At 49.6% G+C, this 72089-nt stretch overlaps 2 protein-coding genes and 1 pseudogene across 2 annotated transcripts; 2 read left to right on the plus strand and 1 right to left on the minus strand.

Moving 5' to 3' along the window:
- Nucleotides 1-9480: 9480 nt before the first annotated feature.
- On the plus strand, nt 9481-53308 carry LOC119103147 (uncharacterized). The gene is made up of 28 exons (XM_037226599.1): nt 9481-9703; nt 16321-16392; nt 16601-16724; nt 17867-18097; nt 19819-19890; nt 23367-23516; nt 24080-24175; nt 25971-26060; nt 26997-27161; nt 27835-28071; nt 28528-28669; nt 31927-32175; nt 33060-33211; nt 34028-34148; nt 34950-35086; nt 37917-38037; nt 38179-38324; nt 38980-39115; nt 40282-40400; nt 40831-40926; nt 42053-42247; nt 42684-42794; nt 47711-47815; nt 49088-49198; nt 50224-50328; nt 50570-50629; nt 52585-52689; nt 53154-53308. The coding sequence occupies exons 3-28, from the start codon at nt 16652-16654 to the stop codon at nt 53306-53308; spliced, it is 3480 nt and encodes a 1159-aa protein (XP_037082494.1). The 5' UTR covers nt 9481-9703; nt 16321-16392; nt 16601-16651.
- A 5107-nt stretch (nt 53309-58415) lies between these two features.
- LOC119103148 (mitochondrial inner membrane protease subunit 1-like) lies at nt 58416-67978 on the plus strand. The gene is made up of 3 exons (XM_037226600.1): nt 58416-58499; nt 60759-61288; nt 67848-67978. The coding sequence occupies exons 2-3, from the start codon at nt 60817-60819 to the stop codon at nt 67976-67978; spliced, it is 603 nt and encodes a 200-aa protein (XP_037082495.1). The 5' UTR covers nt 58416-58499; nt 60759-60816.
- LOC119103149 (potassium/sodium hyperpolarization-activated cyclic nucleotide-gated channel 2-like) overlaps nt 67356-72089 on the minus strand; it is a 45494-nt pseudogene continuing 40760 nt past the window's right edge.

Raw genomic sequence — 72089 nt, forward strand, 5'->3', positions numbered from 1 at the left:
CATAGGTCATGATGGTCTGTGACGAGTGTTGCGGCACGTTGTTCTGCCGTTGCCACCCGGAATTTCATGGTCTGGTGACGGGACCAGGACCCACGCACCAAGCCATACTTAGCGTGGGCGCTGATCCCAGAAATCAAACCAACCAAAAGCTTCAGACTTTGATTCCTCAACAAGCTCCAACAACAAAGCATATCGAAGTGTACATCACCACGAGTCATGGAAATGTAAAGTTACCTTTAGGTACATATATACAAGCATCATAAGCGCGAGGATGGTGACTGCCTGTCGCCTGGTGGGAGATGTTCTTGATGTCCCCCCCCCCCCCCTCCTCCACCCGATGGAACCCAATCGTTCCCACCCTTGGAACAGCGCCACAGCGGTCAGCCGAATCCACTGATGTATGACGATGATGTAAATGCATTAGATCTCCAAAAATTGTAACGTTTCGTCGTATATAAGACGTTATAGGACAAATACAAGTACGCAAAATATCCAAAGGACACTACACGGTTTCGATACACATAATGCTCAGTAAAATCACAATAAGACATAAATTCGGTAAAAGTCGATCGCGGAGAAGATTCGCAGTGAGCCGAGCAAGGTGATTCGCACGAAAAGCAGAGGAAACTCGCTCAAGATTCCCGAAGGCGTCCCCAGCTGGGTGCTGATAGGGTGCTGATACACTCCACTGGTCACTTTGAGCACGGACGGGTCTAGGGATAAGTTATTGTTCATGACAAGGCTGGTCATTCTAGGACTCCGGTGAAATAGGATAAAATTGAGTTTGTCTGCAGGCTGCACCTGCTGGACGTTTTTGGACACACTGTGTCGGATAATCTTCTCGTTCTCTTGGTATGTTGTTATGTGGTTCTCGGGGAGAAGGAAAAGTCGACCCCGATGGTGTCTCACTTTTTGGGGCAGGCTGTAACCGGACTACAGTTGCATTTTGAGGCGGACTTATGTTTCGACTGTGTGGATGTAGTACTCGTTGTCAGTCAGAAGTTGGCGTACTCGCTGGAGTTCTTCACTGACCAGTGGCCGTGACAGACAATGCTTGAACGCTCTGTGAACGTACGTCTAGCGTCACCTCGCTCATAACAACACATTGGGACAATCGTTCCATCCGTTCAAGCAATGCCAAGCTTGTGGCTTACGTTAGACTCCCGTCTCATACTGCCCATTCGATGTAGCAAAACTTATATCAAGGAAGAATAGCTTTGTTGCCTGCGCCTCATTCAATGGTAAAGTTGAGGATAGACTCCCTCTCTCTCCCTCCGTCTCTCCCTCTCTCTTTCTCTCTTTCCCTCTCCCTCTCTCCCTCTCTCTCCCTCTCTCTCTCTCTCCCTCTCTTTCTCTTTCTCTTGCTCTTTTTGTTGTTCATTAAGTTTTTGAATAATTAAAGCTTTGAAGTTGTAAGATAGTCATCTCTTTTAAACTTTTTTGTTTGGTAGCTAGTGGCTTAGCACAAAAGAATAAAGATTTGCCCTATAGCGGACTACTATCTAGCCTTTGATGCTAATCGAGTTATGGACAAATCTTCAGTGCAATTGTCTAGACCCAGGTCACAGAAGGATTAGTCGTCGTTTCGGGCAACGCTTAGCATGGTGACAGGCAAAGGATATTAGGATATGGGAGCTGCAATGGTTGCGCTAATGTTATTTGGAAGTGTGAGGATGACTGCACGTTAGGGTGGGGTCCCGGGGTTCAGGGACCTCGGACTTTCTTCCCCCCCCCCCCTTTCCCACATAAAGCCAATGATGCGCACATAGTGACTGAAGTCAAATGTACGGAGTTTCCATTTGCTATGATAAAAACTAAAAAGGACCTAGCCTATCCAAAATTAATAGAAATGGAACCTCAGTGACCTCGCTGGTTTTTTTCACCCAGTAGTGCGCCGATGCCTATACCACTGAAAGGACGGCGTTTTGCGGCCGTATTTGACCAATTGAACTTTTTTTTTGAACTGATATGCCAATAGAGGACTGGGGGGTTCGTTCTCACCGTCCCAAAGAGCACTCACATAACGCCGATTAGAGTTGATGAATGACGAGCGCCGAAAGCGGCACTCACTTTTGTCTAATGGTTGTGTGTAATTAGAACAGGGTATGGGCATCCGAGGCTGTAAGCTTAATTACATGGTTCGAAAGGCTACTTTTTGCATATCCTATACTTCAAATCCGACGCGCACGGCTGTCCAAACTGCCAAGAGTTGATATTTACCGTCGGTCAGCCAGCCGCGGTGCCGAATTCAGGGATGTCATCAGCATTTGACGGCTAGGAGGCCCAACAGATAGCCTGTTGGGTCGAAGAAGGAGAGGGAACAAATCAAGAATCTGGTTTAAGTATTGATAGCAATAAGATCAGCGCAGCCGCAAGGGCACAAAAAAGTCTCTGGGAACGCGCAAAATGACCGCCTTGACTCAAAGGAGCGGGGGAATACAATCTGTCAGCGATCCCTTCGATGTAGCGGCAGAAGTATTCTCTCAAATTTTGCACCGATCCGGAGCCCTGTCCCCGCCATCCCTTTTTGGTGGCTTAACCCATGCCACCATGCTCTGCGTCTCCACCCACCCCCACCACCACCCCCTCCCCCCTCACCGCACCCCGCCCCCCCCCCCCCCTCCTCCGATGGTGCCAGTGACCGGGTCGGCTCCCTCGTCATGGGAATAAGCTCGTTTTCGGTGATGCATAGAAGGACCTACTTCAGCAGGGTAGGGTACAAATAGAACAGTAAAAATACAGTATGTGACAGGACTTTTTCATGACACCACGCCGCACCACATTGAAGGAAGAAGAATTTTCATCCAGCACCAGCAGTTGTGATTTCCTGACATAGTTTGTGTGTCAGGGAAGGACGCTGAAGGTTCATGGCGAGGGTGAAGGCGGGATATGGACGGACATCCGAGGAGGAAAGATGATCATCTTGTGAGATCTGCTGGAAGGTTGTGCCTGCTGGCAGCAGCGTAACCTGTTCCTAAATCAGCAGCTATTTTCGGGTTTGGGTTGCTTTATCTTACGTCATTGGAACGTTTCAACACAAAAAAACAACTCAACGATACAAGTATGCTCGCATCTCATTTTACACTTATGCATACATCCGTGGTCGTATACAGCATCCGAACGACATTTTTGGGGCTCACCATCAGTAGGCAAAGAGCGACAGCAGTGGTACAGATCGGACAGAAACAAGTTGAGATGCTGATATTTGACATCAAGTGACCAATGCAAATTATTATTGCGTTTGTAGTAGACATGTAAATATAATGTCGTCTCCAAGCAAAATATTAACAAACTTCATTTTACCATCGTATTTCCGACTTCTGACCCCGAGCCCATGAAGAAAACGAAGCTCTTGCACTCGGTATCTGAACTCAAACCATGTCAGAGCCAATCAAATATTTCGGGCCCCCTGGCCGCGGCCAGCCGCCAGTGCAAGCTGCATGATACGTTCCGGTGTCGTTTGGTAACCTAATATACACGGAATCTGCCCGAACTCACGTTCATTGCATGACTTTTATTGCATGGCGAGGTCTGCCGATCATTTGTATGATCCTCTATTCTTTTGCCCCTTCATGATTTGGACCCCTGATTGTCTCTGACATGTTTAGCTGGCCCAGTTTTAGGTACCGGTGTCAAGGCCTGGGCGTGAAAAGGACTCTTTTCTGCCACCGACGAAATTTGGAACTGTCTGAATTGTCACCCGGGGGCAAATATTTCAGAAACTGTTGCAGTATAATCTCTAAATGCAATAAGCAACAAAAAGCAAGACAAATTACATGTAATACAGCATAACCATCGATCATCTTTCTTTCGAAAGATCATTTGCACTACAGTTGAATAAAGGTTGAGACAAGCCTAGCAGAATTATCAAATAAAGGCATACTTAACATAACCAGCCTACAGGCGTGTAGTTTCCCATTCAGTTGGGGGGGGGGGGGGGGGGGGGAGCGGTATTGCGCCTCCTAACCAGGGATGCAATTTCGTATTTCAGTAATAATTTTTATCCATTATTTTTCATTCATCATAGTTTGGATGCCCAGCCCCAAAAACTGATTTTGAGTAACTACATTCCTGCTGCCAGCTGCAAAAATGGTGTCAAATCTGGGAAGAGAACTGTTGTAAGTACATTTTGGAGGCAGGCTCAGTTTTTTTCTTCCTGTGCCCTCCCCTTCCCTTCTATCCCTCGCCCCGATGTATTTTGCGAAACTGCATCCCTTTGACTTTACAGTAACCGATAAATGGTTCTACAAGCATTTGAAACAATATCACTTTTGTTTTCGTGACGTCATTGCATAATCAGCTGAAAACGTCTGCGACCTTCAGTATCTTGGCACAATCATTACCGGTGCAAAATTCACACTTTCTAACATGCTCCCAAATATTTAGAGTAAAACCCATTCAACATTAGTACTGAACAGATGCAAAAGACATTTTTGAACGCCCCTAGCGCTTTCTTTTAGCTGTATATGCAATATGACAGCTAAAAGCGTTTTATGTCATGCCTGTCCGCCGATCAGCGCGCTATGTCCGAGGTGCAACGGGTAATGTGAAAGGCCTACAACAGAGATGCTAAACCTCTTACCTCAAAACCGCTTTTCCTCTCAGGAGTAGGAAGCCCTGGATGAATCCTTAACATGTGTCGCTCCAATGACCTCCGTTTACCTCTCATACTACAGCTCATGTATCCACGAACCACAGTCCTAGATCGGCAGAGCTTTTTAACGCTACTACCTTAAAAGCTGACGATTAGCTACGTCTTTCTAGTCAGTCAGGTTCTCAAGACATGAACACAACCAACAGCGCCCCACAGCCCTGCACTGAACCCAAGGGCGCATTTCCGAGCGCCCAGCATTCAAGCCATCTGTCTCAAATGGCACGACACTTTAAAACGTTGAATAGAAAACTGATCACGCTCGTTGCAAGACGCTGTGGCCAACCCGTTAGATAGCCTTCGGTCAGCCATGACTCTTACGACCAGTATGAAGTCTGCTTATTCGGTATTTTACCCTGTCAAGTATGTAAAGTGAACCTTGACTGAAAAATGTGTGAAAAATACTGATCTGAGGGACATTAGAAGAGCACTGTGCTACCACTAAATGTATCGGGAATGCATCATGGAACGTCAGCACTGATAAGTACAGTTTGAAGTATATTTCTGGCACCTACTAAAAACTATCCTGATTAAAGCTCCTATGTCTGGCAACATCTTATGGCTTAACTTGCTCGTGCAACGGAACGTCAACGTTTCGACATGTGTTCTACACATGTCGAAACTAAACAGCTTGCCACGCAGCGTTTTAAAGCGTCGTGCCGGTAAATCGGATTTATCCGGTAAATCAGAAGCGTTGTCCACCTCAGGTCAAGACCAGCATGTTCACCTATCCCCGTCCGGGTGGCTCAGTTGGTTAGAGCGCCTGCTTTCCAATCCACCCACCCGTGGCTGGGTGGGTTCGAGTCGCTTTAGGGCGCCTGCTAGTTGCCCTTGACGTGTATGGCCTGCGGCCGATGGCAGCGGTCGCGCTATAGGTCAGTTGACGTCAGAGGGCAGGACGGACCGCTGCCGAGCACTGCGGCACGTTAAGCTTTCGCCACTGAATTCTGCCGTTGCCTGGAATTGCGCGACAGGATGGTGGGGGTCAGGGCTCACTCAACAAGTACTGCTTAGCGTGAGCGCTGATACCATAAATCCATCCATTCGAAGGGTTCGCATCAATTTTTTTAAAAAAAATCATCCAAGTACCAGACTGCCATAATTAAGCCCCTTGGAATCTGAGGCGGCCGGGCCAAGGTATAGTCAAGCGGCTCCGACACAAGCAAGCAGCGACTTAGTCAGAGACAGAAACGATCGAGAGACTTCAGCGCACTAAACGAATTGCGGTGCCATCGCTAGCCCGAAAAAAATTCGAACGGTGATGAGTTTTCAACACTATGAAAGTCAGCAGAGTATGCAGTATTACCAGGACGCACATCCTGCTGTAAACGCCGAAGAGACCAGAGACCAAAGAGCCCCTAGACGGTGAAGCAGCCCTGGGATTATTAAAAATCTGGAAAAGGTCAAGGGGCCGCGATAGGAAAGTGGAACCAAGGCGGCTAGGGAATGCCAGAGTGGTCCAAACTGCCATAGGCGCAAGGAAGCGGGAAACGATAAAGGAGCCTCGAACGAGGAGATCAAAGTTCGTCGAAGCGGTCCAGGGCCGTGGAGGGTCTCGAAACATTTAAAACGATCGACACAAAACGATCACGCTGATACAGTATAGTCTCCACATTGATGGCATGAGGATGTTAGAGCTTTCGACGACCAATTACCCCGAATTTCAGGGATGGACACTATATCTTAAACGAATAGGGCGCATGGACTCCCCGAGATGGACTACGTCCCTCCCATCTTTTACACACAGCTTACACTTTTCACCTATTTTATCACCTAAATTATTTTACACCTATTCTTTTAAGGCACAATTAACATACGAGAGACGCTAAAAACAAAACAGGGAATAACCCTTTCGGTGACCATTTTTGGACAGAACATGCTCTGGCTGAAATCAAGGGAAGTATGAACCCCATGCCCCTTTTAGAGTTCAAAGTCATCTACAGAGCACAGGACCACCCAGACAGGAAAATAATTGAATCGATTCTTATAAAAAGTCGGCGACCAAATCTTAACATACAGAGTTAATCATGGCCGATTGTGCAAAGGTGATATGTGCCTTTACGTGTCGTGTGTGTGCTAGCTTAAAATCGTTTACATGTGTAAGTGATGCCTGACGCGTGATGTGTGATGCCTGTTCAACTGAAATTGTTTGCATGCATAATTGATGCGCGATGTGTGTTTACTTTAACTCGCTTGCATGACTGAGGGAAGCGTGATGCGTGATGCTTATTTGCTTGGATTCGTTTGCATGTACAGGTAAGCTCCCGCACTCTAATTCCTAGATAGGCAGTATATCGTGGTAATGGCTGGCAATCGCTCTTTATTCAATGCGCTGAATGTTAGTGTCCTGTAAAATCTATGGCTTGCTTTAAAAAAAGCAACCTGAAAATCGAGTGGGATCATCGGCAGACAATTTTGAATTCACTTCTGCTATTGTTTCGATAAAGCCACGCTGCCTAAATATGAACCCAGCTATATCTCCATTCTCCTGGTTTTTATCCGAGGAATGAGGCTAATACTGCTGTCTCGTCTATGTGAATAATGTTCCTCGCTAATGCACTGAACACCTTAGGTCACGAATACAGTGTACTGAGTACTGTATTCACGTGATACTGAATGCTGAATGTTGTGACATAAGTAATTGAAAAGAGACCGTTGCCTCTTTGCCAAGGTCATGCCCGTCACACTTGGCGCATTCGATCAACCGGTGCATAGTTCAGGTCTTGCGGGCCACCGCCGTCGTTTTAATATTGTTTGGGCAGTGCCAAGCTTCATATGAGCGTTGCCATAGCCTGAAGATTTCACAGTTCAATTGTGGTACAGCAATTTTACATATGATTTCGCAGTATGAAGTGTTTCAGATCGGTTTGCTACGGTAAACGTGTTCGCTGATATCTAATGTAATGGCGCGGTGCTCACAACATGGCACGACGGGCGGTAAGTTGTATTTATAAGGATTAGACCACCCGTTTGTTCGGTTCTGACTTCTGGGCACCGCATCGTTTACGCTGTGGCCTTTATCTCAACTTGTCAGATTTATCATTCCATGCACACCACTTGGCAGGTGAATGCAGAATGTAATAAACTGTTAGTTTTACAGTTTGTTCTCCCGCTGTTGTTAATCGTTTGCAACTTTTGCTCTTTTGTTAAGAAGTCATAAACTGAATGTGTCCAAGGTCACTACGACAGATGGGCGTGATTAGGCAGCGCTGCTGCACACAGACATAACCATATCTCTGGCGATGGGATGTACGAGACCTTACCCGGCCCGGACAGAATGGAGCGCGCAGTGGGAATCGGTCACCGTCATTATCAGCAAACACACGACACTGGGAAGACAACGCTGAATGGTGTGTGCGGAGTGAGCACCCATGAGTAGAACGGAGAGCTGTTCAAATGCGATTTCTACGCCATATTATTTAAAATTATGCGATCTTACGCCAACGATCAGGCCAGCAGAAACAGAAATAGTCCAAGGTGGGAATGCTATCGGGTGTCCTTTCCATTAGCTGGCATTTTTAAAAGTATGCTTCCACACCTCGCAATTTAAGTATGGTAGTCATCTGCCAGCATTATGTGTGCGGTGCATAGACGTGTTCCAGGTGCTGGACCTGCGGGCGTTCATCCCCAGACACTTGCTTTGAGCACTTGAACTCCCTCTTCTCAACCATCGCTTTCCCGATCAAGCGGTCGGGCATCACTGAAGCCAACGTCTTTGTCACTTGCTTGCTTAGGCATTGCCATAACGGGATGGGCTCCATGCACATTAGGCTTCTTTCTGATGCCCTAGTTTGACCTGTTCCAGTCTGCTTCGACTCAAGGACCACTTTGGCTTGCCATGAAACATGGCAAGGCCTGCGGCCTGCAATATGCCTTTCTCGTTATTTTAGCACCGATAGATTCTTTAAAAAAAATGCCGCACAAATGCACTGATGCTACTCTCTGTGCCTGATCTAGCCTATCAAAGGTCACCCACAGTGTTCTTGAAATGACCGATAAGCTGATGCAGTTTTCGGCGAACTGCTTGGTGCCACCTTCTGCTTGACTCCATATTTGGTTTATTTGTTTGAAATAACAGCCTATGAGGCCTGTCGTCTGACCACAGTAAGAAGATGCCGTGCAGTTAAGGTAAGCACAAAAATGATTGAATTTGTCCTCGACTTCGGAGGTCGCCCAAGGGGAGTGGCAGTTTTGGTGGAATTTAAGTTAAAGTGTTATAAGGGGAAGGGTTGCCTAACGAAACGAAGGTGTAACGTTACGATCAGGTGTGGTCTTTGAGTATGATGAAGGCGCACCCAGCGCAGCCGGTGCGGGACCAAAGGGTGAAAGGGTTGAGGTATGACTAATTTATAGGCGGCCGTTCGACATGCTCATAATTTCTACAACTGCCAAGCTCGAGGCACGCTTTGGTGCTATAGACGTGTCCTGGGGTAACACCCACGTCAAACACAACCACCGTGATGGAGAGGCGCGCTCTCGCCCCGCCGGCGCGCTGCCCGCTCGGCCGTCGACCGCCTGCCGTCGCAGAGGACGGTCGTCCACCCGCCGCCGGTCGGCGATGGCGGACGCGGCGCGTCGGCGACATTGGCGGCGCGCCGCGTCCGGGAGCGGGCCGCACGCGTGGCGACAGTTGACGCGCCCGACCCCCGACCTTCCGCGTGGCCTGCAGCCGGCGACCGGGCCACCCACGCCGCGTCCGCGCTGGCCGCCCGGGCCAAGCTCGCCACTCGGCGCGACGTCCGCTGCGGCGCTGCTTGGCCGGCCTGCGCAACAGTCCGTGCCGCCGCCCCGCCGCGTCCGACAGGTCAGTGGCCCAGCCCGCAGAGGGCGGCGACGGCGGCTGACCGGCCGCCGACCGCTGCAGGCGAGTCGAGTCGCGCACGATCTGGGCGCCGTCCTTGGACGTCCATCCGGCCGCCCGCTCACCTGATTGGACGGTCAGGAGGAAAAACATGCTAAATTATGGCTCGTAGTTTTGTTTCACGTCCGCAGAGTGACTTTCTCTTACAAAAAGTCGCAAATGTGTTCCACAGCAATCGGAACATCGAACAGGTCAGTACGTAGGTGTGCATGGGGTAATCAAGAGCATTGGGAGCTCTTTGCCGAAATAATTAAAATCTATGCTTCAACACTTTCCATACATTCGTGTTGCAACCTTATTCTCTTGATGTTTGCTCCTTTGGATTTCTGTCCGTTTCAGTTTCGTTCATTCATTTGACTTCTACTGCGTTTGACTTTTTACTTAACAGGCTTTTTCATGTGACTTTTATCCTTTGACCTCTTTATTCATCTGCCTCTTGGTCGTTTTTGAATGCGACCTTTTTACTTTATTCATTTGCTCTTCACTTTTGCATTTTTGGTTGTTCGGCTTTTCGATTAGTATTTTAATCTTTTCATTTTTTTGTGATTTTGGATTTCTACGGATTCCAGTTTTGCCTATCTCCATGACCTTTTGTCTTTTGATTTCTTTTCTTTGGACTGTCTGAGCCTTCGCGGTATTTATGGTACATTGATGTTAACTCCCTCCTCTCCCCTGTACACACTGCCCGCTCGAGTGTTTCCTTTCCCTTTTAGGGAAAGGAAACAGTGATAATTCGAATGAGCTACTGATGTTATTCCGCTTTCTGAGGTACTCTTCTTTCAGGTCCTGCAGGGCGCCACCATGTCTAGCGGCATACAGTAACGGAATAGCCAAAGCCTTTTATGGCTTTTTATTGTTTAGGTTTGATTATACTATATATATATATATATATATATATATATATATATATATATATAATTATTATTATATACATAACACTATGTATGGCATACTTATGTGTAACTAAAATATGCAAATATTATTATTTTATGGCTTATGGCTTACGTGGTACCAGCACCCAGGCGGATCCATGTTATCCACCTGCCTGTCTGAGGCCAGGAGTTAATGAGACCAGACGTTGATGACGCTAATGACGCGGGGACCCGCGATATTCCGCTGATATTCGCCCGTAGGCAGCCACCCACACAACACGATCGCACTGTCAGCACTGACTGGCAGATGCGTCAGTTTGGTGAATGATCGAAAGGGCGAGTGAGTGGGTGGTCGACCTGGAGTGCCGAGGACCTACATCCCACAAATGTGCTACTCAATAGATGTATTCCACTTATTTTAGCCAACCTTGCATCTTTTATCAAGTGGTGTTTTATTTAGGCAGAATAGTGGTTATGGTCATCGCGTGATAAGAAAATAGTTGTGGGGCAAATATCTGCCAAGTCGGAGGTGTTTTGGTGAGCAATCTAGTTCTGACGTGTTTATGAATGATTTACGTGGTTATGTTTCAACTTGATATGGAAAAAATGTAAAAGCTTTTAACCGTGCACAAGTGTGCTTTGAATTAGATCATACAGCATTCAAACGTTTTTTGTTTAATGCCCCAATCGTGTGATTTGCAAGAGTACGATGAAAATCAAACTTTTATGTATGCCTTCTGTGTTCACTGATCTAAATATTTAACGATAGATAAACTCCGGTAATATTCTGCATCGACACACAGGAAACGACAAACGTATCATACGGAACCTCCAACAAAGGACAAATAAGTTCATATGACCCTCAGCGCTTTTTTAAACGCTGATTTTACTGTGGTGCGCAAGCAACAGTGCTTACCAGAAACATAACAACAAGAAGACCTATTTTTGTGGCTCAAGACAGCCTGAACGTGAAAGGACGAAATCCACGACTTGTTTTGTACCTGACCCTTTTCGCTTCGGGTACGACTATGGCCCCTTCCCCATCATTTTGAAAAGTCACCACCCACATTTCAGACAGATGAGTTTTCTTGCTCTTGTTTCCCGACTTCTCAGCTTAACCGGGCCTTTGTATACGCATTTATTCAGCTACAAGCACAGTCGGCTCCATGCTCCATGTTGTGTGGTGTAATCCGGCTAATTTCCGTCTGGACTTCGTCAGCGACACGGCGGCAGGCGTGGAGAGGTTGGCGACCGCCGCCGCAGTTACACGCGCTGCAGCTTTTGGCTGCTGTGGCTGTGTTTGTTAGTTATGCGGGTTCGTCCGTTGCCGTGTTTCGTATGATGACATATTGTCCCTCTACCTGCGCAAACTTTCATCTTCTTCCTGACTGTAAAAAGCACCAAACTTATGGCGACCCCGAGGAGCGTGTCGGCGGACCCGCGATTCTCAGGATGTACATTTGTATAACAGACATCGTTGATGTGACGTCGTGCATGGCTTCTTATCTGCAGACACATTTTCCTTAGCGTGATGGCTCTGAGCATTGTTGCACGAACCCGGGGAAGCGGGGGAAGAGGAACTACGCCCCTGCACACTTAAGTATTTGCTACAGAGCATTGTATTGTATTCGACTTTTAAATCCTTTACACTTCCAATTTCGCATATCTCTATCTAGGTATGAATCGTGTATTTGATATGCTGTACTTGGTCAATTCACTTCTAGGCCATCAATTTATCTTTGTAATAGTCGTGTGACCGTGCCACTAACACTAAAGGAAAGCGCGTAATACTGCGCTTTAAAATCACGCCATGACCACATGAGCTTAAGGTCATATCAGGCCAAGGACATGCGAAGTCAAGGTCAAGTTACGCCTTCGGACGTGGCTTGTATGAATGTGTGCCAGTTCTACTGGCTTTTTACTCACACGTGGTATGAGCACACCTTGCATGACCCGCGATGATGACCTGACGTGGCCTTGTATTAACCCACCGTGGTTAGCAGACAGTTGCACCAGTCGTTGAATACTTCGAATTAATCAAAAACCAGAAGGACAGCGGTGTGTTATGCCACGTAGCACCAGATACCCACTCAGGCTTCTACCGATTACATTCTGATTAGTTACCTGATCTCATATCGAAAATTTCACCACAAAATATTGACGCTATGCAGTATCTCACCTGTTTGCTGCAGGCAATGCAAATAATTGAATAGTCTATAACCTGGATAGGTGATAAGGAAACAAAAAGCCAGCCGCTCTCAGATCACGATCAAACCTTTGACGCTTGAACTGATCATGAACATTACATATAGACTCCATTCTAAAATCATCAGGCCAATTCTATTAGGAATATTTGTTTGGAATGTTTTCCCCTCGAATTCAAAATATTTTACCATTATCAACAGTTGTCAAACAAAGCTTAGTAGAAGATATCTTCCGTCTTTTTTAGAATCAACCATTAAGGCAATCCATGTGACGATAGGAAGGCTGGCAGTCTGTTTTGGTAAATCTGGCTAGTGATAATGTGTTTTTCAAAGCTTGTTGTTTGCTTGCGTGACAGTCGGCGGCGATTACCTGCCATATCTACATGTAATTCGTGGCATTGCTGACTTGGACAATGACAATCAAACCAGACTACTGCAAACCCATGAGAATGAATTTCTGAACTGCACAATGGCCTCTGCGCCGTTGTGGATGATAACTATCATCCAGACATGTGGAAGCGGTGGGTCTAAATAAGTATTTCACTGCGGGGTCGGCAGCATTTAACGCACAGTAGACGGCTACCTTTATTCTAACAAGTGTTATGCAACATTATAAAACCGGTAAGACAAGTGCAGGCTATTGGTGCCTGAATGTCTGCAAAAAATGAACAAAGTATTTCAGGCAGCCATTTAGAAAAAGACAATCGGCACTAAATCGGTCACCGAGAAAATTCTGCTGGGCCTTGCTTCAATATTGGCTGAACAATCTCATTCTTAAACGACGATTTGACACAGCACGCCTGTTTTGTTGCAACAGTCCGTAGCCCACCCATGACTCCGGTGACTTGATGCCACAACGAAAAAAATACCTCGTCAGCATCAAAATAGATACGTTGTTCATCCCGCGAGTCCACGCCTCAATCACGATGAGTAGGCAACGGGTCAAAAGGAGAAAGGATGACAGATTTGGAAGATGGCACCACATGATAAATATCCTGACAAACGTCCGACGATATTTTGAGCCATGAAGAGGCTGGACATCTTCGAGATCCGGCTTAAGAACTTAAAGCGGGCGAGAAAGCAGTCGTCGCCTGCAACTCGCGGTCCCCCCCCCCCCCCCTATTCTCTGCCTCCGGTGGCAAACTCCAATAACTCCGATGGAGACGAACAGCACTCCCGTGGCGACGGAGGTCGCCAGCACCGCTGCCTCGCCGGTAAACACCAGCGCGCTAGCCAGTCTTTCCCATCGACACTCGTCGGAGGCCTGGGTGCGGTTGGCCATACGCTGGCCGAACTGGTACACCGCCTCCAAGTCAAGCCAAGAGAACAACGTCCCCAGGAGGACTGGCAGCAGGTAGGCGACCGATGGCGTGACGAGGAGCCGCTTGCGCCAGCGTGCCGTGATCGCACGGTAGTGCAGCGGGTGGACGATGGCGACGAACTGGTCAACAGCCACAGGAAGCTGCGCCGTCTTGAAGGCGATAACGTGCAGCGACAGGCACAGCGGAAGCGGCATAGGCTTCTCGAAGACAAGGCCTGCAACGCCCAGTGCAGCCAAGCACATCCCGAGCAGAAAGTTGGCGATCGCCAGGTTTGCCACGAGCATGGCCATTGGATCAGAGCGCAGAGTCCTGGCATACTCGACCACCACCAGAGGAATGAAGAGGAGCGCAGGTGCGCTACCGACGGCCACCTCGAGCCGGGTCATCACGCTGAGGAGAGGCGCGTGCCTGCAAGGGATGTCGGAACAGAGCGGACCGCGGGCGGGTGACGCCTCGGTGACACGGGCTCGGCGGCGGCAGTGACGTCTCTGGCAGGATGGAGGCCGAACATAGTACTGGCAACTGACGTGAGCAGCCGGCGCCACGTGGGTCGCTGTTGGCTTGGATACATAAGACACGCTCTCAGACTCGTGTCACATGTTTCGGGCTGGCCTATTCGCACGCTGCGGAGGTTTAGTCATTAATGACCTCTTTACAGCGCCAATGTATTTCTGCATTTTGAGGTTAGGTGAGTGTACCGTTGAGTTGGCTCTTAAAGAATTGGTCGCAACACGCATTGTCTGCATGGCTAGATGAAAAATATTGTGCCGCTGCGACGAGCGGTCAGAAGCAAGCAATACTTAACACGGGGGGGGGGGCGTAATTTGCATCCCTTCTCCACTGGAACAGAGTTCAGCGAGTGATCAACAACCAGCTTTCGATGCTTCGTCACTTTCGTGTGGCTTCAAAAACACCCGAAATTCCATGAAGTGATGGTAACCCCGCGTAGCTGCTTATTTTCGAATCGATCCACTCCAGTTATTAGTTGCAATTCTTTGTCTCAATGGTTGTTGAGATCTGAGGCCAATTTCTAAAATGGTCCCAAGCCGGCGACCATGCGTGAAAGACGGCTCACGCCGATGCAAAAACGTGTCGACACGAGTCCCCGTTCTTTCAATCTTAAGGTGTTGACTGGATTTATGACAATGCGTGTAGTATGAGACAAACGCTAACACTGAATGTGCTACACTTTCTTGACGCCTCCAGTGAGCGCATCGAGCAAACACAGCGTATGTTTGTTCCCTAGTGAATATGCCATACCACAATTCACAGCCCGATTTGTGGTTATTTATCATTTTATGCATGACAGGACAGGCGATAAATGCACAAACATGTAGTGTGCGCATTCATCGTTTGTGATTGGTACTCTCCGCTGATGGCCTGCTATTCGGTTATCATTCAGTGTGCTAAGGGCTATGTAAGGCGTTTTTCCAATATAACAGCCCCAATGTAATTGCGCAAATAGATTGAGCCCCAAATTCACCGACGTTTTTCTTTGATTCTCGATTGCCCGACAGAAGGCAAACCCACATTGATGTGCAATGGAACAAATCAGCTGCGGATTTAACCCACACGCTTTCTCCTGGACTACAGCATGCTCAAATTTCGATATATCAGGGCGGGATAAGAGAGGGGCTGTGAAACCCTTGTCTGGCGAAGGCGAAAAACCTGCTGTCGTTGATGGCCATTTTTATAGCGGCCATCGTGCACTCTGGTCGCACACGATGTTTTTATGTAAGGTCGCAGGCAACGCCGCAGTTTTGTACACAAGTGACGATGTGTTTCGATAGGCCAGGCCTGCAACAAACCAAATAAGCCGTAGAGGGAACTTTTTAGCTAGACCCACATAAAAGCCTGAATAGTATTTGATACTTAAAATCAAAGACCCAGCCTGTGCGAGCTCCGACCTTTGCGAAGCATCTTTCGCGCATTGAACTGCAATGGAAAGCCCGCCGTTTTTGTTGTTTGCACCTGCGTCATCTGTTTTTAAGCGCTTGTGTTCACAGCAACACGTTTAGTTATACACAAAGGGTCCTGGGACATCTTCTCCAGATGGAACGGCATGGGATCTGCTGGCTTTGTCAGCTGTTCGCTCTTTACAGTGTAATGTTTCAGCAGAGTTTTGGCCTTATCATCGATACTATGGGAGTCTGATATAAGCCATAGTGTCGCCCGTTCTACGCTGTGGCCATAGCCATAGTGTTGTGGATTGGGTTTCGAAGCAAAAACAGGCATAGCAGGCCAGGTATTCACTCTATACAAGGCGTTTCTTGGCGCTACAAGCGGCTGTTTCAAATCACAATGTTTTCCTCGCTGTGGAGGAGTGAAGTGGGAATTTTTGGTGGCCCCGTCCCCCAGCCTGCCCTTTGGCCTACTGGCAATTTCTGACGCTAAGACTTTGCCTTCGCAGGGCGCGACCCCGGACGCCAAAGCTGCGCCAGGATGAGCAGGGCGTTACAGCGTGCGTGGACGGCAGCAGCCTGTAAGTCGCCACCAGTCCAAATGCACCGCTCTCACGTTCACGCAAGGCGCGCGTGATGGCATGCCACGTAACCTCCGCGAAAGTCGCCGGTCCGTCCGCCGTTGTGTTCCCTGCTCAGGCCGCTGTGTTCCCGCGCCGCTGACTACTGACCGGAGCCCTGCAGATCACTTTGCTGACGGTGCGTGTGTCGGCCTGCCGACTGCGGCAGGCGTGCTGCTGTCGGCACTGCCTGGCCGCCGCCGGCCCGGCTGACTCCGACATGTCGGATATCTTGAAGGAGGTGGACTCAGCCCTGCAGAACGTCAAGACTCACGTCGCCCGCTTCGACGGCTGTAAGTCGCCCGGCCACCACTCTTGCAGCTGAAAAGCGCTTAATGCTCTCGAGCTCCCGGAGGCGCTCTCAAGCGCTGGACGCTCTCGAGCTCCCAGAGGCGCTCCCAAGCGCTAAATGCTCTCAGGCCCCCGGAGGTGTTCCCAAAAGCGCTGAATGCTCTCAGGCCCCCGGAAGTGTTCCCAAGCGCTGAATGCTCTCAGGCTCCCGGAAGTGTTCCCAAAAGCACTAAATGCTCCCAGGCTCCCGGAGGCATTCCCGGGCGTTGAATGTTCCCAGGCTCCCGGAAGCGCTGAATGCTCTCTGTCCGCTTGGTAGCTCTTTTACTTGCGGCTTTTGAGGCAGAAAACGTGACTGCTCAGCGGTTGAAGAGGCTGCGTGGCACACCTGCCACGGGACGTTTCACGCGATGAGAGCTCTGTTTAAGCCGCCTTTTCTTTTGTTGGGCTATTTATACAGAAAAACCGCATCGTAAGCGAAGGTGACTATGCTGGTGACCCAGTGCCACACTTTTAATTTGTCGCCGCTCACTCTTAACCACTGAGCCTTCGTTTCAATCCACTGTGGACATTCAATCCTTCGTTACACTCTCTTGGATGGATTCTTCATCTTTGCATATATGTGGGCGTGGAACAGGAACTTACGCGCACTTTATGTTGGAGCTGAACCTTCTGTTTGAGCTTTTTGCTCGTACTGTCAGCCAGCCCCCCCCCCCCCCCCTCATTTGGATCCTTGTTCCCACCAGTTGCGTATGCCAGCGTGCATATCACAGAACAGTGATACGATGATGCAACAACTTGACTATAGTATATTATGGCAGGCGTGCTTCCACCGTTCTCTCTGGGAGCGAACGATGGTTGAACGGCCGTAGCTGTCTCGATATGGTAACCATGCTATCACCGTTCTCTCCGCTGGCATTGGATGATGATGTGTCTGCTGGAATAATTTTTGTCCGGGTGCGTGGCATGGGTATATTATTAGATAACAACTTTCGAAGAAAGCTTCTTGGTCACAAACATGAGCTCAAATTTCATTGAGACTCGCGTTCTGTTCCATCTTGCAATGGCATGAGCGACGTTTCCGCTCGCAAGAGACAATACGCCTGGTCGATTTTCAATGACACGCGACGACCGTTGTCATCAGGTGGACACGACCAGGTGGGCGCCGAATGCGAGTCGGTGACGGCTCTGAACGGCTACGCCAGACGTCAGCCGGACGAGGGGCTGTTGCAGCGGAACCTCAACGCGGACGAGAGGCAAGCTCTGGCCAGTCGCGGTCAGCTGCTCTTCAACGGCGCACAGGTGGCGCCTCGAACGCCCGCCGGCTCAGAGCACACTGGCCACCACTTCGAGGACGCCTCTGGTCATTCGCATGGTACGCACTCCGCGGACATCAACGGCGGGCCGCTTACATCCGCGTTACATTCTCACTAGCCGTACAAGGACGTGGTGAAGTGGCATGCCACGCTGCAGATTTGGTCCACCAATTGGAGTGGAGAGCCCGACTGTAAAACAACTATGCATTGTTGGAAGGAGCCACCCAGATAAAAGTTGCCCGGGGCTGCCACATTGCGTGGAACAGCACGACACACTCACACTGCCGAGTGAGTTTGCAGTACCCTTGACATGATGCATTCCTTCGCTGATCTCAATGCTCACATTGTCATCTCTGCAAGGTTTGTAGTGGTCCTTGATTTTGTCCATACACGAGTTAGAGCAGTTAGCATTACATGCAGGCTGCCAAGTCGGCTCACATGGAATGGAATGTGAAACGCTTGTGGCTTTGAACTCCGTTCCTTAGAAACTGTACAAGACAAAATTCTACCAAGCGAACATGCATGCGGGGACACTTCTTGACCTTTGCACACTCCACAGTATGGAAGACAGCTTTACTGGCCAAAAGTGCGGACGGCCACCCAGCCAAGATATTAATTTTCTAGACGACAACAATGCTCACAGCTGTAGTGGTCCTGTGGATATGAGACTAAGAGGTTTCCCTGTTGTAAGAGATATCCAATGCTCTTTTGCTGTCCCAGTTTATGCAGTAGCGTTCAGATGCTCTCGGGTCGCTCAGTCGCTCAGTCGCTCAGTGCAACATAGGCGTACAGCCAGGCTGTTTGAGAATGTGCTGACCTAAGCTCGGCTGAAGCGGTGATTGCCATCTACATTAACACGCCCCTGGCTGGCCGGTTGGATACCTTTTGCCCGGATGGGGGTCAATTTGACCCCCGGAGATCTCAGGAAATAAGAAAGCTAGGGGCACCAAATTCACAGGGTGTATCGACCTGTACGTGCACTCGCCTAGATCAAAGTTTGAGGTTCCTAGGTCGTGACATTTCGGCCAGATAAGGTTAAACAAGGTCAAGTTCCAGGTTGGTCGAAAAATGTCCCCTAGAACCTAGATAACCGTTTTAAGCAAAAGGTTGCATGCTCATCTAAGGTCAGTGACCTTGTCTGACCCTTTGTAAGCCATGGTGATCAAAATCATACGAGACTGCTTTGAGTTCTGCAATTGGATAAGCGACAAAGATTACACTAGACAGTATGTTTCTGACAACAAAATGGTGACCTGGGTGCTTCTAGTTCGGTGACCTGTTCTGACCTTAAAGAAGTCTATGGAAGTTGCATAATGCGGTTTCTGTCATTAATAGATTCAAAATGGACACCAGGAACTACCCAATACAGCAAGCCCTAGAGTAATAAAACAAGGTGGTTTTGACCTTGGTCTGACCTTTATACCTGATCTCAGGTCAATGCTATTTGCTCATTCAATTGATGTGTTGCCTAAGAAAGTGTCTCAGAGATACATTGCTTCGTCTAACACTCCGTTGTTGGATCAGATTAAACCGGATTCCTTAGAAACTGCCTTCGCTGGAACCATGATTGACTTTGACCTGCCATAGACCTGCGACCTTACAAGATGCATCTAAATGTTTGATGCCAGACCATTCGCTATTCCGTTGTGTACAGCTGTGCAAAATTTGGCGCGGCCACACTGCGCTGTTCGGAAACCATTCCGGAAAAAACCTTTCGGGGGGTGCAGTTTGACCTCACCCCCACCTGAGCGTGTGCTAATATTACACATTTTATTTGCAGCTGCAGTCCCTGGGAGAAAAATACATCCATTTGGTATCAGGCCGACAGGAGCACCACCAAGAGCGTCCTCAGGTAACTAGTTAAAGGCATGTGGTAATTCACGTAAGCAAGAAAGTGTTAAACTCCAGGTTTTTAGTGAGCTCGTGAGATCAACAAAATATCAAGTTCGTGGCTGTGCGTGCTGCGGGAAGCGCTTGACTTTTTGCATCATGTATTTTAATGATTGATATCTTCGTTCAGTCAGTACTCCTGATGCAGTGAAGTCCCGTGACAACTTGTGCAGAAAACCATAACAGTAAGCTCATGTGAGCAACGCTTGCAAGGGCCTTATGGATTTAGAAAATATGTTTGGCCACTAAGCCGAATTTACCCATTGAAAAATGAGCCATAGTTATCGTGTGTCGGCAGTGGTTACACCACATTTTGTTGACTAACTGTGCACCACATCGAATGACGTGCTCTGGGAATTTAGGTTAACTTTCGGGGATTCTTATAGCATTGTATAAAACTACCTTCGCATAATAGTAGTAGATCTCAAGAACTAAAAGAGCTAGAGACACCAAAGTTACAGGATGTGTTGGCCTGTACTTGAGCCCACTTAGATAAAAGTTTGAGGTTCTTAGGTCATGACTTTCTGGTCAGATAAGGTCAAACGAGGTCAATCTCCAGACTGGTCTCCAAAGTGCCCCCAGAGCCTAGATACCTGTTCTAAGCAAAAGGTCGCATGATCATTTAAGATAAGTGACCTTGTTTGTCCTCTCGAAGGGCACGTTGTTTAAAGTCATACAAGACCGCCTTAAGTTTTGTATTTGAATAAGCGGCAAAGATTACGCTAGGCAGTTTGTTCCAAAAAAAAAAAAATGCTGACCCGCGTCATTTTAGGTCAGTGGTCTGTTATGAATTTCGCGAACTGCATGGAAGATGTATAATGCGGTTTCTGTGATCAATAAATTCCGAATGAGTACCAGAAACTACATCTTACAGCAAGCCCGATAGAAATAAAACAGGTTGGCTTTGCCCTTGATCTGACCTTCAAAACTGACCTTAGATCAATGGAACTTGCATATTCAATTGTTGCGTTGCGTAGGAAAGCATCTCAGAGATTTGTGGCCTCATCCAGCACTCCGTTATTGCATCAGATTGAAAGATTCCCTGGAAATTGACCGCAGAATCCATGGCCTGACTTTGACCTTCCGTAGGTCAATGATCTTACAAGGTACATCTAAATGTTTAATACCAAACATCTGCTATTTAATTGTCTACAGGTACGCAAAACTTGGCGCGGCTGCACTGTGCCGTTCGGGTCATTCTGGAAAAACCTTCGGAGGTTCAATTTGACCCCCACCCGAGCGCGTGTAAAGTAGCCAGTAAGCTAAAGATGCAAATTTTGAGACCCTCATTCTTTTAGGACAATGCCGTCATGGGTGAGAGATCAGGGCTGGACACAGGACGCTATGGCTCTTTCATGACCGCCAAAAATTAATCATATGGCGATTCAGGGAAAGAAGTAACTTCAATGCGACATTGTCCCTTCCCGCACCTTTCCAGAGCTTCTTACATCCATGCATGCAGGTCATGAAATGAAGTGCACAAGCTGATCATGGAAAGAATTAACTTCAAAAGTGGCGTTGCCCCTTCCCGCACTTTTCAAGAGCTTCCTGCATCCATGCATGCAGGTCGTGAAATGAAGTGCATGAGCTGATTTTATGCATAAGGGGTGAAAAGATGTCTTTTCCGTCACCGACGAAACTTGGAACAGTGTAAACTGTCACCTGAAGCCAGATCTCTCAGAGACCGTTGTAATATGATTCTAAATGAAATGAGCCACAAAAACAAACCTAACTGGAATGCAATGCGGCATATCGATCAAACATTTTCGTTTTGGTGGTTTCATTTGCACTTTAGAATCATCCGCTGGCCATCAAGCACTGACTGATGGTCTGGACTAATCTAAGGAAACTATCAGATCATGCTTAACATAAGTAGCGCTAAAGGCGTGTAATTTCCTATTCATTTGGGGTTGGAGGATCGAGTCTTTTTACCAGAGATGTAGTTTCCTATTTTTAGTTGCCATTTTTGGTCATCCTTTTTCAGCTATTATCATTCCGTAGGACACGGCCCCCCCGAACTGATTTTGAAAAACTACACCCCTGCTCCAAACTCCGAAAAAGTGCGTCGAATCTGGGGAGAAAAATGTTTAAGTTGCATTTCGGAGGCACACTCAGCTATTTTATCATCCTGCCCCCCCCCCCCCTTCATCACCCTTATATGTTTCTCAAAATCACATCCCTGTGGCCATACATTTAACGATAACATGGTTCTCCAAACACCTACAAACAATATTACTTTTGGTTGTGTGACGCCATTATGCAATCAGCTGTGACCGTTGGCGACCTTTACGATCTTCGCATAATCATTGGATATTATCTGTGCAGGCTTCTCACTTCCTAAAATAACCCCAATCAGAGCGGAAGCCATGTAACATTGGCTGCTGGCATCAGAAGCCGTAGACGGCATTTTTCATACTTCTAGCACCTTCATTTAGCTATATATATACCATATGACAACTAAAACCGTGCTATCTCACGCCTACCAGCCGGTCAAAACGCGAACTCTATTGTGGGATGGGTGGTATTAGAAGCCCACATCAGCGAAACTCGGCCTCTCACCTTAAAGCCGCTGTTCCTCTCAGCACCAGGAATCCCCGGATAAATCCTTGATATGTGACGTTCCAGCGTCCGCCGTTGACCTCTGAAGCTACAGCTCCGGTATCCACAAACAACAAGCCTCCTAAATCAGCAGGATTTTTGGCGCTATTACCAGGGCCGCCCTCCACGGTACATTCTCAGAAAAGCCGCACAGCGCCTTAAATAACTGACGATTAGCTACGTTCTACAAGCCCGTCAGCTTCTCACGACACGCACACAGCCAATGTCTACCCGCAGCCTTGCGCTGAACCCAATTCATTACCGTGTGGAGAGCATTCGCGCCCATCTGTCTCAAATGGCACGACGCTTTAAAACGCCGCTTAGCAAACTGATCATGTTCGTCGCAAGGTGCTCTGGCCAGCCATGATTTTAACGACTAGCAAAAAGCATACTTATTTTGTATTTTATGCTGCTTAGGAGGTGAAGTGAATATGTGCTGAAAATCCGTGAAATCACTGACCTGAGGGGTACTGGAAAGGCACTGTGTCACAACTGACCTGCGACGTCAGCACTGGTATAGTGCAGGTTGTAGTATATTTCTGTCACCTGCTAAAAACTTTCCTGATTAAAGCTTCTACGTTCGGGAGCGTATTGTAGCTCAACATAGGCATAAAGCGAAACGTCAACGTTTCGATATGTGCTCTGTACAAGCTCGCGCTGCAAGCGTCAGCGAGTGCAGACCAAAATCAAGCTTTGAGTTCCTTCTAATTGGAATGGTCTCCTCTTGCCATTAAGTGGCTTGCGTGGGTGTTCGTTTTCGTCATCGATCATATCCGGTAAATCGAAAGTTTTTCACCCCTGAAGCTGACGCTGCGCATCTCACCAAGTGTTGTTCGCCAGGCCCTTGTCGAACGCGGAATGGCAAATATCCGCATCCGCAAAATCCTCAGAGGTACTACAGCTGCAATGGAGGAATGTTCGTCATCAAAAGCTGTGACACTGACTACGTCTTTGATGAAAAGCATCAGTACTGCGTCCAGCGACCCCAAAGTAAGCGCATGGTACTGACAGGGACCGGCCGGGAAGACGACAGGGAGTGGTCCGGTTCGTGGTGGGAGGACCGGCCGGGGAGACGACAGGGGGTGTCCAGTTCGTGGTGGGAGGTCCGGCCGGGGAGACGACAAGGAGTGATCCGGTTCGTGGAACGAGGACCGGCCAGGGAGACGACAGGGAGTGGTCCGGTTCGTGGTGGGAGGTCCGGCCGGGGAGACGACAGGGAGTGGTCCGGTTCGTGGTGGGAGGCCTGGCCGGGGAGACGACAGGGAGTGGTCCGGTTCGTGGAACGAGGACCGGCCAGGAAGACGACAGGGGGTGGGCCGGTTCGTGATGGGAGGTCCGGCCGGGGAGACGACAGGGAGTGGTCCGGTTCGTGGCGGGAGGTCTGGCCGGGGGGGCCGACAGGGAGTGGCCCGGTTTGTGACGGAAGGTCACGGCAACCTTTGGCTCCCCTAAAAGGCATGGATAGAAAGCTAGGATATCCTTCAGAGATCGGAGTCTGACTGCAGTCTGACTGGAGTCTGACAGGAGTCTGACCGGCGCTTGCGTGCTGCCAGGGCGCCCGTCCCAGGAGGCACCTGCCAACAGTACCACACCAGCCGCGCGCGGTCTTACCGGCTTCTCCTTCACCGCGCCCAGCTCAGCAGGTCCAGGTGAGGCTCACACCACGCGAAAAGACATGGATCTGTGGATGTCTGTAGGTGCCAGGTGTTTCCTAGAAATGGTCAGTATTGCAGATCCAAATCAATTCAGTGTGGTGCCGGCCTGAGCCGCAACTGGCCCATCAGTGACGGATCAGAGGAGCTGGATGTTCTAGTCGTTCTGTTGTAAAATATGCTACTTACCAAGGCTACTCAGCGCGACTCAATGCTATATTCTTTTATACCAGGCTACTTACATCAACGTACAGAAACTTTCAAATGCATTCGTGACAGGCACCACTGATAGGCATACTTAAAGGTCATGGAGAAAAACAATCGTATCCTTATTCGCAGCATCATTTCAATTCCGCAAAGCTGCTCACTGTCGGCAACAACACTGCTCAAGCTGTTTCGAGCCGATCAGCTTGGCATGACAAAGTACAGACCTGACGTGAGCGCGACGCCATCCACAAAGTACAGACCTGACGTGAGCGCGACGCCATCCACAAAGTACAGACCTGACGTGAGCGCGACGCCATCCACAAAGTACAGGACCTGACGTGAGCGCGACGCCATCCACAAAGTACAGACCTGACGTGAGCGCGACGCCACCCACAAAGTACAGACCTGACGTGAGCGCGACGCCATCCACAAAGTACGGACCTGACGTGAGCGCGACGCCATCCACAAAGTACGGACCTGACGTGAGCGCGACGCCATCCACAAAGTACGGACCTGACGTGAGCGCGACGCCATCCACAAAGTACAGACCTGACGTGAGCGCGACGCCATCCACAAAGTACAGACCTGACGTGAGCGCGACGCCATCCACAAAGTACAGACCTGACGTGAGCGCGACGCCATCCACAAAGTACAGACCTGACGTGAGCGCGACGCCATCCACAAAGTACAGACCTGACGTGAGCGCGACGCCATCCACAAAGTACAGACCTGACGTGAGAGCGACGCCATCCACAAGTCGAGCAACATTTTGGAGCTACCTTGGAAGAGTTAATTCCTGGCTTTGCGAAGGACGAGATGATGAATTTTAAGAAACAGTTTACCCGATTCGTCCACGGACTGAAACCTTACTGCGCAGGAGCCAGACTTAGTCTCAAGCCAAATTTGATCGAGACATAACTCAGTAAAACACCAATCTGAACTAAGCCCACCCCTTTTTCCAGTATACTTTTAAACGGTTGAATTGAATATAGTAAACGGCAACAATGCACATGTGGATCACACTTGCGTATGTTTGGCTGTCTTCAGCTACAACATTTTGGTCGCGAAACACATGAACTGCAAGCGGCACACTATCAGCGAGATTAATTTTCTCGGACTAGAACTCTATCCATTCCTATGTCAAGGCCCTAAAACTAAGATTCAGTTCCAGAATCGTACGCGGTAAATCTGAACGGGCCAGGTCTCAGCATAGGACTTCGGCCCCGGGACACCAGAATCGAAATCCTACTCATGCAATGTGGGAATGACTGCCCCGAGATTTGACTTGAAGTCCAGAACTCTACATTCGTGACCTGGATTCTAAATCATGTTTCTGGTCCCAAATTCATCCTTGCAGTAGTGTAGCATCGCTCCACTCGCTACCGTACAATAGCGGCTCATATGGCATGGACAATCTGTCCAAAAGGCTTTGGGAGATTTGTGTTGATCACAAACGCTTTTTTCTGGTGTGTAGTGTACGCCCGTCGAGAGCCAGACAGCGTTTGCCGGTAAGAAATTGTCCCCAGGTGCGTTTTGAGACAAGGTGCCCTGACTGGCACGTCAGCGGTGCTTTTTTTTCTTGCAGACGGGTCGCAACTGGGCGCATCCCAACCGCAGGGAAACGCGGGAAGGTTCGGGGGACATGCCCTCGCTCCGACCAGGTCCAGCCATTCAGGTAAGCTCCCACACCGCGCAGCCCCAGTTCAAAGCAGTTCCATATCTGATAGGCAACACTGCTTACGCGGCTTTGGGTCGCGGCACTATACACTGAACAAAAGGAGGGAGATAACAGGCTCGCACGAGGTGCCGCGTGGAGGCGGCTCTATTTGTCCACCTAGAGCAGACGCGATGGACGAGGGACCCGGCGCCGCAGTCTCGGTGCGAGACACCCGGCTCGGACGCACAGTCAAGCCGTGCTATGCCATGGCAGACTCTTATTTGTTGGCATCCATCGTGAAGACGGTTTCCGGCGGGCTCGCGTTCTTGAAAGGCACCACCGCCATGCTATGTCACATGCCGAGGCAGGGGGAGGGAAGAAGGGTGTAATGGGTCTCAACGACGCGGTACTTGCTGTCAACTATCGGGAAAAAATATAGTGATCCGTATCTGCTGCACGAGATATTGGTTGCAGCATGACAACCATCCTGAGATTGCCCGAAGTGGTGCTGGAACCAGCTCCGCGCACGTGCGCGTGACAATGAATGACACTCTGCAACGACCTGGCACGCGTCAGAGACAGCACCGGTGGGCGTCCGCTCGCGGCTGCGCTGTTCGGTCAGATGACTGCGAAGCCACACTCCCTGAGGACTGCAACCGACATTTTGTTAGACTATAGATGTCAAGCATTTTCTACACCGCCCAAGCGCAAGACGAGCCCCAATCACACGAATGACAAATCATGCGAAAGCTTGAATGCAATAAACTGAGCATTGATGAGGATGTGCACCGGTAAAATGAACGAGGAGGCAGTGAACACGCAACACCAGGTGCTCATTCCATGCCCTCTCCAGAAATCACGATTCTGAGCGCTGAGCGCTAGCTTGTTTTGAATGAGCTGTTGAGCCGTGCGTCTGGTGGCACAACGCCCATAACTCATGCATCATTTCTATAGGATCGAAGGCAAGCAGCGCCAAAAAGCTTGTGCGTCACCTGCTCAATAGTAAAAGGAAGCATAAGAGGAAGAAACAACATGACACATCTGCTGCGAAGAGCCGCCGCAAAAAATTCAAGTGGCTGCTTATTCAAATTTTGAAGCGAGCTGTCCTTGATCAACTAGGTAAGTCAGGAAAAAAGAATAAATGTGGGTAGAAAACAACCCATAGTAGCGTGCATGCTACAGATACCGCCAACTCTACCTTCTGAAGAAGCGCTACCATTAGCAGGGCGACTTCTGAAGGTGCGGTACGGCGCTCAGCTACGCTTGGGCAGATTGGACTATGTTTTGTTAGCTGACCAACTAAAATTGCCGTAAGGGCAATTTACTGCATTGCAAGATGTGTTGTTCAGTGTCGCATTGTTTACTATGCAACTGTTTGCGGTGTTAACGCGCGAGGTATTTCACAAAATATGACGTCCCCTGTCCACAGGCAGCTGGCACCACTGACGTCCACTGTCCACAGGCAGGTGGCACCACTGACGTCTGCTATCCACAGGCAAGTGGTACTGCTGACGTCCACTGTCCACAGGCAGGTGGCACCACTGACGTCTGCTATCCACAGGCAAGTGGTACTGCTGACGTCCACTGTCCACAGGCAGGTGGCACCACTGACGTCTGCTATCCACAGGCAAGTGGTACTGCTGACGTCCACTGTCCACAGGCAAGTGGCACCGCTGACATCCGCTGTCCACAGGCAAGTGGCACCGCTTACGTCCGCTGTCCACAGGCAGGTGGCACCGCTTACGTCCGCTGTCCACAGGCAAGTGGTACCGCTGGTGTCCACTGTCCACAGGCAGCTGGCGCTGCTCAGACACACCGACTGGGCGAATGTGGGAGATGGGCCACAGCACTGTCGAGCAGTGCTGGTCTGAGGCACTCCAGCGCAAGGTTCACTACCTCCTGCTGGGAGCCAACGGCTGTCAGTTCTGGAATTCTGTGACGAACTTAACCTCCCGCAAGTGCGGCGCCAAGGCCTACCACGTCATCAGCGTCAAGTTCTACCGGAATGACCTGCAGCATCTGAACCGCGGTGAGGCAGCGTCCGCAGTGACTCGCGGCGACAGGCGCTCACGGCCAGCGGGTGGGCAGGGGAGGGACGGGCGTCGAGCTCCTGTCCCGCAGATGCCACTTGTTCGATATGAACTAGGGTACCAGTGCAGCTGAACAATTCATGACTTACCGTCTGTGATTTTTTCATAGCAATTTTGATATTGCTCGTTACGATAAACACAAATGCTGTTGTTTTCAGCTGCTTGCATCTTTGGCACACTTTGTCGCTTCCACGTGTTGACCTTTTGCTCTGCTGCGATCTGGTGTGTGACCCCTGAGCTAGTGATGCCGACGTGAGCGGGGCCGGCGCACTGTCGCCCTGACTGGCGTCGGACGCTGCGATCTGGTGTGTGACCCCTGAGCTAGTGATGCCGACGTAAGCGGGGCCGGCGCACTGTCGCCCTGACCGGCGTCGGACGCCATTGGCCGCCGGCAGAGATGCAGATGTGGGTATCAGCCCGACCCGCTGCCGGCGTCGTCTGGGGAACCGTGTCCACCGTGCCGTACAAACCCACCTCTATCCGCGGCTGCTGCACGCTCTGCCACAAGTTCGGCCAGGACTTCGCCAGGATCGATCGGTGAGAGGCGCTCCCGGCAAGCCAGCGGGTGGGCCAACGGCTGCATGGAAGTAAGGTCACGTGCTGCCCACAACCACTTAGTCCAGTCAGTTGTTTGGATTGAAATATCCCTTTTACCTTGACCTTGCTTGTCTAAAGGCAAGTTTTGGAGGCATTGTCGGGCACGGTCTTTGAGAGAACGGCTTCATTTGGTTTTCCACTTTGCAGCTGGTAAAGGAAACGACGCGAAAAACTACCTTATGAAATTGTCCATTTTCGTATTTTTAACCTTGGGGCTGTTAAGTTTATGTTGTTCCGAAGTTGCCTGAAATCATGCTGGAACTTTTGACCCTTATTTGCACCATTCCAACTGAAATGTGTACGTGGGCTGCTATGATTCCTCCTCTCCTTCCTTGAGATATCGAAATCTCTTTCACGACTTTTTCTTGCGATGCGTTGAAGTAAAGTTGGTGGTCTGAAACGGCTTTCATATTTGAACACAAATATCGCGACAGTCAGGGGCGTTCTCACACGCCAGGAAATGGTAAATCGGAACGTCTTCAAAAATCTACATGATGTAATTATGTCGCACATTTTTTCTGCTCTGCTTCTAGGCTGGGCGGAGACTCGAAGGACATAAGCCATACCTTTTTTAACCGGGGGCAGTTGGGGTGCGGATAATGATACGATCGAAGTACTTGGCGAATAAAAGATTTTGTTTATCAAAACCTCGCGACATAGCATCATTACCACTGACCCCTGTACTGTTAGTCAGGGTCTGGGCTCGGGGTTCTGTCAACGTCTGACCGCTTCCTAAATCAGGACATTGCCCTCCTACGACATTTACATGGGCCTGCCCAGGTCGCCTCCCATATTCACCATGCAAAGTTTGTGTAATAATATCCAAATAGACGGTTCGCGGAAGGTTAACATCTGTCACGTGAGAAGATGCACTGAATTTGACATTACCCGTGCACATCAATAATCACATTACCCGTGCACCTACGCTGTTCATTTGCGTATAACAATCCGGTTCTCAAAAGACATGGTCAGTTTTATTGGGATATGCTTGAAAATGTGAAAACTTGGCTCCGATGAGCACCAGTTTCCAGAATTCGGAAGCTTCGGCGGTACTTTTAGCCTTATTCCTCGTGGAATTACCAGGAGAAAGGACAGGTGATTGCATTGATATCTCGACCACATGCATTTGTCAAAACGAATATTAGTAGTCGGTAAAGGTATGTAGCCAAAATATCAGTGCATCTATCCCTCCTTTCTGTTGGTTATTCTGTGAGGAATATGGCTAACAATTCTGTCTTATCTAAATTCGTACTGTTCCTTGCAACCGCACTAAATAACTTACGAAATCGGAAATTATCTGTTAGTGTCATGCCTTTGAGAAGGGCGTGATGTGTCCCATTCTCGACATTTCAGCCACATATCAATCCTGTGACTAGCCCTGGGCCATGTAGGGCGCCAAAATGTCGTCGAGGTATACGAAACTGATGATCATGAACGGCAACAAAATTGAGATCCTTGCCTGGAGCAGTTTTGTGACTTAATACACACACCCATTGTCCGAGAATGCTCTTGTCCTATTGTCGCATTGTATGGTTACTAGAAACAGGTAGCGGTGGCCGAGTCAGCTTTTCGCATAGAAAGTTTAGGGTGCATGACAGCAGGGTGGGCCTGCACTGTTCTATCCACATACGCTAACGGCTCTTCTGCATTGCCTTCATCTCCCTCGCTGCGTACTTACTGGAGCATCGATAGGAGAGTACCGGAATCACACCAGTGCACCGCCGGTAACGTCACCTGAGATGAGGGCAGCCTCACGAATTCCGGTTGTGAACGAGGCAAACACTCCTTTTATCCGCTATTAAGCATTACTGCGGCAGCTGCCCTATTTGACCTCAGTATTGCAGCGCGGTCGCCCTATCTGACCTCAATATTACTGCGGCAGCTGCCTTGTCTGACTTCAGTACTACTGCGGCAGTCGCCCTATCTGACCTCAGCATTACTGCGGCAGCTGCCCTATCTGACCTCAGTATTACTGCGACAGCCGCCCTATCTGACCTCAGTATTACTGCGACAGCCGCCCTATCTGACCTCAGTATTACTGCGACAGTCGCCCTATCTGACCTCAGCATTACTGCGGCAGCCGCCCTATCTGACCTCAGTATTACTGCACAGTCGCCCTATCTGACCTCAATATTACTGCGACAGCCGCCCTGTCTGACCTCAGTATTACTGCACAGCCGCCCTATCTGACCTCAGTATTACTGCGGCAGCCGCCTTGTCTGACCTCAGTATTACTGCACAGTCGCCCTATCTGACCTCAGTATTACTGCGACAGCCGCCCTATCTGACCTCAATATTACTGCGACAGCCGCCCTATCTGACCTCAGTATTACTGCGGCAGCTGCCTTGTCTGACCTCAGTATTACTGCGACAGTCGCCCTGTCTGACCTCAGTATTACTGCGACAGCCGCCCTATCTGACCTCAGCATTACTGCGTCAGCCGCCCTGTCTGACCTCAGTATTACTGCGACAGCCGCCCTATCTGACCTCAGTATTACTGCGACACCCGTGCTATCTGACCTCAGTATTACTGCGACACCCGTGCTATCTGACCTCAGTATTACTGCGACAGCCGCCTATCTGACCTCAGCATTACTGCGGCAGCTGCCCTATCTGACCTCAGTATTACTGCGACACCCGTGCTACCTGACCTCAGTATTACTGCGACAACCGCCCTATCTGACCTCAAGATTACTGCGGCAGTCGCCCTGTCTGACCTCAGTATTACTGCGACACCCGTGCTATCTGACCTCAGTATTACTGCGGCAGCCGCCCTATCTGACCTCAGTATTACTGCGACAGCCGCCCTATCTGACCTCAGGATTACTGCGGCAGTCGCCCTGTCTGACCTCAGTATTACTGCGACACCCGTGCTATCTGACCTCAGTATTACTGCGGCAGTCGCCCTGTCTGACCTCAGTATTACTGCGACAGCCGCCCTGTCTGACCTCAGTATTACTGCGACAGTCGCCCTGTCTGACCTCAGTACTACTGCGACAGCCGCCCTGTCTGACCTCAGTATTACTGCGGCAGTCGCCCTGTCTGACCTCAGTATTACTGCGACAGTCGCCCTATCTGACCTCAATATTACTGCGACAGCCGCCCTATCTGACCTCAGTATCCCGCGGCGGCACGCTAGCGAGACGCAGCACGGAGCACGCGAGGTCGCGGCCCTGAGACACCCTTGGCTGCCACAGGCGCGGCTGCCGCTGCGGCATGGCCACCAACCGGTCAGCCGCGATCCGCCAGGAGGACCTGGACTACCTGAGCAACAAGCGGGTCGCACTCGACCCTGGCTTTACGGTACAGCTGCACGCGCACCGGCTCGGTGGCTGGGAGTGCACGGCGGCGCCGAGCAGCTTCGTGCCGGTTTCGGGCGCGCAGAGCCTGCAGGAGGCGCTGGAAGCCTGCCAGCGGCGCCGCTTCCGTTTCCTAGCGCCCGCCAAGTGAGCACATACCGGGACGTGCGCGAACTCTCTCCGGCTGCTTGTGTTTCATTGCGCTTATGTTGTATATATATATATATATATATATATATATATATATATATATATATATATATATATATATATATGTATGTATGTATGTATATGTATATATGTATGTATATGTATGTACATCTCTCTCTCTCTCTCTCTCTCTCTCTCTCTCTCTCTCTCTCTCTCTCTCTCTCTCTCTCTCTCTCTCTCTCTCTCTCTCTCTCTCTCTCTCTCTCTCTCTCTCTCTCTCTCTCTCTCTCTCTCTCTCTCTCTCTCTCTCTCTCTCTCTCTCTCTCTCTCTCGGCCTTTTTCCCTGTTTATCATCTGTTCTCGTTCTCTTAACTTTCTCCTACCCTCGCGTTTCCCCTTCCTATTCCCTCTCATCCCTCTCGCCCGTCCATTCCCTCACTCTTACCTCTGTCACCTGCTCTGCGTTTTTCACTCCCACCTCTGTCGTCTTTTTAACCTACACGTACTTCATTGCTCCCACATATTTTTGCTATCTCGCCTGTTTCATATTTTTTCACTGTTATCTTTCTTCCCAACGCTATCACCTGTCTAACCTCTACCTTGCCGATCTTGCTTCTCATCATTTCACGACCTTATTCCACCTGTGGTTAAAACTTTTACCAAATAATTGAGAGCATATTGCGATTTGAAGTCAAAATTGGACACATTTGGATGTCAGATCGCTTCCTATCCACACCGTCCATCGGTGTCATGTTGAAGCTCAGCCATTGGGGAAAGGTGGGCTGGGGTGCTCGAGCCTCTGCACATTTATGCGAGCCTTCACCTACAGCTCCACCTGCGTTCTGAAGACACCTTACAGCTTACGAAATGATCTGCTGCAGGGACAATTTCTACTGCGGGAATAACACTGATCACCTGGAACGATTCTCCCGGACTCAGTGTCAAATGAACATCACCACAACACGGTCATACTCCATCATCAGCATCAACGTCATCCAAAGACAGATCCAGTACGTCGAGGAATACGTCAACAGTGAGTGCAAGGTGGCGGGTGTGCCCTCGTCCATTCGGAAGCGGGTATGGCTCTGAACTGAGCATGCCCTGCCCATTTTCCTCCCGGTAGGGGATCTTGCCTGTCATGCCAAATACGTTGGGCCGCTATGTTGGTCACACGCCCTCCTGACATGTGAGAATGCACGAGGGAAACTGGGCAGGCCCCAGGGCGCACTGGCCGATGTACGTCTTCTCGGACGTATGCCTCGACACGGGGGACGGACGGCGGGGTGGGGGCTGGGAGGCTACTAGGGAACGCCGCTTGCATTTTTGACTAAGCGATAGACATTTCATCTAGTACTCGCGCTTTGTCCCGCACTTCTTGCTGGTCTGCACATTATGTGTGACAACTTGACATTTTGTGTCACGCCACTCTCTGAATCGGATCCCTGCAGCTGGCGTGCTCGTCGCTGTGACGGGTCGCGCACTCCACGATGATGTAACGGCCGTCACTGTCGTCTGACCTGGTGACCTATAGTTGACCTCTGACACGACCGGCCCGTGTCATCGACACGCCGGTTTGTTTTGACTGTCTTCTGATGATAAAGCCTCTTACCCATCCTAATTTCCAACATTTTCGACATGTTGGAAACAATGTTTTGAGACATTTTTTCCAGACAATGCTTGCTCGTCCAGTTCATAGTTTTGCCTTAGTAACGGTTTCCCCTTCGATGAAAGGCTTCCAAAAATTTGCATGTGGCCTCGAATCACGCGGGCCTAAGTGCAGGCGGTCCAGATCTGCAGATATAAGCCCTCCCTGGAGCGGCGGCTGACTCGGGACGCGTCCGTTTGACAGACTACGTCTTCTGGTGGGTGGCCGAGAAGGCGCCGGTCGTCTTCTGGACCTCGCTGCTGGACGTCTCTGAGCTGGAGCAGTGCGTCCTCGGTTGCAACAAGCGTTTTGTCGCGATGGGCCAGTGAGTGCAGCGCCCGTCTGGCCTCCAGAGCTGGCTGCGAATTTGGTGGGCCCGGACGTCAGGCAGGCGGTGCGGGGCGTGCGGGGTGTGCTTGCCGTCCGCGGCTGGGTTTATCCCCGTGAGGTCAGACCTATGAGGTCAGACCCATGAGGTCAGACCCTTGAGGTCGGACCCGGAGGTCAGATGATTGAGGTCAGATTTGGTGAGGTCAGACCTGTCAAGTCAGACCCGAAGGTCAGACCCGTGGGGTTAGACCCGTGAGGTTAGACCCGTGAGGTCAGACCCGTGAATTCAGACCCGTTGGGTCGCGCGGTGTGCGATACCTCCCACATGATGATGTGATGGCAAGGAACGCGATCGGAGAAGGGCCAGCCATATTATGAGTGTGGTTCTCACCCGCTGCAGACGTATTCCAACATCACAACGCTTCCAAAGATCGTACTGTACTCTTCGGGATGAGACACCTACGTGGTCAGATTTCACGACTCCTCCGACGAAGCTACACAGTTTCGGAGTGTATGTGGCTCGATTAAATGCTGCTATTCGTGTGTCCTATTGCTCACGCGTTTGAAGACCTCCGACCGCTGGCTGACCGTGTCTGCCCGTGAGTGTGGAAGCTTGCTAGCGTCACACCCGTCGCGCCACATATGTCTGCTGCTCCCACAGACAGACAGCGGGCCATGTGCGCATGCTAGCGTCGGAGATTTGTCAGCGTCTCGTTCAGCCTCTCTACCCCAAGTGGCTGCCTGTGCTATGTGCATGAGAAACTCCGTTCCCAGTCGCTATATCTCTTGTCCCCAGAGACGGCTGCTCGTGCGGCAGTCTGCGCCGCAACCACACCGAGATTCACGTGCAGGAGTGGATGGCGAAGCAGGCGTCTCGGACGGGCACCCCGGACAGGGGCTACCTGCTGCTCGACAAGGAGGGCTCCGTCAACGGTCCGTATGTGCTCTCGGGTCTGCTCCGTGCAGCGCACAGCTGTCAGGCGCACGCGTGACTGAACCGCATGGTATACGCTCGATAGCCGCACGTGGTACCGCACTGTCGAATGAGAGGTCGGCAGGCACACGCATTCCTGCCCCGCCCGATACGGACCAGGCACCCATGGCGCCGCCCTGTCTGCTGCCGGCTAAATCGCCGTGTAGGCGTCGGTCTTATGCACTGGTAAATGACAGTTAAAAAACTTACAGACATGTCAGGCCATGTGCGTGGTTGTGTGTTAGTGACCTACCTACAGCAAGCCATGATTACGGTAAGGCGATGGTCTCAAATGTCGGTAAGATGATCTCTTGCACCGACAAGGATCCCTGAGACAGAGCGTTCCCCTATTTCGGCCAGAGATCACGAACAACGAACAGTCGGCTCCGTGCTGGTCTGAGCTCTGGGGGCCCATTTCCCAAGCAGGAACAATGCCGGGCCCACGATTTACATTGGTCGGGTTCCTGTATCATTCATGGGCCCACAGCGCCTAACAGAGCATTCTGTGTGAACAAGGGGCCTCGAATCGGTCAGCTGAAGATTTGCTCAACAGGAACGAGGGCGGGAGCCCGAATGGCAGAAAGCCCCTTGCGTTGGTCGGGGCCCTCTAACAATAAAAAACATGTGAACATATGATGAGCGTTCACATTGAGGTAATAGAAGAGCCCCGTGCTAGTCAGGGCCCCTGTATCGAACGGTGAGCCCTCCAACCATATTTCAGCTTCGGCCCGTTAGGCCCAAATGGAGTCTATGTGCCAATGATTTGACCACCTGCGGCGAGCAGGGACGGTGTTGCATTAATGACGGTTCATGCGTTGATCCGGAGTCAACTGCGCGGATCGGAAGGCCTCCCGCGCCACGGAGCAGACCAATGTGATATAACATATCCTTCTAAGAGCCTCCGATAGGCCAGGGAATGGCGCCCCGTGTTGTCAGAATGACGGCCAGAAAACACACCGCGGTGGGACAAGATGGCCGTTCAGCCCTGACCGAGAATAGCAATGCTCCCCGTAGTGTTGTACTCATGCGATCCCCTTTACCGGAAAGAAATAAGGGGTCTCATAAGTGTTGAATGGAGTGGATCGAAATGAGCTGAAAACGCACAAGGCCATCCCATTTTGCATTGAGAACGTTCATTATTTTGCTGAATCGACTCGTAAAATAAATACCATCAAAAGGTTTGAGCCTGCGCGCCGGGTGCCGATAGTAACGTGGTGAACGCGCCTGCGTTAACCACTGCTCGGCTGGGGAATTACAGGTACGGTGTTCGATTCCCCACGGTACCCGCCCTTCCTGCCAGGGTGAGAGGCTGGCGACGACATGTATAGCCCCAGTAGCTAAGTGAGTCATTTACCCTAAATGGCACGCCCGTAATCACAGGGAGTAAAGGTAGCGATGGCTTGGGTTGCAGCTTTCGTACAGCCCAACGCCGTTGGCCACTGCAGGTAACGTCAGGGAACGGGCGCCGAGCGCCCATCGATGGCCATCGCAAAACAATGTTTCTGAATGTCTTTCAAAATCAAGTCGTACAGATCACAGATAACTCTTGGCGTTTTTTTTTTATTTTACAACTTTGCAGCTGGCCTCTGGACAGATTAACAGTTACAGCAACACGGAAAATAAAGATTTTACCTCTACTGTTCCAGTTCCACCACCAGAACCCAGCGCCACTTCGCGGTGCTGTAAAGACCAATACGTCATTGTCACCAATATAAAAACCGCGCCGATGAAATATACGCCCGAAATATCTCTTAATGCACGATTTGGTGTCCTAAAGCGCTCACAGGTGCTTCTTTTCAGATGCGTCACCATTTTCGCCCACGTATTGGCCACGGCCTAATGTTAGCCGCGAGGCCGACGTTGGGTGGCCTACGGAGGCTGCGACGCCTGACATCGAGTGTTTTCCGTTTATTGCATATTTAGGACATACGTAGTCCACATGCAAAAGTCACATTACGGAAGCAGTCAAGTTTCAGAAACAAGTAGCTGGGATATCCGAGCGCGTGTGCTCAAAACTACGTTACATAATTTGTACCACTATTCCATTTTGACTGAATGTTGAACATATCCAGACAAACATGGCCAAGCCATGTCAACAAAAATTGTGGACTCACTTTGATCTCTAATCTGCATTCGCGAAATCCTTATTATTTCTGTATAGCATATATAAAAATTATGGCAAAGTTTCTGAGTTCTATTGTTTTTAGAGAATTTTACTGCACCATGGTAAAATGAAGAGCACCGCCGATCTATTTCAAGCAGTCATTTAACGCATGACTTTGTCAGTTTATCACCATTAAGGTAAGGCAGAATTGATCTCGCGGTAGCGTCTGGCCAATGCTCCATTAAAAAAATACTATGTTTGATGAATATATATATATATATATATATATATATATATACAATACCTAGGAAAAACCATGTTTTCAATAACAAATGAGCCATCTCCGGCGATTTTTGGGACCCTTTTACTATCAAGGGGACCTTTGCCAACCCTGCGCCCCCCCCTTGCCGGGGCTCTGGCTGCGCCCCTGGTGGGTAGCATCAACGCCTTCGCTTCGGACCCAGAGCCTTTATGTTCAAAATTCGAGTCCGAGACGGGCATCCGGAGGCTTCATGAGTGTAAACGCCGAGTCCCACTGGGTACTACAATGTCTCGTGACATTCCGCCCCCCTCCCCCCTTCGTCTCACTCGGAGAAATCCTTGGTCTGTTCCCGTCTCTACCGTGTCGGTTCCGTCTTTTGATGAGGAGCCATCAAGAGAGACAACGCACTGTACTGCTGTTTCAGTTCCCGAAGGGTGGCAGTGCACCACTGAGCCCAGCCAGTGGAAACGGCACCCTCACCGTCGCTTTTCCGAATGCATCGAAGCCTGCCACAAGGCCAAAAATGCTTTCGTAGCATTTGGAAGGTAAGTCCAATCATCCAAAAACTGTATACGCCCCAGCGATGGATTTTGACTCGGCTCAGTTGACGTCTCTCTCCGCGTGCCCCTGCGCCCCGCGTCTCCGCGCCGCTTGGTTACGCCTCAGTCGGTGCGTCGCCGCCGCAGGAGCGGCTGTCGCTGCGGCGATCGTGGTGGGGGCCTGCGCCGCCTGCCGATGGCTCGCTGCCAGGCGCAGCTGGTCAGCGACGACGCCTACTCAGTGCTCTCCGTGCCCGTATGGCGGCAGAACTACGCCAAAATCTCCGCTAGAGGTGAGCTGAACGCGCCGCGTGCTCCGCTCCCCTGAACAGCGCCCCGGCTGCGCGCTGGACGCTGTCCGGACTCCTGCGGCGCGCTGGACCCTGTCCGGACTCCGGCGGCGGACTGGGCGCTGTCCGGACTCCGGCGGCGCGCTGGACGCAGCCCGGACTCCTGAGGCGCGTTAGGCGCTGCTCGGACTCCTGCGACGCGCTGGACGTTGTTCGGACTCCGTCGGCGGACTGGACGTTTCCCGCACTCCGGCGGCGGACTGGACGCTCTTCGGACTCCCGGCGGCTTCCGGTCGGTCGCTGTTCCGGCACGGACAACTGAAAACCCCGATAACCAATGCCCGTTTGGGTAGAGGTGCCTCAATTAACAATTAGCCAGCGAGTGCTCGAGCTTGTCACTTCAGTTAGCCCGTGGATGTCTGAGCTTGTCACTCCAGTCAGTCAGTAGAAGGCTTTTGGAGCGTGCGCAGCAAAAGTCTCCGAAATGGTAAGCGAGTCTGATACATTGTCCCTGTTTGTTGGGATTGGACGGAGGTTTGCGGTGGCATTCAGTTGTTAATGTTTATTATTGTCAAGGTCGCGGACGGAGCACTCGGCACCCCGCCTTACGCTTGACCTGACCTGCCCTGGCCCTGAGCCTGACCTGATCCGCTCACAGCTGGCCTGAAGGCGCACTGGGTCTCCCACAAGCCCCACGGAGCGGCGTGGGAGGCGCAGCCGGGCGCGACAGTGCTGGACCAGTGTATCATCGCGTGCAACGACAGAAAAGGGGTCCGGGCCATCATGCTAGGCGTGTGAGTGGCATGGCATTGATAAGGCGTGCGCCTCTCTTTGCCAGTGGGTGCTTAAAATCGAGTGTGCTTCTTCAACGCATGGCGGGAGAGTACTGACAAATTCGCCGTAAGTATGCACGTTGAAACTTGCACAGCAGTTTTGCGCCCATGCACAGCTTGTGGCAGGTTTTGACTTGCCAGAACAGACGTCCCCGCATTCTTTGTTGATCGTCCCTGGATTGTTAGACGTCTTGCGTCTGACAGCTGATCAATATCAGTCTATAGGGACCATACCTTTTGTGTCCATTCTCCGGCTTTTTCTTTCCACACTTACCGAAGAGTCGTTTGACCGTACCAGACAAGTGCCAAAGAAGCGCGAGTGCTTTCAAAATGCTCAATGACAAAGGGGAGTTGTGGTGAATGATCACAACGCGCGCAATAAGTTACGAGGAAAGGTGCCGTCCGGGCCGGCCTTACTCGAGACACAAGTTAATCAACGTGAGCGGCCCGTTGCTATGTTGAGGCGTGTTTTTTCTGCAGCATTCCTGCAACAGCAGCAGCTCAGCATTTGTCCCGATCCAGTCATCACTACTGACAACAGTGTAGAGCGATGTGTGGGGGCCAACACGAGCCATTGTGCTCGAATCATGACACTGCCCGTATTGGGGTGTTTAAAGATTTACGTCAGATTTCAACGATCTGGACAGAGAAAGACGCACGACCAACTGCGTGGTGCAAAAAAAGCAACACACCGGCTACAACTCATAAGCCTACATGCATGCTATGCACCCAACAATGCCCCTCACATAGGTATGCCAGTAATGGATAGACGCGCCACCAACGTTGACGTCTTCGAAAGCAATCGCTCTGGCCCCCCGACTTTTGTCACTTCTGGTTTTTGCGATCTCGCTTTGTCCATTTGACGTTCATTTGTGATGCTTTATGTGGTTTGAACGTTCGTCCTTTTGACTTTTTTTACCTTTTTCATTGTACTTTTTCCTTGGCTAAGTTTTTGCCATTTGACTTGTCATGTTAACTTTTGTCATCTGGCTTTCTGTTTGTCTACTTGTTTTCTGGAGCCGACCGCAGCAGCTCGCATCTGCCCAGTGCGGATGCCATCTGGCGCGCAGGCCGTGATGCAGCTCAACACCGATCCAACTCCCATTGATGCGGTACCGTTTGTTCAGGGACGGCTGCGAGTGCGGCCTGGCTTCGTCGTCTGTCTACGTGGATTCGATGGACTGGACGCTGGCGTCGCCACACGCACGTGGCTTCTTCCTCGTCGAGAGCTCCACCGCATCGGCAGGTCCGAGGCGCCACCGGCGACCCGCGATCGCGACGGATGCGTTCGAGACTGCATCCAGTTGGAAGCTTATAAAAGTTCACGAACCACGTTGGAACTAGCTTCGTCGACCTCGCATCCGTGTGTGTGCTTGTTGCATGGCTAGCCCTGGTCAGCACTATAGCCGACGCCACTAGAAATCCCGAGAAATGTTTTGTGAAAATATTTTGGCCTTCATTGAAGGGCTGTGGCTATTTTTGACTTCAGCCCATCATCACGTGACGGTGTGATGGCATAAATGGCAAAAAAAGGAGGCAACTCCTCATAGGCAGCCTCTTTGAGCTCACCTCCATTTTTTGTGGGGCTTCCCGGACGTCCAGGGAATATCCTGGGTTGGTGGTGATCAGCAAGTCAATCGGTTGATGTGGAGCGTTAACGGTTTGAATGCTTTCAGGATATGCTGCCCAGGAATTCGAATGGGCCATCATGGCCAATGACACTATGGTTAAGCACAACATATCAGTCAGCGTGCAGCCTACCTGGATCAGACGTAAGCATGAAGACTGCAACGCAGGGGTGGTACTGTCTAAAGTCGGTCGGGGGATGAATCTTTAAAGCTGGCCTAACCTACCCGCAAATCCTTGTTTCTCTCCGGACCTCGGCTACCGTGTGTGTGTACGTGTTGCCCCATCCTGATGTAAAAATTAAGTCTTGCAAACATTTGGTTGGTTCCAGAATTTTGTCATGTTAAGGACTACTTCCCATTGGAAACAGTTGTGTTTATGATAACAATGGTACAAGCTAATAATGATATTGATATTTGATAGTGCTGCGTTCAAGTACCTATTATACCAGCAGTCAATTGCTGCAGTGCCTCGGTCCAGTATTCCTTGTTTTGCTCAAGTGCATTGCAAAAAAAAGTCAAACGCACGACGGTTCAGACCTGAAAAAGCATGATAAATGAAGGTCATGTGCACAAAGTGAGATTAAGAATCAAGTGATAAAAGCCAATGGGCCAGAGCGATTGCTTTCGAAGACGTCGACGTTGGCGGCGGGTCCTTCCGTTATTGGTGCACTGCTGGTGGGAAGGGGCTCAGAATAGCAATAAGGGAACTCAAGGCCGTCGGCATCTTACTGCTTTGAATAACATTGTCGATGCACTCAATTCGTTGTTATTAGTAGTCGACATGTCAGTGGCAATGCCTGCCAAAATAACGTCAGCCATTAAACAAACTCCGCCGACTCTGCATCCCGTCTCACGGCGGTGAGCAGTGTCCCTTTCCGGTGACCATGCTCTCTCAGTGCTGACCAGTGGATCTGGTTGATAACTGGAGTTTTTCGCTGCCGTTCCACTTCTTCCAGCGGCAGTGGAAACCCCGCCGCTCGCCCGGCTGTCAGTGCTCGCTCCTGCCTCTCCATTCGCTGGTGCATTGCCTTGGACGCGACGTAGCGGTAGCGGGAGTGGTAGTCTCGGTGTGCCTCTTCCTCTTAACTAAGCAAAACAGGTCACCCTTGAAACACGCTGGTAGTTATCGGGCGCTTAAACCGAAGCGTGGTCAGTACAATTTCGATCAGTGTAGCTGGGCCATCGACCGCTGCAGCGCTGTCGGCGCACTCACCAGTCCTCCTACGGGCGCCGGTCTACGGGTCGGCTGACTTGTCTCTGGTTCCTGCAGTGAACGGCACGAGCGAGGAGGTCCTACGACGCCGACTGCTGCGGAGAGGCAGCCGGGTCACCGTGTCCGACGAGCGCGTTAAGCGCACCAGAGGTCCCGATGGTCACAACGTTACTGTGTTCAGGGAAAACGGCTACGACGACAGGAGCAACGCCCAGCTGATCGAATCGCGGAGGGTCAACAGCACCCGAAATGGTGGGTCAGGCCAGAGCCCTGGCTGCAAGTGTCCAACTTAGCAACAGGAGCATTGGGGGGGGGGGGGGGGGTGGTATGTTTGGGGAGGAGATCTGAGGCGCGGATGTCAAAGGGTGGGGAGGGGTGTCGGCCCCTGCCGTATGATGACAGGCAGATGAATGATCTCCCAACAAGATTCGTCATTTATCTACATAGCGATCACATTTGACATTTCATTCCGATACAGTTTGCTTTGGCCTGCAGTAGTCATTGTTTCGCCTCAGAACCACCCAGTAAATACAGCTCACAGCGAATTATAATAAGCTACTTATAAGATAGGGGCTCGAAATTACAACCGTGCACGCGTAAAAAGCATGCATCGCGGATGTCAGTACTTCCCGGGAGTGCGTAAGAAAAACGATGTAAGCCATTTTTCAAAATATCAATGATGTTTCAGGAGCAACGAAGAACGAAGAGATAATCGGAACAAATGCCACTTTGGACAGCAAAGTCATCAACGAGAGACAAAGAGAGAAAGTCAACAACACAGAAAGGCACTTCATCAGCGGTATGAAAGCTCATGGATGGCGCTTTTCCACTTGGGCTTGCGTGATGAAGGCCTAGGAATTGACGTCTTGTGTTTCGTTCAAAACCAGCTATGTTAAAAGACCTGCCCACTTTATGGATGTTAAATGACCGCATCAGACGACATGCCATAAAACACTAAGAAACAACAGCATAGGACAAGCCGATATGCACCGATGAGCATGGCGGAGCATTATATATTTTTTAGGTGGCTTGACTACAGTCATTGAGTGACCACCAACTGCCCTACCCCCTTCCCATTCGTGACACTTGTAAGTAAATGATGACCGGTCTGACCTGGACCCTACAAATTCATCAGTTAATAAGCATTAATGATTCCACCGCCAGCCTGCCATTTGTCATCTTGCCTACAGAAAAACTGTAATTGTGCCTACGACACCTAAATTGGCCTCCCCAAGCTGTTGTAACCAACCCTAGATTTGTGTTTTGCTTCTCCACGTTTGCATAAAGCCAGGCTCTTACATATCCGCCTCTCAGACGTACCAGCTCCTGTCTGTTGAAGCTACGCCTTACGCCCTTGTTGGTACATGCACTTCCGGGATTCTCATATTATCGTGGTACAGCCCGGAAAAAATCTACATCACACTCATCACAATTCACATTCCAACCGCCCGCCCCACGTAAGCATGAGTCCTGGATCTGTAGCGTTACCAAAGGGCAGTGGGCAGATTCATAGATAAATTGAGCTTCGTTTTAACATGGGAAGAGGTTTAGTCACTTCTGCCCTGCTCAATACTCCCAGCTGATTTTACAACACACGCTGGCAAATATCCTAATAGTTATGGCCGACCCTCAGCGACCAGTTTTAATTGCGTACCATCGCGACACGGCGGGAGCGGGACGGAACTGAAACGTAGCATACCGTCGCCAGGGGTGAAAAAAAGCTTTTGATTTACCGGGTACGATCGGCGACAAACACTGACACTTTTGCTAATCAGCTGTTGACAAACTTGCGAAGATGAAAACAAATTTCAACAGATCAGACCATATAACAATAGACCATCCAAGTCAGACGAAACTCAGAGCTCAGTATTAGCCTGTGCTTGCAGCGTGAAATGTGTAAGAGCACATGTCAAAACGTTGACGTTTCACTGTATGAGCAAGTTGAGCCTAAGATGCTGCCAACCGGAGTAGCTTTATTCAGGATAGTTTTTAGCGGGTGACAGAAGCATACAACAAACTATGCCAAGTCAGTGCTGACGTAGATCAGTGGTGACGGAGTGCTTTTCCAATGTCCCTCAGATCAGTGATTGGCACACATTTTAGCCAAAAGTCACTTCACATACTTTACAGCATGAAACACCAAGTAATTGGGCTTATCACTAGTCGCAAGAATACTCCATGCTGCTAATTTCCAATGCTCCAACGCATGCCCCCCCCCCCCCCCCACACACACATTTCAAGGTGGGGGGCAGCAGTGTCAACTGCGCTCCCCATCCCCCACACTTTCAGACTAAGGTTGTGTTTAGCTTACGTTTGCACTACGTTCAACATACATGCCGATTTACCTAGTTCACCAGCCATCTTCCTCAAGATGTGTCACCTTTTTCGTTTGCTTATTGGCCATGGCTTACGTCACAGCCGCAGAACCGACGCCGCGCGTCCCATGGAGACTGCAACGCCGGGAGTCGAGGCTGTCGTTGCTATGATTTGCGAGCGCGCATTTTCAAAACCATATTATATAGTTTTTACCATTAATAAATTCTGACCAAATCTTGAAAATTTCAAGACGAACATGGATTAGCCGTGCTAATACAAATTTGGGGCCCCATTCCATCTACAATCTACGATCAAAGAGTCCTCATTATATCTGAAGAACACATGAAACAGGGAACTGTAGCCTATGTGACAATTATTTTACCACCTGCGGTGATCAAGCATGCTGTTGTGTCAATGAGGATTCCTGTGCCGATCTGGGGCCAGCTGTGTGCGTCAGAAGGCCCTCCCGTGTCAGGGCATCAGATCATATTGCTCCCTCTGAACAATGTGATCTGGTGTATCCTTCTAAGGGCTTCCGGATCGACCAGGAGATCCCACCCTGTGTCGCCAGAATGGCAGCCAAAAGACACTTCGCGATGGGACGGAATGACCCTTCAGACCTCGACTGGAAATGGTCATGTGTTGCTGGTGTTCTACTCAAGGGCTTCTCGTCCGGAGGGAAACGAGGGGTCCAAGGTTAAATAGAATGGGGGTCGTTGAATAGAGAGGGTCGAAATGAGTATAAAAAACCAACAATACCATCACATGTTTGCCTGAGTACGTTCATTTTTCAGAATGGACTGGCAAAACGAATTACACCAAAAGGTTTGAAAATGCCCGTCCGCAACCTCGAGACTAAGGACAGCGATTGCCTGGGTTACAGCCCGCGTAAAACCGAACGACATCGGCCACCGGAAGGCCACCAGACGGCGGGCGCCGCGTTAATCTGTTTTCTGGAGAGCTGAGTAGTTAAAGGAACACGAAAAATGAGATAGTACACTTACTCTTCCAGTCCACCACCAGATTCCAGCACCACTTAGCGGTGCTTTAAGGGCCAATCCGTTCTTATCATCAGTCTAAAAATCGCACTCGTGAAATGTGCGCCCAGAGTGCCCTCTAAATGTAAAATTTGATGTCCTGAGCCGTTGAAGTATAGTTCTTTCATAAGCATCATCATTTTTTTTCACCCGTTAGTCACAGCTCAGTATTAGCTGCTCTGTCCACGCTGCGCGGCCTAGGGAGACTGCAACGCCTGGAGTCGAGGCTTTTGTTGCTAAGATTTGCGGGTACGCGTACTCAGAACCTCGTCACATAACTTGTATCACTAATCGATTTGATTGTGGAAGGTAAACGTTTTCAGGAGCGTCGTCATTTTCGTCCAGCGATGGGCCACAGTTACGAGTCGGCCACTGAGCTAACATTCCGAGGACTATGGAGACTGCAACGCCTGGTGCGGACGTTTTTGTTGCTGAGATTTGCGAGAGCGCGTGTTAAAAAAACCACGTGACATAAATTGTACCACTAATCGATTCTGACTGACTGTTGAGCATTCCCAGACAAACAAGGCTTGACCATCTTAATGCGCATTGTTGACCAGTCGATCTACAATCAAATTTTCATCGTCAAATTTCGGTCAAACATATCGATCTACAGTCTACCTTTGTGATGCCTTTAATGTCTGTAAAACTCAGAAAAAATTGTCACAGCTTCCCAATTTCATCGGCTTAGAAAGAGTTAACTAAACCGTTATGAATTGAGGCGCTGGTGATTTATTCCATGATTTCATTCATTTAACCTCAAAACACAAATAAAATTTATATCAAGGTAGCTTCTGGTTTCTGTTCCGGATACAAAGAAGAAATAACAATAACCTAAGAAAATCTGTCCCTTGTCTACATGTAACCTGTATCCGGTGATTTTTTTCTTGGGAGGAAGAGTCACCATAAGAGGGGCTTTCGTCAACCCGTTGCTCCTCCTTGGCAAGGCTCTGGCTACGCCCCTGCCTACACAAAAAAGCAGATCAAGTCGACTACGTTGAATGATAGGCAACTGGTTGCCCGTTGGACTAAGACATACCTGAGGCAGGTAGCTTCCCGGAGTTTTTTCTGCGGTGTTGTGGTGTGAGGGAAGATAATCGGGATACTGTTCCAGGCGTCGTCCAACATATGTTTTACACACCAATTAGTAGTGACGCTGCTCCAGAAATATGCAAAAAAACAGCCATGCGATCAATTCGCAGTCAGTCACGCGGAAGACATCCGGGCTATGGCAGCGGCCGTCGGCGGCGGACGGGAACAGGACCCAGATAAGGAATATATGACAGAAGGGCTTTCATTCTGTGGCTTGGTTTTTGAAGGAGAATCTCCAGTTTTATAGCTTTTGTCACTTTTTAGGGGGGCAGTTTTGAGCTCCGGCATTTGTTTCTGCCTAAAATGCTGCGACAGTTCTTATCTCTTGAAAAGCAGCCAGCGAAATGAAAGCTCATGAAAAATCTGTCGCACTGTGAGCCATCGATTTACTTTCAAAATTATCACCGGTCCATGTCCAGGTCGTATTTTGTTATTTACTCTTTGCTGGCAGAATCCTCCTCAATGACCCAAATTGCCTACCCGCTGGTGGATTTTGCCTTTCCAGGAAAGGCAATGTTCAAATCGACGAAGATCATGGGAAACTGGATAGCCTTATTTGCTGAATGACATAGATGAGTCAAGGAGGCAGGATTGTGCACCAATGAGGTGCTTTAGGTGCATATGTAACATAGCAGCCATGACAATTGAATAAAGAGCAATAACAACCTCCATCTTGACTCCTGTCTTAAATCTTGTCATTCCATTAGCCACGTGGCGGTCAAGGCCAATAAAAAACAATTGCTGAATCGTTCATGCCTAGCGTTCGTGAGCGCGACTCCCAGAAATGATGGTCGCCAATTGGCACCCAATCCGTGTTGCACGAGTTACAATGACGTAATGAAACAATGATGTGTTGTGGAGCATATTTACTAAACAGAGAAATTGTTTTGTCTACAGCGGTCTTTTCGGCTTAAACTTATATATATATATATATATATATATATATATATATATATATATATATATATACGCATATGTGGTTATTAGTGATCTTATTTCATCAGATATGGCCCTTGCTTCATTATATTCGAATATAGAATTTTCCCTTTGCAGCGTGCTCTCACTTCATTATGTTTTCAACACACAAGCACAAGAAACCAAACTGATGAGATCAGCTACGGACGGCCCAGACAATTAAACTATGACCCATCTGCCCCAACTGAGGCCCCAGTAGCGTTGGTCCGGGTTACATCGTTCTCGGCCACGTAGAAGCGCTTCGCGGCCGTGTTGGAATGCCGCGGCATAACCCTCACTGCACACCCCTCCGCAGCTCAAGCGAACGCCATCATCGTGGCCTCACAAACGGATAAACGAGTGGACATGGAGTCAGAAACGGTGGACAAGGTCGCGAAGAAAGGCTACCGGAGGCATTTCGGTAAGACTTGAAGCGGTTCATTCGAGCAAAATCGCGCCACTAATGTCTTCGGTGATTTGACGCGGCTATTTATCAGGGATGTGACCTTCCTAAATTGATTGTGGGTCCTGACAGCGGACAAGTGTCACGTCAACTATTGCCCAACTCGCCTAGCGCCACACAGGGGTGGGCGTCGCTCCGATAACTAATGTTAAATAAGCTGACCCCACTTAGCCGCCGTGATCCAATATCTGCAATTGCATTGAGTCGCCGAGCTTTAAGTTTCCATTTGTCGCTGCTTATCACATCCACTTCGTAAGTAGACCGCATGTCGCTGCTCACCTGCTGGTTGAATGAACTGTTACCAGTGTTGCCAGTGTTACCAGTGTTACCGGTGTTACCAGTGTCACCGGTGTTACCAGCGTTCCCGCCAGAGCGAGGACGCTGGCGGTGACGAGTGATGCTTCAGAGCAGTCTTTCTATTAGTAGCCGGGCGCATGTGTGAGTGGAGTCGCTTTCGTCTCCCCTAATGTCAACGTAAAAGGCACTGGCGCCGCCTCTGCCTCGTCCCCGGCATTTGTTAAGCAATAAGACCTGCCTCTCCGTCAGCATCATCAAAATGTATTTTGACCTCGTATGGCTTGTCATGATGGCTGTTCGAGCTATGGGGAATTCGCGTTAGCAAAAGTTGTAGGTAACGTACGGCGCTCTCTCAAACAATTTTGATAACGGGGTGCTACTGCGTTATGAAACTTAGCTCTTGCACGCCAAATGTATGCGAAAACAACTTTTCAAGATTATCAGTGGTTCCTTGGATTCTCATAATGGCTATCAAAACCAAACGAGACATTGCAGCGCTATGGGGGTCCTGCTGAAATATTCAGGTTTTTTGCTGTCTCTATCAAGGCCCCCAGAATACAGGATTCCATTTTATTGGCGCCCACTTATCGAGCGAACTTGGCATGTTGGTTCCAGCCAACGTAACCAATGTTCTTGGTAAAAAGATTGTGCACGCCTTCCAACGACCAGCGCGTTTTCGTTCGTGTACTTCGAAGTCATCAATCTCATTCTCTTTACAGACTAAAAGAAATAGCGTGATATACGTTTTCTGGAAGCCCTGATAATTCATCCGGGTTTTAGCCAGGTCCGTACTATGTACAACGTCCGCCCACTTATGTCGTTTTCATCTACAAGTGGCACAAGCAACACATACTGCGATCGAATCTATGGCAGGTCCGCAACTGTGCTACAGAGATACACCTAACCGAATGTCATGTTGAATGTTACTTCCAGTGAAAGGAATCCGGAGAGCTCACAACACCGAGCAGTTCATCCACAACAAGAATGAGCATCTAGTCCGAGGGACGACCGCTTTCTCTGACATCGTTCAGAAAGATGTCGCTGGTGAGTGGCGCTAATCTGGCACCAAACCCTGATAGCTATCACACCGCTGGGGCCATCTCTCTCTTCTTAATACCGAGGCGATCGTCTCCCCTCTTCCGTTAGGGACACTCATGTTCTTTTCGCTTCCCTATGGTAGGCTAAGCCTCTGCAAAAACCGCTATATTGGTAGGCTGAGCCTCTGCAAAAACCGCTATGCCGGTAGGCTGAGCCTCTGCAAAAACAGCTATATTGGTAGGCTGAGCCTCCGCAAAAACCGCTATGCTGGTAGGCTGAGCCTCTGCAAAAACCGCTATGCTGATAGGCTTAGCCTCTGCAAAAAAGCGCTATATTGGTAGGCTGAGCCCCTGCAAAAACCGCTATGCTGGTAGGCTGAGGCCCTGCAAAAACCGCTATATTGGTAGGCTGAGACTCTGCAAAAACCGCTTTATTGGTAGGCTGAGCCTCTGCAAAAACCGCTATATTGGTGGGCTGAGCCTCCGCAAAAACCGCTTGCTGGTAGGCTGAGCCTCTGCAAAAACCGCTATATTGGTAGACAGAGCCTCTGCAAAAACTGCTATGCTGGTAGGCTGAGGCTCTGCAAAAACCTCTATGCTGGTAGGCTGAGGCCCAGCGAAAACCGCTATATTGGTGGGCTGAGCCTCTGCAAAACCGTTACGCCATCGGAATGCCTTCGAGAAGCCCAGTCATGGATAACAGCCGATGCGTTCAGAAGAACGTGTGTGTTGACACATTGGTCACGTCTAGCCGTTTGTCGCGGAAACGAACCACCACCTCAAAAGGCGTCAGGAGAGGGCAGATTTGGGCCTTTGTCATTTTAAAGCTTTAGGCTCAATCATTCACTTTAAAACGTGCATGCATGTACATCAAACGTCTGCCAATTCTGTATGTGCCTTATAGCATTACTGTCGGATTTGTCTCACGGGCATGCGTTGTTATGTCTAATGAGTCATGCCCCAAAAATGTTGTGCTATTGCTACTACCTTGCTGCTTTCAAGCCAACCGTCACGCAATAAATTTTTTTGCAGTGAACCAGACCCACGCCGACTCCTCAGGAATGGCTGCGCTGACAAAGCGAACCAACATGAAACAGAACATGGTCGGCGCCAAGAGCAAAGGATTCGCATTTGGCTGTATGTTAACAGAAACGGCCACTGATGTATTATGCATCACTCAGGCACCTCTCAAACATTTATCGCTGGCGTTTGCACGAACTGCAATGCAGCATATAAAGCAAGTTAGCAAATTTGCCAGCCGGTTTATATTCGCCGCGTAACGCGATACATAGCCTTAACGCCGAACAAAGCTGGTGTGGTGATGAGCTGCCGCTGTGTTTCCAACTGAAGTGTTCACGGATGGTTGTTTCCTTTCCAGTTCAGATTCACATCGGCGGTGCCTGCTACTCCGGGTCTGCCAACAAGACCAATGGATGGGGCCCCTGACCAAGCCAGATTCAGCATTCAGTTGCCTGTGCAGCTGCGTGAAGGAAAACAAGTTCTTCTTTGCCATCATTGAGGGGTATGCTGTTTGTTTCCTTCTGTTCACAATATGCACCAAAGTATCATTAAGACAATATTCTGAATCCCTACGCACATGTTCTAACTGATGACACACACCATAACCATGCATATGTTTACGTTCCTTGGGGTCCTTCAGGCTTTAAGCATGAGAGCTAGACCCCGCAAAATGTTTCCCTGGACACGCCGTGGCACTCGAATCTTCATTGTTACGAACTGGATTGTCTTTAATGCTGAAGCACAGCAGCTTCCTTGCAAAATGGGCGCATTTGAAGCACGTCAAAATGTAGAATCGAAGATGACAAAACCTGCCCTTAAAAACAGTACTGTAGCCACCTACGATATCTGTGTAACAACAAAATTATGCCATCGGACGCGCAACCAAAAGGCGTCAACAACTACAAATTTTCAAGAATCTAGCCAAATTGACACAAGAAGGCTGTAAATAAGATTTCAGAATAGGTCCCAACCTGTCTCCTCTCCCCTCCGGACAGGAACAAGGTTAACTAGGATCAGAATGTGCAACTTGACCAATACTGATGTCCTGTTTGAACATGGAGGTGACTCTTATTCCACGGCACCGTATGTTGCTCAGTTTTGGAATTACATGTTTACCGTAAATGTGTGCCTCGGCAGGTGTGAAAATTTGTCCGGTGCCCGAATTGCCGTTGAATACAAATAAAGCGATTAATCGAGTGACGATTGATGGCTGATTGATTATTGTCAGTTGATCGATCGATCAATCGACAACAAAGCGATCGATCAGCTAGTTAAATGGGCGTTAATGCAAAACTCTTCAATAGCGTATTTTTTATGCCACACAGCAAATTTCGCTGTTGCGGTTTCTGTACCACTGGCAACATTTTACGATTGCAAAAGGTTATACCTGGGCAAACAGTATACCTGGGTTTACCAAACGGTTTGCTCTTCTCAGCGGCGCCTGTTTCTGCACCAACAAATACGGTCAGTTCGGTAACAAAACGGGCTACATCACAACAGATGGTAAATGCCACAAGCCAGGCGTACGAGCGATTTACAACAGCCTTAACCACACGCACGAGCTGGTCAAGTTCTGCGGCAGAAAGCTGAAAGGTCAGTAGAGGTCGACCTGTGATGGTTCGTATATGTATGCTTCTGGTATGGTGCAATGCCATGCCTCTGATGAGTTTCCATTGCAAGTTTATTTTTCTTTATCTACTTTGCGGTGTTAGCACTGACTGAAAACAGCTGAATACGACTGCATCAACATCTTTATTTCTCAGAGATAGGGAATCGTCGCAAAAGTGGTGGCTTTTTAAATATTTGGTGTGCTTTAGATGAGGATGACGGGAGCATTTGCGCGTTAACATTGATGTATGAATACATGTATAGAACTCGTGATTTCATCTATTCATGCCTCGTGTTTTAAATCAACTTTCCTGCGCACTCAGGATAGATATGATGTATGCATCATAGATGCATTCATCATCATCCATGCATGCATGCATGATATGCATCTCTTAAGGTGATGATGTTGAACTTGATAGCATTCATGAGGCATGTTTCTTTACCAGCACCATTATTTACAGGGAGCGGCATCACCGAATTCCTTCAGAAAAAGGACAATACCGGACACCGTTTTGTTGACTTCAAGAGCAGTGAAACTCTCCTGGCTAGAATAAATTCCAGCTCTTTGGCAGGTCCGTTCTGAAACACTATGTCGCTATATTTCAGACGCTTTTCTGTCTGCAATGTGCCGATTTCTTGTTTTCGCGATCTATCAATGCCGAAAAGATACAGACAAACCTTACCACATTCAAGGAGTTGTTTCGAGCCCGCCTGATGTCCACGTGTTCGCCCATGTCCCAGAGTTACCAGTTCCTTATCCGTCAGGCACGCACGTCAATAGCTCGGATGCAGAGGTGGCCAAGACTGTGAACCGTTGGCACAAGAAGAACGGCACCATCACTACCGACTGGAAGTCCCACTTAGCCGCAGGTATGCCGCCGCCCGCTTGGCCGCAAGTCATAGCGCCCTCACCTGCGTTGCGCCGGGGTCACCTATTCAGTGAGCAACGCCTAATGTTGCTATTTTGGAGACCGTCACGGATAGGTTTTTGATGTGTTTGCGGTTACAACCAGTGGCGTATCCAAGGAAGGGAATAGGGTCATGGCTCACTTAGACCAAACGACACCATGGACACCAAAACCTTACGGTGAAGATTGCCTGCAGCTAGACAAGCGGGGCGCGACTGATTCAAACCGTTCCAAATTTATTTATAGAACAGTCTTGGGGGAGAGGGTCGAGGGGACCTTTCCACCCGAACGCGGATTGATCCTCAGTGCTGTAAGACCACCACAAGGTTCTTTTCACGCCGAATGAAGGCGCATGTACGACCAAACTGCTAATAGCCTGCAACCTATAGCTACCAGTAAATGTACGCACTGAACTCGTTTCGACAGGACCTATCAAGAACCAGTTCCGCCTTCGCCTGCACGTGAAGAAGCTGCACAACTTCACGGAGAGCCTGAACCTGACGACGCGGCAGGATGCGGTCATGGTCCACAGTGCGCGGGGCGTGCCGTTCCGGCCGCCAAAGAGGCCCATCTTCCACTGAGCGGCCGCCGCCGCCGGCCCGCCGGCGTGGCGCGCTGACCGAGGCCGTTGCTGGTGCTGCCGGCGCCGGGCGCGCGGGCCGGCCCGGGCTCGGTGTGTCACCGGGACTGGGGAAGTGCGCCCAGTCATGGCGCCGGTGCGCCGCGCCGCGGGCGGCCTCGTGCCCAGACGTTACGCTGTCGATGCGGCCGGCTGCTGGGTCCGCGTCCCATCCTGACTTGGCGATTAGCTGCCATCGCTGCGCTGCGGTGGTCTGCTGGCCACCACCGGTCGATTCCTGCCTCTGCACGACTGTGAAAGCTGGCCAGCATCTGATTCGGGCTAATATTGCTGTTATCACGGACCTGCCACCTATGGAGTAAATTGCGTTGTGCGAGACCGTTTCGGTGTGCAGTTTGTGCTTTCATGAATGGCCAAATCCGCCAGGATACAGTGCGGGTGCATATTGGACGCGCGTGTCTTAGCTGTGAACGAAGTGATACTTTTTACATACAGTGGATCGGTACGTCGGGAGAGATGGCTATCTGGATCATCTGTGGCGAACCCACGGCTGCGATGTGTCACGACTGTCAGGTAAAGTCGGATGATTGGCTGGGCCGAGGTGAACGTCACACAAGGTGAACAAAAGTTGACAGTAGAGATGAGCACACAAATCCATGAAATAGGTCATGTACTTGTTAATATGTTAATTTTCAGCGGTTCACGAATCTGGACTGTTCCATACATACTTCGCGGATCCCAACGCAATATATATATATATATATATATATATATATATATATATATACCTTCGCTGCCAAAATAGATAACATTTGCTCGGAAAACGACACACAGATATACGCGGATGTACACAGATATACACAGATATATTCTAAACTTCTTCAACGATGAAATCTCATGTGGTCCTCATCTTCCCGAAAACGACACACAGATAAACGCAACTGCTTAAATGAAGAAATTTCACGCATTCCTCATTTTTAAGATATACGCTATGGAATAAACATCGGGCCTAAATACGCTGATAAAATGAACGACAGTCGCAGCGGTACACTAAGCATCGTAAGATGAGCTATCACCTCCAAGAACATCTTTTTCAAGAAGGCGTTCTTTCATCAATTGTTTAGTTGTGCGAAATGCTTCGTGTGATGATGATGACGATTAGGTGTTTTCGGAGCCATCGACAGCAGACAGTTGTGCCGCGCCCATTAGCATCGCACTCAGGGGTGGTAAAACCTGCCGACTTGGTGGACAAGGTCGGCGACAAAAATTCATATATTCATGCAGAGCTTGGCGCCACAAAAGCTTTCGGACAGCACATTTTGGTGACAACTTAGACTACAAAAAATACAGCACAATATGCAAAACATAAGGTGAGGTCTCCATACAGATTTTATGCCTCTATGTTGACACATTTCGTCACATAACGCCAACAAACGTTTCCGCGAAAACTTTTTACCGTACTCTACGGAACCATGGCATCTTTTCTAGGTTTAATTCCAGCCCGGCGGCAAAAATATCCTGTGATTTTTTGTTGGTCGGCCAACTCGGTGACAGGTCGGCGGCAAATCAGTGTATTTGCTATGGCCCGGCCGGCCGGACGATTCGCTGGATTTAACAGCCGACCGTCAACGTCCTGAACTACGGTGTACAATGCTGAAAAGGATCGAGATATGGGGATTCATCTGGCCGCAAGGGCATGTTTCAATCGTTGTGATGCCACTGATATGAGGTGGGCGGTGATTCTCAATACACTGCAATTCTGTAAGTGACATTCGCATTGCAGTATCATGAATACCTGCCTAGGGCTTAATTCTGACCGTGCTTACTTCGTTGGCGGTGCCGCGGTTCAGCGTCCTGTCCTCAGCGACGAGAGGCGTTGACAGCTCGGGGTAAGTCGGTGGGATGATCACATCAAGGTAGAAATTGACCTGTGGTTATCCAAATTGCCTTTTCAAGACTATGAAAAGGCTGTTGACTCACTGAAGCAGTCGCAAGCGACCATCCTTCCCTTTGAAAACAACCGGTTGTTCAATGCTGTAGTCTGGCAATCCTTATGGGGGGGGGGGGGGGAATAACAGGGGGTGATAATAATTCCGAAATGCCAATTCATGCCATTTTAGTTCTTATACTGATTGAGAATGGTTACCAGTCACAAAGATCTTCGAATCAAGGGTGTTCGTACAGGAGTGTCAATTTTTGTAAATTATTAGGTGGGGGACCGAAGTGAAGGCCCAACAACATACCTCATTTTTTCTGACTAGATTTGGCCCACTTCATTTTGATCAAATGCAATAAATTACTTGTATAACTTACTCTTCATATAATTTATAAGTCTTAAATTTAAGCAGCAAAGGAGTCACGCAGGGTTGGACCCAGGGAGCAGACACTAGATGCACGCGTCTCTTCTGATCGGCACGCGAAGGCGCCCCTTTAGACGCCACCTTAGGTGCCGATGGCGCTCTTCTGTGGCGATCATGGGAGGCGGCACGCATTTTAGTTGTGGGGGACGGGGACGGGGTTAGCCATGAAGGACTTAGGTCATCCCCATATTCCAGAGTTTTTCACTTTAACCTCATAAGCCATTGCGCGTCTTAAGGCGCTAGGCATGTGCAGTTTATTGCATCGTTTGTCCGCTCAGCTCTTACGATTTGTTTCTTGTAGCGAGAGCAGCCATGACTTTTTGTTATGAGAGTGGCACGAGACGCCACTACGCAGACAGATCAAATAAGATATTCTTTTTGTTTTGATTATGTTTTACTCACGTTTTCGTAGTATTTCAGCCACAAACATTGGGGGCCAAGCCAACATTGGGGGGCCCAACTCAATATGGGGAGGGGAGGGGGGGCAGGACCCTCATGAGAGAATATAAACCGACACCCGTGTGTTCCTACTTTTTATCTCGTTCAGGGCTCCATCCCTCTCCCCTAAGTTTGTGAAGAAGTGTACTAACCTGGGAGACATCCATACTTTGAGGATACATTGCATACATTTTCACTGCTCCCAAATCTATCTCCAAAAAGTACGCCCTTGCTCGAAATGCAACTATTTCAGTAATGTTCTCATCGCATTGAAACAGTTATTCACAGTTCAACCTCATGCTTGCACCCCACTCCTCACCTTTTGCTAATGAATCTTGGTTGCTGGAAATTTATATGATAGCCAATGATGTAGGCCATGAGAAAGCAATGCAAGTGAGACATGAGGTGACGTAGCAAACGTAGGCAATGGGGAGGAGGGTGGACTGGTTTCATTGTCATCTCCCCCTTGGGGGGATGCCGGCGTGCCGACGAAAGATTCCGCATTATTCTGTGAGGAGAGGAGGTGGAGGCTACGTGGTGATGCCGCGGTGAACCTTGCACCAGATGGCTACTATTTACTGGGGACAAATCACGAGATATGCATAGTGTATGGCTGTGTGGTTTCTTCTCATAATTGAGGGGTCTGATCGTTGCACATAACCCGCACAGACTGTGCGCAGCGAGCACACTTAAGGCCCCTCTTTGTTATGACCGGTGACACGCATGGATGTAGTAGTGTAAATGTGTGAGTGCTAGTTGCGGGATCCTAGTAAAGTGACGTTTGCTGACCATGCTAGAACGAAAGCATCTATTTCGTAAAAGCCCTTGTAATGTCGGTGAACCGACGTTTTGGCCACTTTTTGCAGTCGCCCCAGTTAATTGGTTCATTACAGGGAATTGTCTCCACACTAGTCACTTGTAGATCAATGCAGAAGGCCATCTAGCCAACAGCCGCCAATAACAATGACATGTATATTTAATCTAGCCAAATATGATTATTGCCCGTAAACCATTACAACCGAGAAGCTTTTCTTCGGTAAGGCTGTCTATTCTTGAGTACTGCCACTATCTCTAGAAAGATATTCATAACATTATGCATTTCACATCATGTGCGAGTACGAAACTTCAAAAGCCGCACAAGGACTTCGTCTAAATTGAGTCAGTCACGGCACCTGTTGCTTTTACGCAAGCTGGGCTTTGTGAATCTCGTGATCACCGTTTGGCGTTGTTGAGAAATCCGTCGGATGAGCATGACAACATTGATGAACAATGAGGGGGCAGTACTCCTAGTAACACGACCAGCAAACATCAAGTTGTTTCCGAAAAGTAAGTTGATCATTAATATCTATACTTTTTTCTCCTTTTTTGGAAGGCCCCTCTGGTCACCCGTCCGGTTAACATACCATTCTCAATGTGCCCTTCCAGTTATGGACATGTCCGCTGAGGTCCTGCAACTTTGGTTTTGCTTTTAGGTGCCTAACACTGCCTGACAGTGCCCATAATGCATTTCCCGCAGCTATGTTTTCTGTAAACAAGAAAAGCTCCGGCGGGCGCCAAAATAAGTTAATAGAAGATGAATGTTCTAACTTACACCTAATTCCAAGCTTCTGATAACATTACAGCTGCACATGGGCTTGAAATCGGAAGCCATTCCTGAGCAAATAAAGATAATCTTCCGAATTTTTCATTCTTGACACAGGGCCACAGATTGAGATCCGAGGAGACGTTCGGTGAACCTCATCGGCCTAAACGTCCCGCCCTTCCCCTCCCCCCTCCCCGACCCCTCCCACCAACCACCAAACGATTGGGAAGTGACACCACTGATCCTTATTGTGCATGATGGGAAATTTAGTGACAGTTGTGCAAATTTGAAGACAACATGTACCGATCATCAGAATACAATGCGTCTATCTATGAACAGACATACATGTGAGTGGGGCTAGCATGTCGGTCACAAGGTCGGCTCCATAAACAGCCATTGACACCGACGCGAATCACTGATGCCGCCTGCGAAGCACGTTGCCGCTGGCAAAAGTGTCAAAATTGTCGCAAGTATCGCAAAATGTGCAATAGGCAGGCCGTTTACGTTTTTTTAACCGAAAGAAGTTCGCCAATCCTTATGAGCCCAGTTATTAGTTCTTACGCCTGGTGGTAAGTGCTAACTAATGAACTCTGTTGGCTGTAAGCTGCCCTGCCTTTTTTGCAATTTGGATGTGACGTTCTGCTTCGCCTACTTCGTATGTGGCGCAAATAATACGTTTGCAGAAAAGAGATATTCGTGTGCTGGATGAGTTTAGTACATGGTTTGTGCTGGTGGTAAGCGCTGGCGGCGCTGGGAGCGACGAAGGAAGGTAGCTGGGCACACCCTCACTCGAGCCCCATAATCTGATTGAGGTGCGTGCCTTAGATATCTGCAGAGCCCCAGGTAATTCACCAAAGTCAATACGTCATGGGCCCAGTAGTTTGTATGTTGGTTATAACGCCCTGTCTCAGTCATTTAGTCTGCTAGTCAATTGAACTGCGCCTGACGCCTACACGATGTTGGTGCACTTCACTTTGTGCTTGCATGCATTTAACTCAGGTCAGGTCGAGGTGTGCTGGATTTTTGCTTAAAAAAGTTTTGTTTGTGCGACAAGTGTTTTTTTTAAGTTTGATGTTCTGCAGCTGCCTTTCCACCATAATTCCCTAAAATATTGGCTCTCTGTACACATGTTTACTGAAATTGGCAGTGATTATATGCAGTTCTGAGTGGCCATGACATTACAAAAGAAATATGCTAAGCCAAATATTTCGGACGCAGCATTGACAACATGCATGGGGGCATTGTTCCCACAATGTCACCACACCAGGAATGTTCTGTGTAATGCATATTGTTTGTAGTCTGGCTTGCCATGACACCTACAGCTACTTGCTCAAGGTCATGTGGGTTATAGGAGTTTAAACTTGGAAGTGAACCTAATAAGATCAATTACCTGCTATCACATTGCACACTCATGGCACCATTTACTATACTAACAATGATGACTGTCATGTCCCATCACTGGATGTCTATTGTATTCAGAGCAGAGGTAGCATCCAATGCATTTTGAGATCTGAAATGTATTGTGTATGTTCTGGGCCTGTGATTGAATGGGAACAAATCTTTGAATGTTCAGCATTTAAGAAAGGTCTCAAGCTGAGCCCCATATTAAGATTGAGGAATTCTATGAAAATTTTTGAAATCTGGTAGTAAGTGATAAGATCATGAGTGTCTTGTACCCTTTTGCACTCATTACATTTTCTACCCATGTCCCAATTTTTCTAAGGTTTCTAATGATGGAGTGATTTTTTCAGTTGTCAAATCCTTTCTGTATTTCCCAATATGCTGGTATGTGGAAATGCTTATATCTGGGCTCCTTTTGTGGGTAGTGCAAATATTTACATTCACCCTATAGTTATCTTATAGTTACACACCACTGGTCCATTTGACTATTTGGGCCAAAGTCAGGGTGTTCAGGCTCTAGACATGGAAGTTGTGTGTTTCATCTATCCTTTTGGACAACATCATAATAAAAAGGGGCTCTTGATCACAAATTTAATGGTGCTTTATCCAGCTAGGATTAGATGTGATGCAGCGAGTGATGGGTTAGGGTACCACACACTACATGTGATGTGCTTGGTTGGTTCCATTCGAGTTCCATGGGCCGTAAGACTAGGAACATCAGCAGTTTTATTGGTTTTTAAATGATGCAGATCTGATAACAATTTAAGTGTATTCTGTTCATGCTGCAGCTTTCTTTCATCAAAGCTATACTCATGCTAAGTCTTGAATTATATATCATCCAACAACATAGCTTTCCCCAACACCCACCTTGGCTTCATCAAAAAAGGGATTTCAGTACATTGGTCATTGGAAGGGAAATGGAAGGTGGCAGCTTAGATGGATGCCTCCTTTGGAGTATGTTGAAAGCCTGGAAATATTGTTGCTGCAAGTTTATCCCTCTTCCATCTGATCTCGCGACCTCTCGAAACTGACCCGGCCGCGACCCCCTCCCCTGTATAAGGTTGTGCGTGGTGGGGGGGGGGGGGGGGGCTTTGCATTACTTCATTTGTGTAATGTGAGATTATGACCAAATGTCATATGGGCCCACTGTGCTGACCATCCACCACCCTCACTCCACTCTCTGTAAAGATCCACCATAATATGTTTCTTAATTATGCAAGGCCAATGCAAGTTACGAGATTGCGTGATCACTGCTTTCGGATGTTTTAGAACAATTTTAACCGACATTTTAACGTGTCACGCACTGCCATAGTATGGCCATCGCATGCCAGCATGTGTGTCCTGACCAGTTGCTGAATAATAGAGTGGACAAATTACTTAAATGCGGTTCCTGGGGTACAAATGCACATGTTTGTCGCGCGGTAGACTAAACAATATTGCGCTCTTCAGTTCAGCCAGAAGGTGCAATTCAGGGTAACCAGCTTAAAACTCATTGATGTTTTGATGTGCGTAAGCCTGTGCTCCAGAAAGGAAGAACTGAGTCAGACACAAGCGTGATAATTATCTATTGCCATCTTGCCAGCACCTCTTTACAACTCTGCACGAGTGTTTCTCTGATTTACGTGTGCATCTTTTCAATCGACTAAATGTTGGCTATGCCCTCGGTTTAGGTGGAGCCGGCTGGTGTTGTGATCGGAAGCGCCGGGGCGCCCGTGCGCGGCGGCCGAGATGGGACGCATGGCGACGCTTTGTGGCCGCGCCGCCGGCGTGCTGGCCGCCTGCGTCAAGTACGGCTGCATTGTACACTGCTCTACCGAGTACGTAGCCGACGTGGTCATCTGCACCGGCCCCAGCATGGAGCCGACCATCAGCTCTCATGACGTCATCGTCACCGAGAAAATCAGTCCACTGCGGCAGCGCATCGCCGCCGGCGACATCGTGGTGGTGCGCTCGCCGTCTAGCCCGCGCCACAACATCTGCAAGCGCGTGACGGCCGTGGCGGGCGAGCGGGTCGGCGCTCGCGGCCAGCACCTGGTGCCGCGGGGCCACCTCTGGCTGGAGGGCGACAACGCGGCCAACTCCAACGACTCGCGCAGCTTCGGCGCCGTGCCGGCCGGCCTGGTGCGCGGCCGCGCCCTGCTCAAGCTCTGGCCTCCGGGCGACGCTGGCCTGTTCGACGCGCACGCCTGGCGACGGCGCCGCGAGGCGGCCGGCCGCGGCTGCTGACCGCGCGCGCTCCGGGGCCCGGGGCGCCGCGGCAGCCGGCTCTTAGTGAATGGAAGGGGCGGGGAGGGGTCTAGATCGCGAGCACGGAATGGCGGTGCTGAGTACATCTGTGAAGCGAGCTGGGCGAAGCGGCGCCGCGTGCGTCGCTGTCGCCGCGTCGAAAACATGGCCTGCGATCAGAAACCTTTAAATTTTGTTGATTGCTCACGTCCCATTCCTAACGATGGGTGCTCAGATCAAGCTTGCTAGAGGCCGTCACGAGTGTGACCAGATGTCTCCTAATGCTCCAGATTGTGCACGACTGTGCTGGCTATGTCCAGCTTGTTTGCGTTTGTTTTAATGGCCTCCCCCCAGTCTTGAGTGCAGTCCGGGCGTCTGCGTCTAGCGCCGTGGGCGCGACGCGGTGTACAATTGCACGGCGGCCTCATGTTGATATTTGCTGGCCGGCCGTCTGAGTGGTTTTCCTACTGATTAGATCAAAATACGAAGTGTGGTGCCACCGTCGCGTGTGTTCGATGTTTTCCCATTGTGCGTACTCATGACGAAGGGGGCGTGGCGCGGTGTGTATAAGTGTTGCTCAAGAAAGATGGCGCGTATGCGATAAGCGTTTTGTTGTGCCTGCTGCTGTCTGAGAATCTAGGGCCCGCAGCTCACACTAGCTTGTCATGATCAGGACATGCCCTTCAGGAGGCCTCTTTTACCCCTCCAGCGGCCACTATCCACTATTCCACGCGTCACGACCTGCGTCTCGGCCTATATTCCGCGCCTATATTGACGTAGGCGCGTCCAATAAACGTAGGACGCGCCTACGTCACGGCCTACGTCTTTGCCTATATTCCACGTCTATATTGACGTAGGCGCGTCCAATAAACGTAGGACTCGCCAACGTCACGGCCTACGTCTATGCCTATATTCCGCGCCTATATTGACGTAGGCGCGTCCAGTAAACGTAGGACGCGCCTTCGTCTATGCCTATATTCCACGCGCCTACGTCTCGCAGCGGTCGGAGTGCCGGATGGCTGTACTTGGTAGATGCAGCATTGCCCTCGTTTAGCTCACACTACAATCTCAGATGTTTTGTCCGAGCTTCAGTTTTTACCCACGTGCTGTGATGTTTACTGGCGTACGGAATAAAGGCGTGGACATCCTCTGTTGCGACCCTTCCATCATGGCTGGACAGTTTCATGAAAATGATCCGTTGCACAAGTTTCGTTCGTGTACTCGCTATATGACATGTGATAACGGGATGTTTGCAGCACACTGAACTGCACGCGTTTGTGCGCAGTGTACTGCATTACTAATGTCCCTGTAATGTTTTATCAACAATCGGTGTCCTGTCTTTCTCAGGAACGCTCGCGTTATGGACATAAGTGCGTCCAGGCTCGTTTGTGCTATGGCAGAGAGTTGATAAAAGGACTCTGCGGCCCTAAATAGTTGCGGATTTTTCTCACAACCAGCAGGCAATTATAATGAACTGAAGGTATCTTACAACATTAAAAAATAGCGAACAACTGAAATGTAACCCACCTTCGCGCTGTCTTCGATCGTAACGCCGCGCTCTAAATGGCGCCAGACTGAAAATATCACCCCGCGACCCCGCCCGCTAAGGAATAATTTTTAAAACAAAGCTAAAATTTTTAACGGCGTAAAAAGAAAATCCATCTGGTAGATCAAGAACACCGGTGAATGAAAAATATGCCTAAATGTTTACTTGATTCGCTCAAAAACTACTCGGTGCGCCCGAGCTGACTGTGTAGTCTGGTATAATGGATTGGTGTAGATGATCAGTTGTACACATTCCCGGCTCTGTTGACAGGTGTGACATATTGATAGGCACATTGACATGCCACGTGCAACCCATGCATAGCCCATGCAAGCGATCCCTCAAAAATCGTCGAAAACTGTGCATATGCGTATACTGAGTTTACATCAAGGAGCTGAACACAATGGCATGCTGAACCAATTTGTGAAATGAAACTCCAGACATGTCGCATGTTCTATGCTCAAAATAGTTTCATGACCCGAAAAGTTCAGGTCCATTACGTTGTAAGCGGAGTGCGTGTAGAGCTATTTATTAGCACGCCAGATTTCACCTGCTTAGCCCAAGTTTAACTCTCCGTCAGCCCATTCGATCCATTTTAAATGTTGAAAGCGATACGCTATGATGAATCTTGACGGGCTGAACACAACAGCGTGCTCCAGTAATGGCGCACGTGGTGTAATGTGCGACATATCTAGACGGCTTTTAGTACTGGCCGTAGATTGCTGCGATTTGTCAGCTTTGGTATATGGCCACATAATGAAGTGACGTTTCCTGACAAAAATGCTGCCCGGAAGCTTGAGTTTCTCGTCCCTTCATCGGAAGGAAAACGGCCGATCTTTCAATTACCGAATGAGGCCATGTTGGATCTCAAACAGCTCGCAGAAATGCGCGTGTCTCAAATGTACCCTTGGCTTATTTCAGCGCGTTGCTGTGAGTATTGTAAGATATGACATGACATCACCCGACGATTTTGCTTAATTCCGACCGTCAGGGTTGTCACTCCAAAATTGGTTGGGGGCTCAGCCGAAAAAGTCGACATAAAGTACCCCAAAACCTGATTTCTCCCCGGATTTCGACCACTTGATTTCGCGTTTTCGATGTTAAATTTAAAATTGTCAATATTTCGTAGATTTATAATTGTGTTCCTGCGGGGAAGTGACGTACCATTTCAAGTTAATGTGAGCTGCCTGTTTATGAAAAGCTTACAATGAGGTTTAATGCACAGGAAATGTTTTGGTTAATCTTAGGAAGGGAGCACTGATGTCTGCCGCTGTCGCTGATCATGTTGCGCAGACTCCACAGACAAGCTTATGCGACAACTACTCAGGGATGAAAAAGCTTCTGATGTGCCGGATATGATCGGTGACAATAACTGACACTTTTGCGAACCAACTGTGGAAAAATTACAAAAATGCAAACAAATTTCAACAGAGCAGACATATTATAACTTCCTGTTTTAGCTAGATGAAACTCAAAGCCTAGTGTTCGTCTCTACACGCTAACACCTGCCGTGTGAGCATGTATAGAACACATGTCAAAACGCTGACGTTTCGCTCATGAGCAAGCTGGGTCACAATTTGTTGCCAGACATAGTAGCTTTAACCAGGATAGTTTTTAGCAGGTGCCAGAAATATACTTCAAACTACTATATTAATGTTGTTCTGCACTGTACTATCTCAACGTTGCACAATGCATTGCCGATGCATTTAGTGATGACAATGCTCTTCCAATGTCCCTCAGATCAGTGTCTTTTTCCCACAAATTTTTCAGCCAAGATGTGCTTCACATGCTTAACAGTGTAAAATACCAAATAACTAGACTTATTACTAGTCTTAAGAATCATGGCTGGCCGAAGGCTATCTAACGGGCTGGCCACAGCATCTTGCTACGGACGTGATCAGGTTTGCTACGCAGCCTTTTAAAGTGTTGTGCAATTTGAGACAGATGGCTTGAACGCTGGCCGCTCGGTAATGCGTTGGGTTCAGTACGCGGATGTGGGTTGCCGTTGGTTGTGTTCTTGTTATGAGAAGCTGACTGGCTGGGAGAACGTACCTAATCGTCAATTTTTAATGTAGTATCGCTCAAAAAACCCTGCTGATGTAGGAGGATTGTTGTTTGTGGATACCTGAGCTGTAGTTTCAGTCGTAAACGGATGACGTTGGAGGGACACATGTCAGAGATTTATCCGTTTTTTTTTTTTTTGCTGAGGAACAGTGAATATGAGGTAAGAGGCTGAGCATCAATGTTGTAGGCCTCTCACATTGCCCATTGCACCTCTGAGTTAGCGCGCTGATCGGTGGACAGGTGTGAGATAAAACGCTTTCTATTGCCATCGTTATGCATATAAAGCTAAATGAAGTTGCCAGAGGTGCTCAAAAATGTCGTTTGCATCTGTTGATGCCAATATTGCGTGGGTTTTGCCCTAAGTGGTTGGGATCACGTCAGGTACCTACTTTAAGTTTGGCACTTGAAAGTATTGTGTGAAGATAATGAAAGGCGCCTATGCCTCCAGCTGATTGTATGATGACGTCACAAAACCAAAAGTAATATTGTCAGGTTCTTGCAGAACCATGTGATCGGTGAATAAAGGGCTACAGGAATGCGGTTTTGCAAAATACGTACACTGAAGGGATGGGCGGGGGGGGGGGGTGCAGGAAAAATGGCTGAACATGTCTCCAAAGCGCACTTAAAACAGTTTTCTCCACATATTTGACGTATTTTTCCCACAGTTGTGAGGAGTGGTTTAGTTTAGTATCAGTAGTAGAACAGCAGTAGTTTAGTCTCAATCATTCGGTGTGTGATGGCCAGCAAATGATACTTAGGCACAAATGAACTCCGGAAACAAAGTTGCCTGATGATTATGCCGCATTGCATTAAACCTGTCTTAGTTTTGTGGTTTATCGTATTTAGAGATATATTGCGACGGGTTATGAAAGATTTGGCCCCAGCTGCCAGGTTAGACGGTTCCGAATTTAGTCGATGACAGAACAGACACCTTTCTCACCCCTGCAACTACCTACGCTTCCCACCATTGTAAAAACCGTGCGTAGACTTTTATCTGGGCCACCCTGTACTTTTAAAAGCTGTCGCATATTGCAGTCGATTGTTCGTTGTCCCAATCCAAACGTCATCATTTGAAACGTTTGCAGATTGACGTCGTCATCATAACGCCATCATTTGTGAAACTTTTGTAGACTGACTTAACATATGAAGGAGGAAGCATAACAAAAACATCAGGTTCCTACAGGACACTATTTGGTACAAAATTGGCATGATCCTTATGGTGATGACTTGAGGTACCTACTGCCTAGCGTAACAATAACTAATGTAATTGTATTTGTATTGGGGTCAGTACTCCCTCTGCTGATATGCATTGAGGGGGCTCAGAGGAATACTGGAGAGGGAGGGGCTCAGGTCAGCACTGACGGCTCAGGTCCCACAGAAAGCATATCAAGTGACCCTCTTCCGACCGTGATGTCATTTGCATGAATGGGTGGGAAACTTTATACTCTCAGCCGATATTTTATGGGAAAGCATAACTACACTTTGTGTGTTTGCACGCAAAGACTCCGATTCGTCGAAGGATCGCCCAAATGAGCTCCACTGGCCGCCATTCAAAAGTAAATGTGACAGTCCCAGATCGTTGCTGATCCTCATTTGAATATGCCTGCATAGGCATAACGCCAAGAATATGCCATGCATGCTTCAGTTGCATGTACTAAGCGCTGGAGCGTGCCGTGATGTGCAGCTCGTCAAAATGTACCATATGTATTTTATGCCGGTTTGAAAGGGCCTTTTGTATGGGCTGAGCGTGGGCTTGGCGCGCAAGTGTGACATGTTTACCCAAACACGTAAGGTTATTTTCGTGGATGGTATCCAATGGTGGGTTCGAGAACACCAGGTCAAGACGAATCTTTTCAATGCAAGGCGCACATCAGCGGAGGGCTATTTCGGGTTGTAAGAGTCGTAATCAAACTTTAGCCCCGGAGCTCGAGGCATGCCCTCGCCAAATATTCAACACGCTGTTGTGTCCAGCTCGCCAACATACACCACGTGCATTGTTTTGGCTGATTTTGAGGGTGCCGCGTGTGTAGGCTGAGCGTGGGTTGGACTTGGACTGTTGTACTCGACAGACATCAGAGCGATATGATGGGGTTTTCAATATTTTTGGCATCTTAAACGCATGGTATAGCCTCGACCCATGGTGCGGTACACTGGTCTGATACTGATGCTGATTTATTTCTCTAATAAATTACTTAAACTGGCCCTGGCTTCCCCTTCCACCCACCCACCCACTCTAACGTAATACCGCTGATAATGAAACAACAGTGGTGGTCAGTGTCGAAACATGGCTTTCATGTGATAAGTTAATTCCATTGTTCGTGCACGGCTACTGGATGCGGTGGTCGTCATACAGACGTCTCCTTGTTGTGTGCTGAGTAGTCGTCGCATCTGTTCGGAATCTTGCGTACGCGCCAAGAAAACAACGGTTCTAGGCTTTAAATATATAATTTATTTCTGTTTTAAAAAAATACCTGCTTGTACAAGATATAATACAGGAAATGAGCGCTACACCCTATGTAGGCTAATATTGCTCCATATCTATCACAACGTGACTCCGTGCCTACTACACATAGGTACGCATTACCCTCTAGGGCTACCGTTACGGTGTGCCGGCCGTGGATGGGGCACCCCTGCACCCGTGACCTGGCGTGACCTCAGCGGTGCCCGCGGCTGCCACGCCCTGAACGGGAGCCTGGCGGGGCCGAGCCCGGGCCGCTGACCCCGCCGGCCGGCCTCGCCGCGCGTGGAGTCTGCCCTAGCGCCGTCCCGTCTACTGGCTCGTGTGCGAAGCGTTGGGACTCAGCGAAACCTCCCCTATTGCTATGGGTAACACGGATAAGCGGCGGTCGGATTCCGTGGCGACTGACGCCGTCGGCTCACTGACGGAGTCTGACGCGGACTGACGCGACCGAGTTCGGCGCGTCAGCGGCGCCTGGCGGTCGCTTGGGTGTCTGCCAGACTGGCGTCGAGGTCACGCAGTGCAGGGGCCAGGCCAAGCGTGACGGCCGCATCTGCCGCGAAACATGTCCGCTGGTCGGCAGCCGATGCGGCCCGTGATCAGCTATCCGCTCACGCTTCCCCATGGCGCAGGCCTGAGCCCCGTCGCACACTGCCCCGCAGCTGGCTTCCGTATGTACAGATCAGTTGCCAGGCTTTCCGCTGGCGCAGCGTCAATGTTTCCCCTGCACGCTGGTGTGCCCGCTTGACAATAGCCCACGGAGAATGAAAAAATTCCGTCTGCACGCAGCGCCACCTTTACTCAGATGTCCCCACAAGTGCGACCGCAGAGGACGCTGGTGGCCAGCCCGTTGCTCGAAAATTGAACATCGCTCCAGGCACCTAGGCTACATCAAAACAGGATGGAGCGGTGTTGAGGCCTACGACACACCAGTTTGCGCGTGATTCGGTGAGATCTGGGGAGGGGTGCAGCGACGGTCCACGCCCCTTAACCGGTCGGTTACACCCTCTGTGAGATTCGACAGTCACCGCGAAGACACCAGACACCAATATATCACTCTGAAGACCTGCATTGTTTCCATGGACCAGGCACTTTTCTACCGCGGGCGACTGGCGAGGGGTCGGGGCGCGCGGACCGTCGCTGCCGCGACTCGGCGGCCGGGGTCGGGGCTCACGAGACGACGAAAAAGCTGGCGCGCCCTCCCCGGCGCGGCCGAAATGGCGCCGCCCCACACTACCCGCGACGCACGGCGCCGCAACACGCCCTATGTAAAACAATACAAAATCAACAACGGCTTGCGGCCCGGCGCGCGGTGGGGCCGCCGGCTCGGCCGTCGGCCGGGTTTGATTGGGCGTCTCCGGGTGCGCAGTGCCGGCGCACGGCCCCGGCCGGCCTCAGCCGTGCCCCACCTCCGACTTGAAGATAATGTCCGACTTGTGGAAAGACGGCCGGTGGCTGCCGGCGCGGCGCGTCGCCTCCTCGGCGCGCGCAAAGTTGTTCTCGGACTTGGGGCGCGGCAGGCGCGCCAGCGCCCGGCCGATGGACAGGTGGTGCAGGCTGATGCTGTTGTGCTGTGGTTCCGAGTCGTCGTCGGAGCTGGGGCCGACGTCCGGCTCCTGGACGGCGATAGCGCTCACCAGGGCGCTCACCGTCCGGCAGTCGGTCTGCAGGTCCTCACGGTTCGACACGATGCTCGGGTTCTTGCCGATTTTGTTCAGCCTGTCGGCGGCGCGTGCGCGTCAGGTTCGCTCGCCGCCCGGCCACTGACTAGGGATGGCTGGACGACTGTTCGAGAGTGAGTTGTGGGTGATGTGGTTTATCTCCTGTCGTTAGCTTTAGCAGCCCCTGCTGTAATGCACAGTCAGTGTTACTCCTTTGCTCGCTTTCACATGGTATCATGCTTGATAACGCTACCGGCGCACCACCGAGTAGGCATTAAATAGGCAATGACCGGAAACAAAAGTCGCGGCGCTCCGAAGTTTGACTCGCCCAGCACATCGTGGCATTACCAATGACCTTCGTATAGACAACGCGGAAGTGGAGCGGATGGAAAGCTTGCTGCACTCGCCCTGCGCACGTGCGTCACACGGCGCGAAGGCCAAGCTGACCCGTCTGAACAAACAGCCTCAGCCGCTCGCAGGAGCTCACTGCCCGAGCGTCGCTAGCGCCGTTTACCCCGGCGCCCGCCGTCGCCGGCCGCCGACCGGTTATAGGTGGCGCTTCTCACCTCTCGGCGGCAACACTCTCCATGGTGCGCCGCATCAGTGGGTAGCTGTCGAGCACCGCGTTGAAGTGCTCGACGGAGAGCGAGAACAGGTTGCAGTAGGTTTCGGCTCGCACGCTGGCCACGCGGCGAGCGTTGGTCAGTAAGCAGATCTCGCCGAAGTACGAGCCGTCGCTGAGCGACGTGGCCACCTCGCCGTTGATGATGATGTCCACTATGCCCTCCTGGATGAAGTACATCTTGTTGCCGATGGTGCCCTCCTTGATGATGATGTCGCCTGTGGGTGTGGGTCGGCCAGTGAGAAGCAGGGGAGCATCAGGTGGACTGAACAGTGACTGACCTTGTGCTGGATCAGCGGAATGCCAGCTGTGTCAGATATCTGGGCTCGTCAAGCAGTGTGTGTGTGTGTGTGTGTGTTTTTGTGTTGTTTTTTTTTGTTATCGAGAATAGACGGACAGAACATGTTGCAATTTATGCAGGGTGCACACAAACTGTATGTGGTTTACACGTGTACGTGTATGCAGCAATCAATGCTAGTTAGCTGGACCCGTCAATAAAACGGCACATCCCCCCCCCTTGAGCCAGTGGGGTTTTACACTAGAAATGAGACGATTTCGCAGCAATGCAGTCGAAATACTCAGGAGTTCGGACAAAATTTGGTATGTCTACTCTCTCGAAGAAAACTTTAGTTATACGCCTATTCACAGCTGTAACTGATCAAAAATGTATAGCATCCAGACAAACATATGCCACAAAAAATGAAGATGCATATCAGAAACGGTCTGCGCATGCAAAATTTCAAAGCTGAAGATGAACCCAGTGCAAGTATATTTTAGAATACAGTTAAATGGATGCTTGGTCTGAAGCTTAGGAAATATTTACAAATGCAGTCGAATTAATATCCTAGAAAAATAACGTAACAGCTGACAAACAAGAGCACGATGACCTCGTTCATGTCCACGAATAATGTGATTGTGCACGACAAACATGAGCAATATTTGGATTTGCCAAGCAGAGCACAAATCTGGGTGTACAGAACATCACGAACGAGAACAATTTGAAAGTACAACAACCAGTAACATTTCAGACATCGCATGCTTTCTCTGGAGCATGCAATCCTCATCAGCATATTTGCAAGCTGAAATGGTTGCAGAAATCGCTTGGCACGACTAGCTTGGAAACTGAACTAAAATAGTGTAGCTTTGAATACCGCATTCAGACGCCCTACTGAACACATGTATGAAATAGCATCAATTCGTTCACATTGCCAAACAGCGTTTTCTCTTCACCATGAAAAGAACACACCGACGAGACTGATGGCACTTAAAAGCTAGCGTGACAGCTTTCTGCAGCCCTGCAGTCGAGCACAGCATGAACCAACGCATTGTTTTCACTTGCCTCGAGTGTGTACACAGTGACCAGGCATATCATGCGGGTTATGCTGGCCCACACTGACATAAACAGAGGCGAAAAGCAAGGATCGACGGCACGCGGACACTGAAGCAGCTCGCTGCGCAAAATGCTTGCTGATCTCGAAGCAGCTGGATGTGAATGTCAGTGCTTAATGTCAGATGGTGTCATTCGGCTGGTTTCTGCTGGATTTTCAATGCAATGCATTCGTGATCGTTCCTATCAGACCAATGTTTAAGTAACGCGTTGTGGAAGCCTGGCTTAAGCCATGAATGCCCGAGCGAACGGCATTATTCCGTTTTCTTTTATTTCTAGCCTGGTTTCCAGAGCGTTCCTCTATACCGACAAGATTCTCCAGTCATGCACATGCATGTGTTGATGCCTTATTAACCCTGCAAATGCCACACCTGCTCATTACAAATTCCACCATTTTGTCAACTGCATTTATGAATCCCTGACTGCGGCAGCTAAACGCCAAGTGCACCGTGAATAAGCACCAAAAGAATAGTGATAATGTTTCTCTACACCATTCCTCCTCCAAACGCTAGACGGTGCGCAGGCAGCAGACCACTGAACCCGCCTACGAGATTCCAGGCCACCAACGTCCAGGCAGGTGACAGCGTAGGCTGGTCTGTCAGCAATCCATCGTAGGGCAAGGGTCTCAGGACACTAATAGAACGGTGTGATCAATGTTTCAGACCACGTCCAGGTATAGATCTGGCCGTCTCCAGGCCGATGGTTGAGTGCAGGCCCAGATGGCGATAAGTGGGACATCAGAATGTGGCCAACTACAAATGACACCCAGCTGGGATGGCAGTCGCGGAGCGGCATCCTTGTCGCTGAGGTGGCCAACCGGTGTATAAGGCCTGGAACAAAACTCAGTAATTACATGAAAACTTTCCTTGATGTCGCCCTGAGGCACCAAACCCGCCCCACGTAACCAAGCCACTTCCAGACGTTGGGGATGTGGAGTGTGCCGCCGCTGGCCCAGCAGCGGCGTGGCGCTGTGCCGCGCGCCGCCCCTGCGTCCCACCTTATCACGTCGGCTGCAGCTCGGCCTCATCCCAGTCTGTACC

This window comes from Pollicipes pollicipes, unplaced genomic scaffold, assembly GCF_011947565.3.
Source record: "Pollicipes pollicipes isolate AB1234 unplaced genomic scaffold, Ppol_2.1 Scaffold_5724;HRSCAF=6776_pilon_pilon_pilon, whole genome shotgun sequence".
Classification (NCBI taxonomy): domain Eukaryota; kingdom Metazoa; phylum Arthropoda; class Thecostraca; order Pollicipedomorpha; family Pollicipedidae; genus Pollicipes; species Pollicipes pollicipes.

Excerpts from the sequence above, each read along its gene's own strand:
- LOC119103147 (XM_037226599.1), top strand. The coding sequence starts at position 16,652 with ATGTCGGATATCTTGAAGGAGGTGGACTCAGCCCTGCAGAACGTCAAG. Across the intron at positions 26,061-26,996 it reads GACCAGGTCCAGCCATTCAG|GATCGAAGGCAAGCAGCGCC; the intron begins GTAAGCTCCCAC and ends TCATTTCTATAG. Across the intron at positions 33,212-34,027 it reads CGTCGAGGAATACGTCAACA|ACTACGTCTTCTGGTGGGTG; the intron begins GTGAGTGCAAGG and ends TCCGTTTGACAG.
- LOC119103148 (XM_037226600.1), top strand. The coding sequence starts at position 60,817 with ATGGGACGCATGGCGACGCTTTGTGGCCGCGCCGCCGGCGTGCTGGCC. Across the intron at positions 61,289-67,847 it reads GCACGCCTGGCGACGGCGCC|CGGCGCCTGGCGGTCGCTTG; the intron begins GCGAGGCGGCCG and ends TCGGCGCGTCAG.